Here is a 69,675-nt window from a genome sequence, read left to right on the forward strand (position 1 = left end):
GTTACTTGGTGTATGTGTGAGTCTTTGTTACTTGTGTAATTGTATGTCTGTGTTACTTGGTGTCAGTGTATGTCTGTGTTACTTGGTGGAAGTGTGTGTCTGTGTTACTGGGTATCAGTGTGTGTCTGTGTTACTTGGTGTACGTGTGTGTCTTTGTTACTTGGTGTCCGTGTGTGTCTGTGTTACTGGGTGTCAGTGCATGTCTTTGTTACTTGGTGTAATTGTCTGTCTTTGTTACTTGGTGGAAGTGTATGTCTTTGTGACTTGGTGTCAGTGTGTGTCTGTGTTACTTGGTGTCAGTGTATGTCTGTGTTACTTGGTGTAAGTGTGTGTCTTTGTTACTTGGTGTAAGTGTATGTCTTTGTTACTTGTTGTCAGTGCATGTCTTTGTTACTTGGTGTCAGTGTGTGTCTTTGTGACTTGGTGTCAGTTTATGTCTGTTTTACTGGGGTCAGTGTGTGTCTGTGTTAATGGGGGTCAGTGTGTGTTTCTAACTGGGTGTCAGTGTGTGTCTGTGTTACTGGGTATCAGTGTATGTCTTTGTTACTTGGTGTCAGTGTATGTCTGTGTTACTTGGTGTAAGTGTATGTCTGTGTTACTTGGTTTAAGTGTGTGTCTGTGTTCCTGGGTATCATTGTATGTCTTTGTGACTTGGTATCAGTGTATTTATTTGTTACTGGGTGTCAGTGTGTGTCTTTGTGACTTGGTGTCAGTGTATGTCTGTGTTAATGTTTATTAGTGTTTCTCTGTGTTACTGGGTGTCAGTGTGTGTTTGTTTGTGTTACTGGGTATCAGTGTGTGTCTGTGTTACTTGGTGTCCGTGTGTGTCTGTGTTACTGGGTGTCAGTGTATGTCTGTATTACTTGGTGTAAGTGTATGTCTGTGTTACTTGGTTTAAGTGTGTGTCTGTGTTCCTGGGTATCATTGTATGTCTTTGTTACAAGGTGTCAGTGTATGTCTGTGTTACTTGGTGTAAGTGTGTGTCTGTGTTACTGGGTATCAGTGTATGTCTTTGTTACTTGGTGTCAGTGTATGTCTGTGTTACTTGGTGTAAGTGTGTGTCTGTGTTACTGGGTGTCAGTGTGTGTCTGTGTTACTTGGTGTAAGTGTATGTCTTTGTTACTTGGTGTCCGTGTGTGTCTGTGTTGCTGGGTGTCAGTGCATGACTTTGTTACTTGGTGCCAGTGTATATCTGTGTTACTTGGTGGAAGTGTGTGTCTTTGTTACTTGGTGTCAGTGTATGTCTGTGTTACTTGGTGTAAGTGTATGACTTTGTTGCTTGCTGTCAGTGTATGTCTGTGTTACTTTGTGTAAGTGTATGTCTTTGTTACTTGGTGTCAGTGTGTGTCTGTGTTACTTGCTGTAAGTGTGTGTCTTTGTTACTTGTTGTCCGTGTGTGTCTGTGTTACTGGCTGTCAGTGCATGTCATTGTTACTTGGTGCCAGTGTATATCTGTGTTACTTGGTGTATGTGTGTGTCTTTGTTACTTGGTGTAATTGTATGTCTTTGTTACTTGGTGTCAGTGTCTGTCTGTGTTACTTGGTGTCAGTGTATGTCTGTTTTACTTGGTGTAAGTGTGTGTCTGTGTTACTGGGTATCAGTGTATGTCTTTGTTACTTGGTGTCAGTGTATGTCTGTGTTTCTTGGTGTAAGTGTGTGTCTTTGTGACTTGGTGTCAGTGTATGTCTTTGTTACTAGGTGTCAGTGTGTGAGTGTGTTCCTGGATATCAGTGTATGTCTTTGTTACTTGGTGTCAGTGTATGTCTGTGTTACTTGGTGTAAGTGTGTGTCTGTGTTACTGGGTATCAGTGTATGTCTTTGTTACTTGGTATCAGTCTATGTCTTTGTTACTGGGTGTCAGTGTCTGTCTGTGTTACTGGGTATCAGTGTATGTCTTTGTGACTTGGTATCAGTGTATGTCTTTGTTACTGGGTGTCAGTGTGTTTCTGTGTTACTGGGTGTCAGTGTGTTTCTGTGTACTGGGTATCAGTATATGTCTTTGTGACTTGGTATCAGTGTATGTCTTTGTTACTGCGTGTCAGTGTGTGTCTTTGTTACTGGGTGTCAGTGTGTGTCTTCGTGACTTGATGTCAGTGCATGTCTTTGTTACTTGGTGTAAGTGTGTGTCTTTGATACTGGGTATCAGTGTATGTCATTGATACTTGGTGCCAGTGTGTGTCTGTGTTACTTGGTGTAAGTGTGTGTCTGTGTATCAGTGTATGTCTTTGTGACTTGGTGTCAGTGTATGTCTTTGTTAATGGGTGTCAGTGTGTGACTTTGTGACTTGGTGTCAGTGTATGTCTGTGTTACTGGGGGTCATTGTGTGTCTGTGTTAATGGGGGTCATTGTGTGTCTGTGTTAATGGGGGTCAGTGTGTGTTTCTCACTGTGTGTCAGTGTGTGTCTGTGTTACTGGGTATCAGTGTATGTCTTTGTTACTTGGTGTCAGTGTATGTCTGTGTTACTTCGTGTAAGTGTATGTCTGTGTTACTTGGTGTAAGTGTGTGTCTGTGTTCCTGGGTATCATTGTATGTCTTTGTTACATGGTGTCAGTGTATATCTGTGTTACTTGGTGTAAGTGTGTCTCGGTGTTACTGGGTATCAGTGTATGTCTTTGTTTCTTGGTGTCAGTGTATGTCTGTGTTACTTCGTGTAAGTGTATGTCTGTGTTACTGGGTGTCAGTGTGTGTCTGTTACTTGGTGCAAGTGTGTGTCTTTGTTACTTGGTGTCCGTGTGTGTCTGTGTTGCTGGGTGTCAGTGCATGTCATTGTTACTTGGTGCCAGTGTATATCTGTGTTCCTTGGTGTCAGTGTGTGTCTTTGTTACTTGGTTTAATTGTATGTCTTTGTGACTTGGTTTCAGTGTATGTCTGTGTTACTTGGTGTAAGTGTATGTCTTTGTTACTTGGTGTCAGTGTATATCTGTGTTACTTGGTGTAAGTGTATGTCTTTGTTACTTGGTGTCAGTGTGTGCCTGTGTTACTTGGTGAAAGTGTGTGTCTTTGTTACTTGGTGTCCGTGTGTGTCGGTGTTCCTGGGTGTCAGTGTATGTCTTTGTTACTTGGTGTAAGTGTGTGTCTGTGTTATTGGGTATCAGTGTCTGTCTTTGTTACTTGGTGCAAGTGTGTGTCTGTGTTACTTGGTGTAAGTGTGTGTCTTTCTTACTTGGTGTCCGTGTGTGTCTGTGTTACTGGCTGTCAGTGCATGTCTTTGTTACTTGGTGCCAGTGTATATCTGTGTTAATTGGTTTAAGTGTGTGTCTGTGTTACTGGGTGTCAGTGTGTGTCTGTGTTACTTGGTGTAAGTCTGTGTCTTTGTTACTTGGTGTGCGTGTGTGTCTGTGTTCCTGGGTGTCAGTGCATGTTTGTTTTACTTGGTGTCAGTGTCTATCTGTGTTACATGGTGTAAATGTGTGTCTTTGTTACTTGGTGTAATTGTATGTCTTTGTTACTTGGTGTCAGTGTATGTCTGTGTTACTTGGTGTAAGTGTGTGTCTTTGTTACTTGGTGTCAGTGTATGTCTGTGTTACTGGGTATCAGTGTATGTCTTTGTGACTTGGTATCAGTGTATGTCTTTGTTACTGGGTGTCAATGTGCGTTAGTGTTACTGGGTATCAGTTTATGTCTTTGTGACTTGGTATCAGTGTATGTCTTTGTTACTGGGTATCAGTGAGTGTCTGTGTTACTAGGTATCAGTGTATGTCTTTGTGACTTGGTATCAGTGTATTTATTTGTTACTGGGTGTCAGTGTGTGTCTTTGTGACTTGGTGTCAGTGTATGTCTGTGTTAATGTTTTTTAGTGTTTCTCTGTGTTACTGGGTGTCAGTGTGAGTTTGTTGGTGTTACTGGGTATCAGTGTGTGTCTGTGTTACTTGGTGTATGTGTGTGTCTTTGTTACTTGGTGTCCGTGTGTGTCTGTTACTGGGTGTCAGTGCATGTCTTTATTACTTGGTGTAATTGTCTGTCTTTGTTACTTGGTGGAAGTGTATGTCTTTGTGACTTGGTGTCAGTGTGTGTCTGTGTTACTTGGTGTCAGTGTATGTCTTTGTTACTGGGTGTCAGTGTCTGTCTTTGTTACTTGGTGTAATTGTGTGTCTGTGTTACACGGTATCAGTGTATGTCTGTGTTACTGGGTGTCAGTGTATGTCTTTGTGACTTGGTGTCAGAGTATGTCTTTGTTACTTGTTGTAAGTGTGTGTCTTTGTTACTTGGTGTCCGTGTGTGTCTATGTTCCTGGGTGTCAGTGTATGACTTTGTTACTGGGTGTCAGTGTATGTCTTTGTTACTGGGTGTCAGTGTATGTCTTTGTTACTTGGTGTAAGTGTGTGTCTGTGTTACTGGGTATAAGTGTCTGTCTTTGTTACTTGGTGTAAGTGTGTGTCTGTGTTACGTGGTGGAAGTGTGTGTCTTTGTTACTTGTTGTCCGTGTGTGTCTGTGTTACTGGCTGTCAGTGCATGTCTTTGTTACTTGGTGCCAGTGTATATCTGTGTTACTTGGTGTATGTGTGAGTCTTTGTTACTTGTGTAATTGTATGTCTGTGTTACTTGGTGTAAGTGTATGTCTGTGTTACTTGGTGTAAGTGTGTGTCATTGTTACTTGGTGTCAGTGTATGTCTGTGTTACTTGGTGGAAGTGTGTGTCTGTGTTACTGGGTATCAGTGTGTGTCTGTGTTACTTGGTGTATGTGTGTGTCTTTGTTACTTGGTGTCCGTGTGTGTCTGTGTTACTGGGTGTCAGTGCATGTCTTTGTTACTTGGTGTAATTGTCTGTCTTTGTTACTTGGTGGAAGTGTATGTCTTTGTGACTTGGTGTCAGTGTGTGTCTGTGTTACTTGGTGTCAGTGTATGTCTGTGTTACTTGGTGTAAGTGTGTGTCTTTGTTACTTGGTGTAAGTGTATGTCTTTTTTACTTGTTGTCAGTGCATGTCTTTGTTACTTGGTGTCAGTGTGTGTCTTTGTGACTTGGTGTCAGTTTATGTCTGTTTTACTGGGGTCAGTGTATGTCTGTGTTAATGGGGGTCAGTGTGTGTTTCTAACTGGGTGTCAGTGTGTGTCTGTGTTACTTGGTGTCAGTGTATGTCTGTGTTACTTGGTGTAAGTGTATGTCTGTGTTACTTGGTTTAAGTGTGTGTCTGTGTTCCTGGGCATCATTGTATGTCTTTGTTACAAGGTGTCAGTGTATGTCTGTGTTACTTGGTGTAAGTGTGTGTCTGTGTTACTGGGTATCAGTGTATGTCTTTGTTACTTGGTGTCAGTGTATGTCTGTGTTACTTGGTGTAAGTGTGTGTCTGTGTTGCTGGGTGTCAGTGTGTGTCTGTGTTACTTGGTGTAAGTGTATGTCTTTGTTACTTGGTGTCCGTGTGTGTCTGTGTTGCTGGGTGTCAGTGCATGACTTTGTTACTTGGTGCCAGTGTATATCTGTGTTACTTGGTGTAAGTGTGTGTCTTTGTTACTTGGTGTAATTGTATGTCATTGTTACTTGGTGTCAGTGTATGTCTGTGTTACTTGGTGTAAGTGTATGACTTTGTTGCTTGAATCAGTGTATGTCTGTGTTACTTTGTGTAAGTGTATGTCTTTGTTACTTGGTGTCAGTGTGTGTCTGTGTTACTTGCTGTAAGTGTGTGTCTTTGTTACTTGGTGTCCGTGTGTGTCTGTGTTCCTGGGTGTCAGTGTATGTCTTTGTTACTGGGTGTCAGTGTATGTCTTTGTTACTTGGTGTAAGTGTGTGTCTGTGTTACTGGGTATCAGTGTCTGTCTTTGTTACTTGGTGTAAGTGTGTGTCTGTGTTACTTGGTGTAAGTGTGTGTCTTTCTTACTTGGTGTCCGTGTGTGATTGCGTTACTGGCTGTCAGTGCATGTCTTTGTTACTTGGTGCCAGTGTGTGTCTGTGTTACTTGGTGTAAGTGTGTGCCTTTGTTACTTGGTGTACGTGTGTGTCTGTGTTACTGGGTGTCATTGTATGTCTTTGTTACTGGGTGTCAGTGTATGACTTTGTTACTTGGTGTAAGTGTGTTTCTGTGTTACTTGGTGCAAGTGTGTGTCTGTGTTCCTGGGTATCAGTGTATGTCTGTGTTACTTGGTGTCAGTGTGTGTCTGTGTTACTTGGTGTAAGTGTGTGTCTTTGTTACTTGGTGTCCTTGTGTGTCTGTGTTCCTGGGTATCAGTGTATGTCTGTGTTACTTGGTGTCAGTGCATGTCTTTGTTACTTGGTGCCAGTGTATATCTGTGTTACTTGGTGTATGTGTGTGTCTTTGTTACTTGGTGTAATTGTATGTCTTTGTTACTTGGTGTCAGTGTCTGTCTGTGTTCCTTGGTGTAAGTGTATGTCTTTTTTACTTGGTGTAAGTGTGTGTCTGTGTTACTTGGTGCAAGTGTGTGTCTGTGTTCCTGGGTATCAGTGTATGTCTTTGTTACTTGATGTCAGTGTATGTCTGTGTTACTTGGTGTAAGTGTGTGTCTGTGTTACTGGGTATCAGTGTATGTCTGTGTTACATGGTGTAAGTGTGTGTCTTTGTTACTTGGTGTCCGTGTGTGTCTGTGTTACTGGGTGTCAGTGTATGTCTTTGTTACTGGGTGTCAGTGTATGTCTTTGGTACTTGGTGCAATAGTGTGTCTGTGTTACTGGGTATCATTGTCTGTCTTTGTTACTTGGAGTAAGTGTCTTTCTGTGTTACTGGGTATCAGTGTCTGTCTTTGTTACTTGGTGTAAGTGTGTGTCTGTGTTACTTGGTGTAAGTGTGTGTCTTTCTTACTTGGTGTCCGTGTGTGATTGCGTTACTGGCTGTCAGTGCATGTCTTTGTTACTTGGTGCCAGTGTGTGTCTGTGTTACTTGGTGTAAGAGTGTGTCTTTGTTACTTTGTGTACGTGTGTGTCTGTGTTACTGGGTGTCATTGTATGTCTTTGTTACTGGGTGTCAGTGTGTGTCTTTGTTACTTGGAGTAAGTGTGTTTCTGTGTTACTGGGTATCAGTGCCTGTCTTTTTTACTTGGTGCCAGTGTATATCTGTGTTACTTGGTGTATGTGTGTGTCTTTGTTACTTGGTGTAATTGTATGTCTTTGTTACTTGGTGTCAGTGTATGTCTGTGTTCCTTGGTGAAAGTGTATGTCTTTTTTACTTGGTGCAAGTGTGTGTCTGTGTTCCTGGGTATCAGTGTATGTCTTTGTTACTTGATGTCAGTGTATGTCTGTGTTACTTGGTGTAAGTGTGTGTCTGTGTTACTGGGTTTCAGTGTACGTCTGTGTTACATGGTGTAAGTGTGTGTCTTTGTTACTGGGTGTCAGTGTATGTCTTTGGTACTTGGTGTAAGTGTGTTTCTGTGTTACTGGGTTTCAGTGTATGTCTTTGTTACTTGGTGTCAGTGTATGTCTGTGTTACTTGGTGTAAGTGTGTTTCTTTGTTACTTGGTGTCCGTGTGTGTCTGTGTTCCTGGGTGTCAGTGTATGTCTTTGTTACTGGGTTTCAGTGTATGTCTTTGTTACTTGGTGTAAGTGTGTGTCTGTGTTACTGGGTATCAGTGTCTGTTTTTGTTACTTGGTGTAGGTGTGTGTCTGTGTTACTTGGTGTAAGTGTGTGTCTTTCTTACTTGGTGTCCGTGTGTGATTGCGTTACTGGCTGTCAGTGCATGTATTTGTTACTTGGTGCCAGTGTATATCTGTGTTACTTGGTGTCAGTGTGTGTCTTTGTTACTTGGTGTAAGTGTATGTCTTTGTTACTTGTTGTACGTTTGTTTCTGTGTTACTTGGTGCAAGTGTGTGTCTGTGTTCCTGGTTATCAGTGTATGTCTGTGTTACTTTGTGTCAGTGTGTGTCTGTGTTACTTGGTGTCAGTGCATGTCTGTGTTACTTGGCGTAAGTGTGTGTCTGTGTTACTGGGTGTCAGTGCGTGTCTGTGTTACTTGGTGTAAGTGTGTGTCTGTGTTACTGGGTGTCAGTGCGTGTCTGTGTTACTTGGTGTAAGTGTGTGTCTTTGTTACTTCGTGTCCGTGTGTGTCTGTGTTACTGGGTGTCAGTGTATGTCTTTGTTACTGGGTGTCAGTGTATGTCTTTATTACTTGGTGTAAGTGTGTGTCTATGATACTGGGTATCAGTGTATGTCTTTGTGACTTGGTGTCAGTGTATGTCTTTGTTACTGGGTGTCAGTGTGTGTCTTTGTGACTTGGTGTCGGTGTATGTCTTTGCTACTTGGTCTAAGTGTGTTTCTGTGTTACTGAGTATCAGTGTATGTCTTTGTTACTTGGTGTCAGTGTATGTCAAAATAATTGGTGTAAGTGTATGTCTTTGTTACTTGGTGTAATTGTCTGTCTTTTTTACTTGGTGTAAGTGTATGTCTTTGTTACTTGGTGTCAGTGTATGTCTTTGTTACTTGGTGTAAGTGTATGTCTGTGTTACTTGGTGTAAGTGTGTGTCTTTGTTAATTGGTGTAAGTGTATGTCTTTGTTACTTGGTGTCAGTGCATGTCTTTGTTACTTGGTTTCAGTGTGTGTCTGTGTTACTGGGTATCAGTGTCTGTATTTGTGACTTTGTATCAGTGTATGTCTTTGTTACTGGGTGTCAGTGTGTGTCTGTGTTACTGGGTATCAGTGTATGTCTTTGTGTCTTGGTATCAGTGTATGTCTTTGTTACTGGGTGCCAGTGTGTTCCTGTGTTACTGGGTATCAGTGTATGTCTTTGTGACTTGGTATCAGTGTATGTCTTTGTTACTGCGTGTCAGTGTGTGTCTGAGTTCCTGGGTATCAGTGTATGTCTTTGTGACTTGGTGTCAGTGTGTGTCTGTGTTACTGGGTATCAGTGTATGTCTTTGTGACTTGGTGTCAGTGTGTGTCTGTGTTACTGGGTATCAGTGTATGTCTTTGTTACTTGGTGTCAGTGCATGTCTTTGTTACTTGGTGTCAGTGTATGTCTGTGTTACTTGTTGTAAGTGTATGTCTTTTTTACTTGGTGTAAGTGTATGTCTTTGTTACTTGGTGTCAGTGTATGTCTTTGTTACTTGGTGTAAGTGTATGTCTGTGTTACTTGGTGTCAGTGTATGTCTTTGTTACTTGGTGTAAGTGTATGTCTGTGTTACTTGGTGTAAGTGTGTGTCTTTGTTAATTGGTGTAAGTGTATGTCTTTGTTACTTGGTGTCAGTGCATGTCTTTGTTACTTGGTTTCAGTGTGTGTCTGTGTTACTGGGTATCAGTGTCTGTATTTGTGACTTTGTATCAGTGTATGTCTTTGTTACTGGGTGTCAGTGTGTGTCTGTGTTACTGGGTATCAGTGTATGTCTTTGTGTCTTGGTATCAGTGTATGTCTTTGTTACTGGGTGCCAGTGTGTTCCTGTGTTACTGGGTATCAGTGTATGTCTTTGTGACTTGGTATCAGTGTATGTCTTTGTTACTGCGTGTCAGTGTGTGTCTGAGTTCCTGGGTATCAGTGTATGTCTTTGTGACTTGGTGTCAGTGTGTGTCTGTGTTACTGGGTATCAGTGTATGTCTTTGTGACTTGGTGTCAGTGTGTGTCTGTGTTACTGGGTATCAGTGTGTGTCTTTGTTACTTGGTGTAATTGTATGTCTTTGTTACTTGGTGTCAGTGTATGTCTGTGTTACTTGTTGTAAGTGTATGTCTTTTTTACTTGGTGTAAGTGTGTGTCTGTGTTCCTGGGTGTCAGTGTATGCATTTGTTACTGGGTGTCAGTGTATGTCTTTGTTACTTGGTGTCAGTGTATGTCTGTGCTACTTGGTGTAAGTGTGTGTCTGTGTTACTGGGTGTCAGTGTCTGTCTGTGTTACTTGGTGTAAGTGTGTGTCTTTGTTACTTGGTTTTGTGTGCGTCTGTGTTACTGGGTGTCAGTGCATGTTTTTTCTACTTGGTGTCAGTGTATATATCTGTGTTACATGGTGTAAATGTGTGTCTTTGTTACTTGGTGTAATTGTATGTCTTTGTTACTTGGTGTCAGTGTATGTCTGTGTTACTTGGTGTAAGTGTGTGTCTGTGTTACTTGGTGTAAGTGTGTGTCTGTGTTACTTGGTGTCAGTGTATGTCAAATTACTTGGTGTAAGTGTATGTCTTTATTACTTGGTGTCAGTGTGTGTCTTTGTTACTTGGTGTCAGTGTGTGTCTGTGTTACTGGGTATTAGTGTACGTCTTTGTGACTTGGTATCAGTGTATGTCTTTGTTACTTGGTGTCACTGTGCGTTAGTGTTACTGGGTATCAGTGTATGTCTTTGTGACTTGGTAACAGTGTATGTCTTTGTTACTGGGTATCAGTGAGTGTCTGTGTTACAGGGTATCAGTGTATGTCTTTGTGACTTGGTATCAGTGTATTTATTTGTTAGTGGGTGTCAGTGTGTGTCTGTGTTCATGGGTATCAGTGTATGGCTTTGTGACTTGGTGTCAGTGTTTGTCTTTGTTACTGGGTGTCAGTGTGTGTCTTTGTGACTTGGTGTCAGTGTGTGTCTGTGTTAATGTTTATTAGTGTTTCTCTGTGTTACTGGGTGTCACTGTGTGTTTGTTTGTGTTACTGGGTGTCAGTGTATGTATTTGTTACTTGGTGTATGTGTGTGTCTGTGTTACTGGGTATCAATGTCTATCTTTGTTACTTGGTGTCAGTGTGTGCCTGTGCTCCTGGGTATCAGTGTATGTCTTTGTTACTTGGTGTCAGTGTATGTCTGATTAGGTTGGTGCAAGTGTGTTTCAGTGTTACTGGGTATCAGTGTATGTCTTTGTTACTTGGTGTCAGTGCATGTCTGTGTTACTTGGTGTAAGTGTGTGTCTGTGTTACTGGGTGTCACTGTGTGTCTGTGTTACTTGGTGTCCGTGTGTGTCTGTGTTACTGGGTGTCAGTGCATGTCTTTGATACTTGGTGTCAGTGTATATCTGTGTTACTTGGTGTAAGTGTGTGTCTTTGTTACTTGGTGTAATTGTATGTCTTTGTTACTTGGTGTCAGTGTATGTCTGTGTTACTTGGTGTAAGTGTGTGTCTGTGTTACTGGGTATCAGTGTGTGTCTGTGTTACTTGGTGTATGTGTGTGTCTTTGTTACTTGGTGTCCGTGTGTGTCTGTGTTACTGGGTGTCAGTGCATGTCTTTGTTACTTGGTGTAAGTGTGTGTCTGTGTTACTGGGTATCAGTGTATGTCTTTGTGACTTGGTGTCAGTGTATGTCTTTGTTACTTGGTGGAAGTGTATGTCTTTGTGACTTGGTGTCAGTGTATGTCTTTGTTACTTGGTGTCAGTGTATGTCTGTGTTACTTGGTGTAAGTGTGTGTCTTTGTTACTTGGTGTAAGTGTATGTCTTTGTTACTGGGTGTCAGTGTGTGTCTGTGTTCCTGGGTATCAGTGTATGACTTTGTTACTGGGTGTCAGTGTGTGTCTTTGTGACTTGGTGTCAGTGGATGTCTTTGTTACTTGGTGTAATTGTGTGTCTGTGATACTGGGTATCAGTGTATGTCTTTGTTACTTGGTGTCAGTGTATGTCTGTGTTACTTGGTGTAAGTGTGTGTCTGTGTATCAGTGTATGTCTTTGTGACTTGGTGTCAGTGTATGTCTTTGTGACTTGGTGTCAGTGTGTGTCTTTGTTACTTGGTGTAAGTGTGTGTCTGTGATACTGGGTATCAGTGTCTGTCTTTGTTACGTGGTGTCAGTGTATGTCTGTGTTACTTGGTGTAAGTGTGTGTCTGTGTATCAGTGTATGTCTTTGTGACTTGGTGTCAGTTTATGTCTGTTTTACTGGGGTCAGTGTGTGTCTGTGTTAATGGGGGTCAGTGTGTGTTTCTAACTGGGTGTCAGTGTGTGTCTGTGTTACTGGGTATCAGTGTATGTCTTTGTTACTTGGTGTCAGTGTATGTCTGTGTTACTTGGTGCAAGTGTATGTCTGTGTTACTTGGTGCAAGAGTGTGTCTGTGTTACTGGGTATCATTGTCTGTCTTTGTTACTTGGAGTAAGTGTGTTTCTGTGTTACTGGGTATCAGTGTCTGTCTTTGTTACTTGGTGTAAGTGTGTGTCTGTGTTACTTGGTGTAAGTGTGTGTCTTTCTTACTTGGTGTCCGTGTGTGATTGCGTTACTGGCTGTCAGTGTATGTCTTTGTTACTTGGTGTCAGTGTATGTCTGTGTTACTTGGTGTAAGTGTGTGTCTGCGTTACTGGGTGTCAGTGTGTGTCTGTGTTACTGGGTGTCAGTGTATGTCTTTGTTACTTGGTGTCCGTGTGTGTCTGTGTTGCTGGGTGTCAGTGCATGTCTTTGTTACTTGGTGCCAGTGTATATCTGTGTTACTTGGTGTAATTGTATGTCTTTGTTACTTGGTGTCAGTGTATGTCTGTGTTACTTGGTGTAAGTGTATGACTTTGTTGCTTGCTGTCAGTGTATGTCTGTGTTACTTTGTGTAAGTGTATGTCTTTGTTACTTGGTGTCAGTGTGTGTCTGTGTTACTTGGTGTAAGTGTGTGTCTTTGTTACTTGGTGTCCGTGTGTGTCTGTGTTTCTGGGTGTCAGTTTATGTCTTTGTTACTGGGTGTCAGTGTATGTCTTTGTGACTTGGTGTAAGTGTGTGTCTGTGTTACTGGGTATCAGTGTCTGTCTTTGTTACTTGGTGTAAGTGTGTGTCTGTGTTACTTGGTGTAAGTGTGTGTCTTTGTTACTTGGTGTCCGTGTGTGTCTGTGTTACTGGGTGTCAGTGTATGTCTATGTTACTGGGTGTCAGTGTATGTCTTTGGTACTTGGTGTAAGTGTGTGTCTGTGTTACTGGGTATCATTGTCTGTCTTTGTTACTTGGAGTAAGTGTGTTTCTGTGTTACTGGGTTTCAGTGTATGTCTTTGTTACTTGGTGTCAGTGTATGTCTGTGTTACTTGGTGTAAGTGTGTCTCTGTTACTGGGTATCAGTGTATGTCTTTGTGACTTGGTGTCAGTAAATGTCTTTGTTACTGGGTGTCAGTGTGTGTCAGTGTTACATGGTGTAAGTGTGTGTCTTTGTTACTTGGTGTCCGTGTGTGTCTGTGTTCCTGGGTATCAGTGTATGTCTTTGTTACTTGGTGACAGTGTATGTCTGTGTTACTTGGTGTAAGTGTGTTTCTGTGTTACTGGGTATCAGTGTATGTCTTTGTTACTTGGTGTCAGTGTATGTCTGTGTTACTTGGTGTCAGTGTTTGTCTGTGTTCCTGGGTATCATTGTATGTCTTTGTTACAAGGTGTCAGTGTATGTCTGTGTTACTTGGTGTCAGTGTGTGTCTGTGTTACTGGGTATCATTGTCTGTCTTTGTTACTTGGAGTAAGTGTGTTTCTGTGTTACTGGGTATCAGTGTGTGTCTGTGTTACTGGGTATCATTGTCTGTCTTTGTTACTTGGTGTAAGTGTGTGTCTGTGTTACTTGGTGTAAGTGTGTGTCTTTCTTACTTGGTGTCCGTGTGTGATAGCGTTACTGGCTGTCAGTGCATGTATTTGTTACTTGGTGTAAGTGTGTTTCTGTGTTACTTGGTGCAAGTGTGTGTCTGTGTTCCTGGGTATCAGTGTATGTCTGTGTCACTTGGTGTCAGTGTGTGTCTGTGTTACTTGGTGTAAGTGTGTGTCTTTGTTACTTGGTGTCCTTGTGTGTCTGTGTTCCTGGGTGTCAGTGCATGTCTTTGTTACTGGGTGTCAGTGTATGTCTTTGTGACTTGGTGTAAGTGTGTGTCTGTGTTACTGGGTATCAGTGTCTGTCTTTGTTACTTGGTGTAAGTGTGTGGCTGTGTTACTTGGTGTAAGTGTGTGTCTTTGTTACTTGTTGTCCGTGTGTGTCTGTGTTACTGGCTGTCAGTGCATGTGTTTGTTACTTGGTGCCAGTGCATATCTTTGTTACTTGGTGTCAGTGTATGTCTGTGTTCCCTGGTGTAAGTGTATGTCTTTTTTACTTGGTGTAAGTGTGTGTCTGTCTTACTTGGTGCAAGTGTGTGTCTGTGTTCCTGGGTATCAGTGTATGTCTTTGTTACTTGATGTCAGTGTATGTCTGTGTTACTTGGTGTAAGTGTGTGTCTGTGTTACTGGGTATCAGTGTATGTCTGTGTTACATGGTGTAAGTGTGTGTCTTTGTTACTTGGTGTCCGTGTGTGTCTGTGTTACTGGGTGTCAGTGTATGTCTTTGTTACTGGGTATCATTGTCTGTCTTTGTTACTTGGTGTAAGTGTGTGTCTGTGTTACTTGGTGTAAGTGTGTGTCTTTCTTACTTGGTGTCCGTGTGTGATTGCGTTACTGGCTGTCAGTGCATGTCTTTGTTACTTGGTGCCAGTGTGTGTCTGTGTTACTTGGTGTAAGTGTGTGTCTTTGTTACTTGGTGTACGTGTGTGTCTGTGTTTCTGGGTGTCATTGTATGTCTTTGTTACTGGGTATCAGTGTATGTCTTTGTGACTTGGTGTCAGTAAATGTCTTTGTTACTTGGTGTAAGTGTGTTTCTGTGTTACTTGGTGTAAGTGTGTGTCTTTGTTACTTGGTGTCCGTGTGTGTCTTTGTTACTTGGTGTAAGTGTGTGTTTGTGCTACTTGGTGTAAGTGTGTGTCTGTGTTACTTGGTGTCAGTGTATGTCTTTGTTACTTGGTGTCAGTGTATGTCTGTGTCACTTGGTGTCAGTGTATGTCTGTGTCACTTGGTGTCAGTCTGTTTGTTTGTGTTACTGGGTGTCAGTGTGTGTCTATGTTACATGGTGTAAGTGTGTGTCTTTGTTACTTGGTGTCCGTGTATGTCTGTGTTACTTGGTGTAAGTGTGTCTCTGTTACTGGGTATCAGTGTCTGTCTTTGTTACTTGGTGTAAGTGTGTGTCTGTGTTACTTGGTGTAAATGTGTGTCTTTCTTACTTGGTGTCCGTGTGTGATTGCGTTACTGGCTGTCAGTGCATGTCTTTTTTACTTGGTGCAAGTGTGTGTCTGTGTTACTTGTTGTAAGTGTGTGTCTTTGTTACTTGGTGTACGTGTGTGTCTGTGTTACTGGGTGTCATTGTATGTCTTTGTTACTGGGTGTCAGTGTATGTCGTTGTTACTTGGTGAAAGTGTGTTTCTGTGTTACTTGGTGCAAGTGTGTGCCTGTGTTCCTGGGTATCAGTGTATGTCTGTGTTACTTGGTGTCAGTGTGTGTCTGTGTTACTTGGTGTAAGTGTGTGTCTTTGTTACTTGGTGTCCTTGTGTGTCTGTGTTCCTGGGTGTCAGTGCATGTCTTTGTTACTGGGTGTCAGTGTATGTCTTTGTGACTTGGTGTAAGTGTGTGTCTGTGTTACTGGGTATCAGTGTCTGTCTTTGTTACTTGGTGTAAGTGTGTGTCTGTGTTACTTGGTGTAAGTGTGTGTCTTTGTTACTTGGTGTCCGTGTGTGTCTGTGTTACTGGGTGTCAGTGTATGTCTATGTTACTGGGTGTCAGTGTATGTCTTTGGTACTTGGTGTATGTGTGTGTCTGTGTTACTGGGTATCATTGTCTGTCTTTGTTACTTGGAGTAAGTGTGTTTCTGTGTTACTGGGTTTCAGTGTATGTCTTTGTTACTTGGTGTCAGTGTATGTCTGTGTTACTTGGTGTAAGTGTGTCTCTGTTACTGGGTATCAGTGTATGTCTTTGTGACTTGGTGTCAGTAAATGTCTTTGTTACTGGGTGTCAGTGTGTGTCAGTGTTACATGGTGTAAGTGTGTGTCTTTGTTACTTGGTGTCCGTGTGTGTCTGTGTTCCTGGGTGTCAGTGTATGTCTTTGTTACTGGGTGTCAGTGTATGTCTTTGTTACTGGGTGTCAGTGTATGTCTTTGGTACTTGGTGTAAGTGTGTGTCTGTGTTACTGGGTATCATTGTCTGTCTTTGTTACTTGGAGTAAGTGTGTTTCTGTGTTACTGGGTTTCAGTGTATGTCTTTGTTACTTGGTGTCAGTGTATGTCTGTGTTACTTGGTGTAAGTGTGTCTCTGTTACTGGGTATCAGTGTATGTCTTTGTGACTTGGTGTCAGTAAATGTCTTTGTTACTGGGTGTCAGTGTGTGTCTTTGTGACTTGGTGTCTGTGTATGTCTTTGTTACTTGTTGTAAGTGTGTGACTGTGTTCCTGGGTATCAGTGTATGTCTTTGTTACTTGGTGACAGTGTATGTCTGTGTTACTTGGTGTAAGTGTGTTTCTGTGTTACTGGGTATCAGTGTATGTCTTTGTTACTTGGTGTCAGTGTATGTCTGTGTTACTTGGTGTCAGTGTGTGTCTGTGTTCCTGGGTATCATTGTATGTCTTTGTTACAAGGTGTCAGTGTATGTCTGTGTTACTTGGTGTCAGTGTGTGTCTGTGTTACTGGGTATCATTGTCTGTCTTTGTTACTTGGAGTAAGTGTGTTTCTGTGTTACTGGGTATCAGTGTCTGTCTTTGTTACTTGGTGTAAGTGTGTGTCTGTGTTACTTGGTGTAAGTGTGTGTCTTTCTTACTTGGTGTCCGTGTGTGATAGCGTTACTGGCTGTCAGTGCATGTATTTGTTACTTGGTGTAAGTGTGTTTCTGTGTTACTTGGTGCAAGTGTGTGTCTGTGTTCCTGGGTATCAGTGTATGTCTGTGTTACTTGGTGTCAGTGTGTGTCTGTGTTACTTGGTGTAAGTGTGTGTCTTTGTTACTTGGTGTCCTTGTGTGTCTGTGTTCCTGGGTGTCAGTGCATGTCTTTGTTACTGGGTGTCAGTGTATGTCTTTGTGACTTGGTGTAAGTGTGTGTCTGTGTTACTGGGTATCAGTGTCTGTCTTTGTTACTTGGTGTAAGTGTGTGGCTGTGTTACTTGGTGTAAGTGTGTGTCTTTGTTACTTGTTGTCCGTGTGTGTCTGTGTTACTGGCTGTCAGTGCATGTGTTTGTTACTTGGTGCCAGTGTATATCTTTGTTACTTGGTGTCAGTGTATGTCTGTGTTCCTTGGTGTAAGTGTATGTCTTTTTTACTTGGTGTAAGTGTGTGTCTGTGTTACTTGGTGCAAGTGTGTGTCTGTGTTCCTGGGTATCAGTGTATGTCTGTGTTACATGGTGTCAGTGTGTGTCTTTGTTACTTGGTGTCCGTGTGTGTCTGTGTTACTGGGTGTCAGTGTATGTCTTTGTTACTGGGTATCATTGTCTGTCTTTGTTACTTGGTGTAAGTGTGTGTCTGTGTTACTTGGTGTAAGTGTGTGTCTTTCTTACTTGGTGTCCGTGTGTGATTGCGTTACTGGCTGTCAGTGCATGTCTTTGTTACTTGGTGCCAGTGTGTGTCTGTGTTACTTGGTGTAAGTGTGTGTCTTTGTTACTTGGTGTACGTGTGCGTCTGTGTTTCTGGGTGTCATTGTATGTCTTTGTTACTGGGTATCAGTGTATGTCTTTGTGACTTGGTGTCAGTAAATGTCTTTGTTACTTGGTGTAAGTGTGTTTCTGTGTTACTTGGTGCAAGTGTGTGTCTGTGTTCCTGGGTATCAGTGTATGTCTGTGTTACTTGGTGTCAGTGTGTGTCTGTGTTACTTGGTGTAAGTGTGTGTCTTTGTTACTTGGTGTCCGTGTGTGTCTTTGTTACTTGGTGTAAGTGTGTGTTTGTGCTACTTGGTGTAAGTGTGTGTCTGTGTTACTTGGTGTCAGTGTATGTCTTTGTTACTTGGTGTCAGTGTATGTCTGTGTCACTTGGTGTCAGTGTATGTCTGTGTCACTTGGTTTCAGTCTGTTTGTTTGTGTTACTGGGTGTCAGTGTGTGTCTATGTTACATGGTGTAAGTGTGTGTCTTTGTTACTTGGTGTCCGTGTATGTCTGTGTTACTTGGTGTAAGTGTGTCTCTGTTACTGTGTATCAGTGTCTGTCTTTGTTACTTGGTGTAAGTGTGTGTCTGTGTTACTTGGTGTAAATGTGTGTCTTTCTTACTTGGTGTCCGTGTGTGATTGCGTTACTGGCTGTCAGTGCATGTCTTTTTTACTTGGTGCAAGTGTGTGTCTGTGTTACTTGTTGTAAGTGTGTGTCTTTGTTACTTGGTGTACGTGTGTGTCTGTGTTACTGGGTGTCATTGTATGTCTTTGTTACTGGGTGTCAGTGTATGTCTTTGTTACTTGGTGAAAGTGTGTTTCTGTGTTACTTGGTGCAAGTGTGTGTCTGTGTTCCTGGGTATCAGTGTATGTCTGTGTTACTTGGTGTCAGTGTGCGACTGTGTTACTTGGTGTAAGTGTGTGTCTTTGTTACTTGGTGTCCTTGTGTGTCTGTGTTCCTGGGTGTCAGTGCATGTCTTTGTTACTGGGTGTCAGTGTATGTCTTTGTGACTTGGTGTAAGTGTGTGTCTGTGTTACTGGGTATCAGTGTCTGTCTTTGTTACTTGGTGTAAGGGTGTGTCTGTGTTACTTGGTGTAAGTGTGTTTCTGTGTTACTTGGTGTAAGTGTGTGTCTTTGTTACTTGGTGTCCGTGTGTGTCTTTGTTACTTGGTGTAAGTGTGTGTTTGTGCTACTTGGTGTAAGTGTGTGTCTGTGTTACTTGGTGTCAGTGTATGTCTTTGTTACTTGGTGTCAGTGTATGTCTGTGTCACTTGGTGTCAGTGTATGTCTGTGTCACTTGGTGTCAGTCTGTTTGTTTGTGTTACTGGGTGTCAGTGTGTGTCTATGTTACATGGTGTAAGTGTGTGTCTTTGTTACTTGGTGTCCGTGTATGTCTGTGTTACTTGGTGTAAGTGTGTCTCTGTTACTGGGTATCAGTGTCTGTCATTGTTACTTGGTGTAAGTGTGTGTCTGTGTTACTTGGTGTAAATGTGTGTCTTTCTTACTTGGTGTCCGTGTGTGATTGCGTTACTGGCTGTCAGTGCATGTCTTTTTTACTTGGTGCAAGTGTGTGTCTGTGTTACTTGTTGTAAGTGTGTGTCTTTGTTACTTGGTGTACGTGTGTGTCTGTGTTACTGGGTGTCATTGTATGTCTTTGTTACTGGGTGTCAGTGTATGTCGTTGTTACTTGGTGAAAGTGTGTTTCTGTGCTACTTGGTGCAAGTGTGTGCCTGTGTTCCTGGGTATCAGTGTATGTCTGTGTTACTTGGTGTCAGTGTGTGTCTGTGTTACTTGGTGTAAGTGTGTGTCTTTGTTACTTGGTGTCCTTGTGTGTCTGTGTTCCTGGGTGTCAGTGCATGTCTTTGTTACTGGGTGTCAGTGTATGTCTTTGTGACTTGGTGTAAGTGTGTGTCTGTGTTACTGGGTATCAGTGTCTGTCTTTGTTACTTGGTGTAAGTGTGTGTCTGTGTTACTTGGTGTAAGTGTGTGTCTTTGTTACTTGGTGTCCGTGTGTGTCTGTGTTACTGGGTGTCAGTGTATGTCTATGTTACTGGGTGTCAGTGTATGTCTTTGGTACTTGGTGTATGTGTGTGTCTGTGTTACTGGGTATCATTGTCTGTCTTTGTTACTTGGAGTAAGTGTGTTTCTGTGTTACTGGGTTTCAGTGTATGTCTTTGTTACTTGGTGTCAGTGTATGTCTGTGTTACTTGGTGTAAGTGTGTCTCTGTTACTGGGTATCAGTGTATGTCTTTGTGACTTGGTGTCAGTAAATGTCTTTGTTACTGGGTGTCAGTGTGTGTCAGTGTTACATGGTGTAAGTGTGTGTCTTTGTTACTTGGTGTCCGTGTGTGTCTGTGTTCCTGGGTGTCAGTGTATGTCTTTGTTACTGGGTGTCAGTGTATGTCTTTGTTACTGGGTGTCAGTGTATGTCTTTGGTACTTGGTGTAAGTGTGTGTCTGTGTTACTGGGTATCATTGTCTGTCTTTGTTACTTGGAGTAAGTGTGTTTCTGTGTTACTGGGTTTCAGTGTATGTCTTTGTTACTTGGTGTCAGTGTATGTCTGTGTTACTTGGTGTAAGTGTGTCTCTGTTACTGGGTATCAGTGTATGTCTTTGTGACTTGGTGTCAGTAAATGTCTTTGTTACTGGGTGTCAGTGTGTGTCTTTGTGACTTGGTGTCTGTGTATGTCTTTGTTACTTGTTGTAAGTGTGTGACTGTGTTCCTGGGTATCAGTGTATGTCTTTGTTACTTGGTGACAGTGTATGTCTGTGTTACTTGGTGTAAGTGTGTTTCTGTGTTACTGGGTATCAGTGTATGTCTTTGTTACTTGGTGTCAGTGTATGTCTGTGTTACTTGGTGTCAGTGTGTGTCTGTGTTCCTGGGTATCATTGTATGTCTTTGTTACAAGGTGTCAGTGTATGTCTGTGTTACTTGGTGTCAGTGTGTGTCTGTGTTACTGGGTATCATTGTCTGTCTTTGTTACTTGGAGTAAGTGTGTTTCTGTGTTACTGGGTATCAGTGTCTGTCTTTGTTACTTGGTGTAAGTGTGTGTCTGTGTTACTTGGTGTAAGTGTGTGTCTTTCTTACTTGGTGTCCGTGTGTGATAGCGTTACTGGCTGTCAGTGCATGTATTTGTTACTTGGTGTAAGTGTGTTTCTGTGTTACTTGGTGCAAGTGTGTGTCTGTGTTCCTGGGTATCAGTGTATGTCTGTGTTACTTGGTGTCAGTGTGTGTCTGTGTTACTTGGTGTAAGTGTGTGTCTTTGTTACTTGGTGTCCTTGTGTGTCTGTGTTCCTGGGTGTCAGTGCATGTCTTTGTTACTGGGTGTCAGTGTATGTCTTTGTGACTTGGTGTAAGTGTGTGTCTGTGTTACTGGGTATCAGTGTCTGTCTTTGTTACTTGGTGTAAGTGTGTGGCTGTGTTACTTGGTGTAAGTGTGTGTCTTTGTTACTTGTTGTCCGTGTGTGTCTGTGTTACTGGCTGTCAGTGCATGTGTTTGTTACTTGGTGCCAGTGTATATCTTTGTTACTTGGTGTCAGTGTATGTCTGTGTTCCTTGGTGTAAGTGTATGTCTTTTTTACTTGGTGTAAGTGTGTGTCTGTGTTACTTGGTGCAAGTGTGTGTCTGTGTTCCTGGGTATCAGTGTATGTCTGTGTTACATGGTGTCAGTGTGTGTCTTTGTTACTTGGTGTCCGTGTGTGTCTGTGTTACTGGGTGTCAGTGTATGTCTTTGTTACTGGGTATCATTGTCTGTCTTTGTTACTTGGTGTAAGTGTGTGTCTGTGTTACTTGGTGTAAGTGTGTGTCTTTCTTACTTGGTGTCCGTGTGTGATTGCGTTACTGGCTGTCAGTGCATGTCTTTGTTACTTGGTGCCAGTGTGTGTCTGTGTTACTTGGTGTAAGTGTGTGTCTTTGTTACTTGGTGTACGTGTGCGTCTGTGTTTCTGGGTGTCATTGTATGTCTTTGTTACTGGGTATCAGTGTATGTCTTTGTGACTTGGTGTCAGTAAATGTCTTTGTTACTTGGTGTAAGTGTGTTTCTGTGTTACTTGGTGCAAGTGTGTGTCTGTGTTCCTGGGTATCAGTGTATGTCTGTGTTACTTGGTGTCAGTGTGTGTCTGTGTTACTTGGTGTAAGTGTGTGTCTTTGTTACTTGGTGTCCGTGTGTGTCTTTGTTACTTGGTGTAAGTGTGTGTTTGTGCTACTTGGTGTAAGTGTGTGTCTGTGTTACTTGGTGTCAGTGTATGTCTTTGTTACTTGGTGTCAGTGTATGTCTGTGTCACTTGGTGTCAGTGTATGTCTGTGTCACTTGGTTTCAGTCTGTTTGTTTGTGTTACTGGGTGTCAGTGTGTGTCTATGTTACATGGTGTAAGTGTGTGTCTTTGTTACTTGGTGTCCGTGTATGTCTGTGTTACTTGGTGTAAGTGTGTCTCTGTTACTGTGTATCAGTGTCTGTCTTTGTTACTTGGTGTAAGTGTGTGTCTGTGTTACTTGGTGTAAATGTGTGTCTTTCTTACTTGGTGTCCGTGTGTGATTGCGTTACTGGCTGTCAGTGCATGTCTTTTTTACTTGGTGCAAGTGTGTGTCTGTGTTACTTGTTGTAAGTGTGTGTCTTTGTTACTTGGTGTACGTGTGTGTCTGTGTTACTGGGTGTCATTGTATGTCTTTGTTACTGGGTGTCAGTGTATGTCTTTGTTACTTGGTGAAAGTGTGTTTCTGTGTTACTTGGTGCAAGTGTGTGTCTGTGTTCCTGGGTATCAGTGTATGTCTGTGTTACTTGGTGTCAGTGTGCGACTGTGTTACTTGGTGTAAGTGTGTGTCTTTGTTACTTGGTGTCCTTGTGTGTCTGTGTTCCTGGGTGTCAGTGCATGTCTTTGTTACTGGGTGTCAGTGTATGTCTTTGTGACTTGGTGTAAGTGTGTGTCTGTGTTACTGGGTATCAGTGTCTGTCTTTGTTACTTGGTGTAAGGGTGTGTCTGTGTTACTTGGTGTAAGTGTGTGTCTTTGTTACTTGTTGTCCGTGTGTGTCTGTGTTACTGGCTGTCAGTGCATGTCTTTGTTACTTGGTGCCAGTGCATATCTTTGTTACTTGGTGTATGTGTGTGTCTTTGTTACTTGGTGTAATTGTATGTCTTTGTTACTTGGTGTCAGTGTATGTCTGTGTTCCTTGGTGTAAGTGTATGTCTTTTTTACTTGGTGTAAGTGTGTGTGTGTTACTTGTTGCAAGTGTGTGTCTGTGTTACTGGGTATCAGTGTATGTCTGTGTTACATGGTGTAAGTGTGTGTCTTTGTTACTTGGTGTCCGTGTGTGTCTGTGTTACTGGGTGTCAGTGTATGTCTATGTTACTGGGTGTCAGTGTATGTCTTTGGTACTTGGTGTAAGTGTGTGTCTGTGTTACTGGGTATCATTGTCTGTCTTTGTTACTTGGAGTAAGTGTGTTTCTGTGTTACTGGGTTTCAGTGTATGTCTTTGTTACTTGGTGTCAGTGTATGTCTGTGTTACTTGGTGGAAGTGTGTCTCTGTTACTGGGTATCAGTGTATGTCTTTGTGACTTGGTGTCAGTAAATGTCTTTGTTACTGGGTGTCAGTGTGTGTCTTTGTGACTTGGTGTCTGTGTATGTCTTTGTTACTTGTTGTAAGTGTGTGACTGTGTTCCTGGGTATCAGTGTATGTCTTTGTTACTTGGTGACAGTGTATGTCTGTGTTACTTGGTGTAAGTGTGTTTCTGTGTTACTGGGTATCAGTGTATGTCTTTGTTACTTGGTGTCAGTGTATGTCTGTGTTACTTGGTGTCAGTGTGTGTCTGTGTTACTGGTGTCAGTGTGTGTCTGTGTCACTTGGTGTTAGTGTGTGTCTTTGTTAAGTGGTGTACGCGTGTGTCTGTGTTCCTGGGTATCAGTGTATGTCTTTGTTACTTGATGTCAGTGTATGTCTGTGTTACTTGGTGAAAGTGTGTGTCTGTGTTACTGGGTATCAGTGTATGTCTGTGTTACATGGTGTAAGTGTGTGTCTTTGTTACTTGGTGTCCGTGTGTGTCTGTGTTACTGGGTGTCAGTGTATGTCTTTGTTACTGGGTGTCAGTGTATGTCTTTGTTACTGGGTGTCAGTGTATGTCTTTGGTACTTGGTGCAAGAGTGTGTCTGTGTTACTGGGTATCAGTGTATGTCTTTGTTACTTGGTGTAAGTGTGTGTCTTTGTTACTTGGTGTAAGTGTGTGTCTGTGTTACTTGGTGTAAGTGTGTGTCTTTCTTACTTGGTGTCCGTGTGTGATTGCGTTACTGGCTGTCAGTGCATGTCTTTGTTACTTGGTGCCAGTGTGTGTCTGTGTTACTTGGTGTAAGTGTGTGTCTGTGTTACTTGGTGTACGTGTGTGTCTGTGTTACTGGGTGTCATTGTATGTCTTTGTTACTGGGTGTCAGTGTATGTCTTTGTTACTGGGTGTAAGTGTGTTTCTGTGTTACTTGGTGTCAGTGTGTGTCTTTGTTACTTGGTGTCCTTGTGTGTCTGTGTTCCTGGGTGTCAGTGCATGTCTTTGTTACTGGGTGTCAGTGTATGTCTTTGTGACTTGGTGTAAGTGTGTGTCTGTGTTACTGGGTATCAGTGTCTGTCTTTGTTACTTGGTGTATGTGTGTGTCTTTGTTACTTGGTGTAATTGTATGTCTTTGTTACTTGGTGTCAGTGTATGTCTGTGTTCCTCGGTGTAAGTGTATGTCTTTTTTACTTGGTGTAAGTGTGTGTCTGTGTTACTTGGTGCAAGTGTGTGTCTGTGTTCCTGGATATCAGTGTATGTCTTTGTTACTTGATGTCAGTGTATGTCTGTGTTACTTGGTGTAAGTGTGTGTCTGTGTTACTGGGTATCAGTGTATGTCTGTGTTACATGGTGTAAGTGTGTGTCTTTGTTACTTGGTGTCCGTGTGTGTCTGTGTTACTGGGTGTCAGTGTATGTCTTTGTTACTGGGTGTCAGTGTATGTCTCTGGTACTTGGTGTAAGTGTGTGTCTGTGTTACTGGGTATCATTGTCTGTCTTTGTTACTTGGAGTAAATGTGTTTCTGTGTTACTGGGTTTCAGTGTATGTCTTTGTTACTTGGTGTCAGTGTATGTCTGTGTTCCTGGGTATCAGTGTATGTCTTTGTGACTTGGTGTCAGTGTGTGTCTGTGTTACTGGGTATCAGCGTATGTCTTTGTTACTGGGTGTCAGAGTGTGTGTCTGTGTTACTTTCTGTAAGTGTGTGTCTTTCTTACTTGGTGACCGTGTGTGATTGCGTTACTGGCTGTCAGTGCATGTCTTTGTTACTTGGTGCCAGTGTGTGTCTGTGTTACTTGGTGTAAGTGTGTGTCTTTGTTACTTGGTGTACGTGTGTGTCTGTGTTACTGGGTGTCATTGTATGACTTTGTTACTGGGTGGCAGTGTATGACTTTGTTATTTGGTGTAAGTGTGTTTCTGTGTTCCTTGGTGCAAGTGTGTGTCTGTGTTCCTGGGTATCAGCGTATGTCTGTGTTAATTGGTGTCAGTGTGAGTCTTTGTTACTTGGTGTCCTTGTGTGTCTGTGTTCCTGGGTGTCAGTGCATATCTTTGTTACTGGGTGTCAGTGTATGTCTTTGTGACTTTGTGTAAGTGTGTGTCTGTGTTACTGGGTATCAGTGTCTGTCTTTGTTACTTGGTGTAAGTGTGTGTCTGTGTTACTTGGTGTAAGTGTGTGTCTTTGTTACTTGTTGTCCGTGTGTGTCTGTGTTACTGGCTGTCAGTGCATGTCTTTGTTACTTGGTGCCAGTGTATATCTGTGTTACTTGGTGTATGTGTGTGTCTTTGTTACTTGGTGTAATTGTATGTCTTTGTTACTGGGTGTCAGTGTATGTCTTTGTGACTTGGTGTCAGTGTGTGTCTGTGTTACTGGGTATCAGTGTCGGTCTTTGTTACTTGGTGTAAGTGTATGTCTTTTTTACTTGGTGTAAGTGTCTGTCTGTGTTACTTGGTGCAAGTGTGTGTCTGTGTTCCTGGGTATCAGTGTATGTCTGTGTTACTTGGTGTCAGAGTGTGACTGTGTTACTTGGTGTAAGTGTGTGTCTTTGTTACTAGGTGTCCTTGTGTGTCTGTGTTCCTGGGTGTCAGTGCATGTCTTTGTTACTGGGTGTCAGTGTCTGTCTTTGTTACTTGGTGTAAGTGTGTGTCTGTGTTACTTGGTGTAAGTGTCTGTCTTTGTTACTTGGTGTAAGTGTGTGTCTGTGTTACTTGGTGCCAGTGTATATCTTTGTTACTTGGTGTATGTGTGTGTCTTTGTTACTTGGTGTAATTGTATGTCTTTGTTACTTGGAGTCAGTGTATGTCTGTGTTCCTTGGTGTAAGTGTATGTCTTTTTTACTTGGTGTAAGTGTGTGTGTGTTACTTGTTGCAAGTGTGTGTCAGTGTTCCTGGGTATCAGTGTATGTCTTTGTTACTTGATGTCAGTGTATGTCTGTGTTACTTGGTGTAAGTGTGTGTCTGTGTTACTGGGTATCAGTGTATGTCTGTGTTACATGGTGTAAGTGTGTGTCTTTGTTACTTGGTGTCCGTGTGTGTCTGTGTTACTGGGTATCATTGTCTGTCTTTGTTACTTGGAGTAAGTGTGTTTCTGTGTTACTGAGTTTCAGTGTCTGTCTTTGTTACTTGGTGTCAGTGTATGTCTGTGTTACTTGGTGTAAGTGTGTCTCTGTTACTGGGTATCAGTGTATGTCTTTGTGACTTGGTGTCAGTAAATGTCTTTGTTACTGGGTGTCAGTGTGTGTCAGTGTTACATGGTGTAAGTGTGTGTCTTTGTTACTTGGTGTCCGTGTGTGTCTGTGTTCCTGGGTGTCAGTGTATGTCTTTGTTACTGGGTGTCAGTGTATGTCTTTGGTACTTGGAGTAAGTGTGTTTCTGTGTTACTGGGTTTCAGTGTATGTCTTTGTTACTTGGTGTCAGTGTATGTCTGTGTTACTTGGTGTAAGTGTGTCTCTGTTACTGGGTATCAGTGTATGTCTTTGTGACTTGGTGTCTGTGTATGTCTTTGTTACTTGTTGTAAGTGTGTGACTGTGTTCCTGGGTATCAGTGTATGTCTTTGTTACTTGGTGACAGTGTATGTCTGTGTTACTTGGTGTAAGTGTGTTTCTGTGTTACTGGGTATCAGTGTATGTCTTTGTTACTTGGTGTCAGTGTATGTCTGTGTTACTTGGTGTCAGTGTGTGTCTGTGTTACTGGTGTCAGTGTGTGTCTGTGTCACTTGGTGTTAATGTGTGTCTTTGTTAAGTGGTGTACGCGTGTGTCTGTGTTCCTGGGTATCAGTGTATGTCTTTGTTACTTGATGTCAGTGTATGTCTGTGTTACTTGGTGTAAGTGTGTGTCTGTGTTACTGGGTATCAGTGTATGTCTGTGTTACATGGTGTAAGTGTGTGTCTTTGTTACTTGGTGTCCGTGTGTGTCTGTGCTACTGGGTGTCAGTGTATGTCTTTGTTACTGGGTGTCAGTGTATGTCTTTGGTACTTTGTGTAAGTGTGTGTCTGTGTTACTGGGTATCATTGTCTGTCTTTGTTACTTGGAGTAAGTGTGTTTCTGTGTTACTGGGTGTCAGTGTATGTCTGTGTTACTTGGTGTAAGTGTGTCTCTGTCACTGGGTATCAGTGTATGTCTTTGTGACTTGGTGTCAGTAAATGTCTTTGTTACTGGGTGTCAGAGTGTGTCTTTGTGACTTGGTGTCTGTGTATGTCTTTGTTACTTGTTGTAAGTGTGTGACTGTGTTACTGGGTGTCATTGTATGTCTTTGTGACTTGGTGTCCGTGTATGTCTTTGTTACTTGGTGTAATTGTCTGTCTTTGTTACTTGGTGTAAGTGTATGTCTTTGTTACTTGGTGTCAGTGTATGTCTTTGTTACTTGGTGTCAGTCTATGTCTTTGTTACTTGGTGTCAGTGTATGTCTGTGTTACTTGGTGTAAGTGTGTGTCTTTGTTAATTGGTGTAAGTGTGTGTCTTTGTTCCTGGGTATCAGTGTATGTCTTTGTTACTTGGTGACAGTGTATGTCTGTGTTAATTGGTGTAAGTGTGTGTCTGTGTTACTGGGTATCAGTGTATGTCTTTGTTACTTGGTGTAAGTGTATGTCTTTGTTACTTGGTGTCAGTGTATGTCTTTGTTACTTGGTGTCAGTGTATGTCTGTGTTACTTGGTGTCAGTGTGTGTCTTTGTTAATTGGTGTAAGTGTATGTCTTTGTTACTTGGTGTCAGTGCATGTCTTTGTTACTTGGTTTCAGTGTTTGTCTCTGTTACAGGGTATCAGTGTCTGTATTTGTGACTTTGTATCAGTGTATGTCTTTGTTACTGGGTGTCAGTGTGTGTCTGTTACTGGGTATCAGTGTATGTCTTTGTGACTTGGTATCAGTGTATGTCTTTGTTACTGGTTGTCAGTGTGTTTCTGTGTTACTGGGTACCAGTGTATGTCTTTGTGACTTGGTATCAGTGTATGTCTTTGTTACTGCGTGTCAGTGTGTGTCTGTGTTCCTGGGTATCAGTGTATGTCTTTGTGACTTGGTGTCAGTGTGTGTCTGTGTTACTGGGTATCAGCGTATGTCTTTGTTACTGGGTGTCAGAGTGTGTGTCTGTGTTACTTTCTGTAAGTGTGTGTCTTTCTTACTTGGTGACCGTGTGTGATTGCGTTACTGGCTGTCAGTGCATGTCTTTGTTACTTGGTGCCAGTGTGTGTCTGTGTTACTTGGTGTAAGTGTGTGTCTTTGTTACTTGGTGTACGTGTGTGTCTGTGTTACTGGGTGTCATTGTATGACTTTGTTACTGGGTGGCAGTGTATGACTTTGTTATTTGGTGTAAGTGTGTTTCTGTGTTCCTTGGTGCAAGTGTGTGTCTGTGTTCCTGGGTATCAGTGTATGTCTGTGTTAATTGGTGTCAGTGTGAGTCTTTGTTACTTGGTGTCCTTGTGTGTCTGTGTTCCTGGGTGTCAGTGCATATCTTTGTTACTGGGTGTCAGTGTATGTCTTTGTGACTTTGTGTAAGTGTGTGTCTGTGTTACTGGGTATCAGTGTCTGTCTTTGTTACTTGGTGTAATTGTGTGTCTGTGTTACTTGGTGTAAGTGTGTGTCTTTGTTACTTGTTGTCCGTGTGTGTCTGTGTTACTGGCTGTCAGTGCATGTCTTTGTTACTTGGTGCCAGTGTATATCTGTGTTACTTGGTGTATGTGTGTGTCTTTGTTACTTGGTGTAATTGTATGTCTTTGTTACTGGGTGTCAGTGTATGTCTTTGTGACTTGGTGTCAGTGTGTGTCTGTGTTACTGGGTATCAGTGTCGGTCTTTGTTACTTGGTGTAAGTGTATGTCTTTTTTACTTGGTGTAAGTGTCTGTCTGTGTTACTTGGTGCAAGTGTGTGTCTGTGTTCCTGGGTATCAGTGTATGTCTTTGTTACTTGATGTCAGTGTATGTCTGTGTTACTTGGTGTAAGTGTGTGTCTGTGTTACTGGGTATCAGTGTATGTCTGTGTTACATGGTGTAAGTGTGTGTCTTTGTTACTTGGTGTCCGTGTGTGTCTGTGTTACTGGGTGTCAGTGTATGTCTTTGTTACTGGGTGTCAGTGTATGTCTTTGGTACTTGGTGCAAGAGTGTGTCTGTGTTACTGGGTATCAGTGTATGTCTTTGTTACTTGGTGTAAGTGTGTGTCTTTGTTACTTGGTGTCAGTGTGTGTCTGTGTTACTTGGTGTAAGTGTGTGTCTTTCTTACTTGTTGTCCGTGTGTGATTGCGTTACTGGCTGTCAGAGCATGTCTTTGTTACTTGGTGCCAGTGTGTGTCTGTGTTACTTGGTGTAAGTGTGTGTCTGTGTTACTTGGTGTACGTGTGTGTCTGTGTTACTGGGTGTCATTGTATGTCTTTGTTACTGGGTGTCAGTGTATGTCTTTGTTACTGGGTGTAAGTGTGTTTCTGTGTTACTTGGTGTCAGTGTGTGTCTTTGTTACTTGGTGTCCTTGTGTGTCTGTGTTCCTGGGTGTCAGTGCATGTCTTTGTTACTGGGTGTCAGTGTATGTCTTTGTGACTTGGTGTAAGTGTGTGTCTGTGTTACTGGGTATCAGTGTCTGTCTTTGTTACTTGGTGTAAGTGTGTGTCTGTGTTACTTGGTGTAAGTGTGTGTCTTTGTTACTTGTTGTCCGTGTGTGTCTGTGTTACTGGCTGTCAGTGCATGTCTTTGTTACTTGGTGCCAGTGTATTTCTTTGTTACTTGGTGTATGTGTGTGTCTTTGTTACTTGGTGTAATTGTATGTCTTTGTTACTTGGTGTCAGTGTATGTCTGTGTTCCTCGGTGTAAGTGTATGTCTTTTTTACTTGGTGTAAGTGTGTGTCTGTGTTACTTGGTGCAAGTGTGTGTCTGTGTTCCTGGATATCAGTGTATGTCTTTGTTACTTGATGTCAGTGTATGTCTGTGTTACTTGGTGTAAGTGTGTGTCTGTGTTACTGGGTATCAGTGTATGTCTGTGTTACATGGTGTAAGTGTGTGTCTTTGTTACTTGGTGTCCGTGTGTGTCTGTGTTACTGGGTGTCAGTGTATGTCTTTGTTACTGGGTGTCAGTGTATGTCTCTGGTACTTGGTGTAAGTGTGTGTCTGTGTTACTGGGTATCATTGTCTGTCTTTGTTACTTGGAGTAAATGTGTTTCTGTGTTACTGGGTTTCAGTGTATGTCTTTGTTACTTGGTGTCAGTGTATGTCTGTGTTACTTGGTGTAAGTGTGTCTCTGTTACTGGGTATCAGTGTATGACTTTTTGACTTGGTGTCAGTAAATGTCTTTGTTACTGGGTGTCAGTGTGTGTCTGTGTTACATGGTGTAAGTGTGTGTCTTTGTTACTTGTTGTCCGTGTGTGTCTGTGTTACTGGGTGTCAGTGTATGTCTTTGTTACTGGGTGTCAGTGTATGTCTTTGGTACTTGGTGTAAGTGTGTGTCTGTGTTACTGGGTATCATTGTCTGTCTTTGTTACTTGGAGTAAGTGTGTTTCTGTGTTACTGGGTTTCAGTGTATGTCTTTTGTTACTTGGTGTCAGTGTATGTCTGTGTTACTTGGTATAAGTGCGTCTCTGTTACTGGGTATCAGTGTATGTCTTTGTGACTTGGTGTCAGTAAATGTCTTTGTTACTGGGTGTCAGTGTGTGTCTTTGTGACTTGGTGTCTGTGTATGTCTTTGTTACTTGTTGTAAGTGTGTGACTGTGTTCCTGGGTATCAGTGTATGTCTTTGTTACTTGGTGACAGTGTATGTCTGTGTTACTTGGTGTAAGTGTGTCTGTGTTACTGGGCATCAGTGTATGTCTTTGTTACTTGGTGTCAGTGTATGTCTGTGTTACTTGGTGTAAGTGTGTGTCTGTGTTACTGGGTGTCAGTGTGTGTCTGTGTCACTTGGTGTAAGTGTGTGTCTTTGTTAAGTGGTGTACGCGTGTGTCTGTGTTCCTGGGTATCAGTGTATGTCTTTGTTAATTGATGTCAGTGTATGTCTGTGTTACATGGTGTAAGTGTGTGTCTGTGTTACTTGGTGTAAGTGTGTGTCTGTGTTACTGGGTGTCAGTGTGTGTCTGTGTTACTTGGTGTAAGTGTGTGTCTTTGTTAAGTGGTGTACGCGTGTGTCTGTGTTACTGGGTGTCATTGTATGTCTTTGTTACTGGGTGTCAGTGTATGTCTTTGTTACTTGGTGTAAGTGTGTGTCTGTGTTATTGTTATCAGTGTATGTCTTTGTGACTTGGTGTCAGTGCATGTCTTTGTTACTTGGTGTAATTGTCTGTCTTTGTTACTTGGTGTAAGTGTATGTCTTTGTTACTTGGTGTCAGTGTATGTCTTTGTTACTTGGTGTCAGTGTATGTCTGTGTTACTTGGTGTAAGTGTGTGTCTTTGTTAATTGGTGTAAGTGTATGTCTTTGTTACTTGGTGTCAGTGCATGTCTTTGTTACTTGGTGTCAGTGTGTGTCTGTGTTACTGGGTATCAGTGTCTGTATTTGTGACTTTGTATCAGTGTATGTCTTTGTTACTGGGTGTCAGTGTGTGTCTGTGTTACTGGGTATCAGTGTATGTCTTTGTGACTTGGTATCAGTGTATGTCTTTGTTACTGGGTGTCAGTGTGTTTCTGTGTTACTGGGTAACAGTGTATGTCTTTGTGACTTGGTATCAGTGTATGTCTTTGTTACTGCGTGTCAGTGTGTGTCTGTGTTCCTGGGTATCAGTGTATGTCTTTGTGACTTGGTGTCAGTGTGTGTCTGTGTTACTGGGTATCAGTGTATGTCTTTGTTACTGGGTGTCAGAGTGTGTGTCTGTGTTACTTGGTGTAAGTGTGTGTCTTTCTTACTTGGTGACCGTGTGTGATTGCGTTACTGGCTGTCAGTGCATGTCTTTGTTACTTGGTGCCAGTGTGTGTCTGTGTTACTTGGTGTAAGTGAGTGTCTTTGTTACTTGGTGTACGTGTGTGTCTGTGTTACTGGGTGTCATTGTATGACTTTGTTACTGGGTGGCAGTGTATGACTTTGTTACTTGGTGTAAGTGTGTTTCTATGTTCCTTGGTGCAAGTGTGTGTCTGTGTTCCTGGGTATCAGTGTATGTCTGTGTTACTTGGTGTCAGTGTGTGTCTGTGTTACTTGGTGTAAGTGTGTGTCTTTGTTACTTGGTGTCCTTGTGTGTCTGTGTTCCTGGGTGGCAGTGCATGTCTTTGTTACTGGGTGTCAGTGTATGTCTTTGTGACTTTGTGTAAGTGTGTGTCTGTGTTACTGGGTATCAGTGTCTGTCTTTGTTACTTGGTGTAAGTGTGTGTCTGTGTTACTTGGTGTAAGTGTGTGTCTTTGTTACTTGTTGTCCGTGTGTGTCTGTGTTACTGGCTGTCAGTGCATGTCTTTGTTACTTGGTGCCAGTGTGTGTCTGTGTTACTGGGTATCAGTGTATGTCTGTGTTACATGGTGTAAGTGTGTGTCTTTGTTACTTGGTGTCCGTGTGTGTCTGTGTTACTGGGTGTCAGTGTATGTCTTTGTTACTGGGTGTCAGTGTATGTCTTTGGTACTTGGTGCAAGAGTGTGTCTGTGTTACTGGGTATCATTGTCTGTCTTTGTTACTTGGAGTAAGTGTGTTTCTGTGTTACTGGGTATCAGTGTCTGTCTTTGTTACTTGGTGTAAGTGTGTGTCTGTGTTACTTGGTGGAAGTGTGTGTCTTTCTTACTTGGTGTCCGTGTGTGATTGCGTTAATGGCTGTCAGTGCATGGCTTTGTTACTTGGTGCCAGTGTGTGTCTGTGTTACTTGGTGTAAGTGTGTGTCTTTGTTACTTGGTGTACGTGTGTGTCTGTGTTACTGGGTGTCATTGTATGTCTTTGTTACTGGGTGTCAGTGTATGTCTTTGTCACTTGGTGTCAGTGTGTATCTGTGTTACTTGGTGTAAGTGTGTGTCTGTGTTTCTTGGTGTCCTTGTTTGTCTGTGTTCCTGGGTGTCAGTGCATGTCTTTGTTACTGGGTGTCAGTGTATGTCTTTGTGACTTGGTGTAAGTGTGTGTTTGTGTTACTGGGTATCATTGTCTGTCTTTGTTACTTGGTGTAAGTGTGTGTCTGTGTTACTTGGTGTAAGTGTGTGTCTGTGTTACTTGGTGCAAGTGTCTGTCTTTGTTACTTGGTGTAAGTGTGTGTCTGTGTTACTTGGTGTAAGTGTGTGTCTTTGTTACTTGTTGTCCGTGTGTGTCTGTGTTACTGGCTGTCAGTGCATGTCTTTGTTACTTGGTGCCAGTGTATATCTTTGTTACTTGGTGTATGTGTGTGTCTTTGTTACTTGGTGTAATTGTATGTCTTTGTTACTTGGTGTCAGTGTATGTCTGTGTTCCTTGGTCTAAGTGTATGTCTTTTTTACTTGGTGTAAGTATGTGTCTGTGTTACTTGGTGCAAGTGTGTGTCTGTGTTCCTGGATATCAGTGTATGCCTTTGTTACTTGATGTCAGTGTATGTCTGTGTTACTTGGTGTAAGTGTGTGTCTTTGTTACTTGGTGTCCGTGTGTGTCTGTGTTACTGGGTGTCAGTGTATGTCTTTGTTACTGGGTGTCAGTGTATGTCTTTGGTACTTGGTGTAAGTGTGTGTCTGTGTTACTGGGTATCATTGTCTGTCTTTGTTACTTGGAGTAAGTGTGTTTCTGTGTTACTGGGTTTCAGTGTATGTCTTTGTTACTTGGTGTCAGTGTATGTCTGTGTTACTTGGTGTAAGTGTGTCTCTGTTACTGGGTATCAGTGTATGTCTTTGTGACTTGGTGTCAGTAAATGTCTTTGTTACTGGATGTCAGTGTGTGTCTTTGTGACTTGGTGTCTGTGTATGTCTTTGTTACTTGTTGTAAGTGCGTGACTGTGTTCCTGGGTATCAGTGCATGTCTTTGTTACTTGGTGCAAGTGTGTGTCTGTGTTACTTGGTGTAAGTGTGTGTCTTTGTTACTTGGTGTACGTGTGTGTCTGTGTTACTGGGTGTCATTGTATGTCTTGTTTACTGGGTGTCAGTGTATGTCTTTGTCACTTGGTGTCAGTGTGTGTCTTTGTTACTTGGTGTAAGTGTGTGTCTGTGTTACTTGGTGTAAGTGTGTGTCTGTGTTACTTGGTGTAAGTGTGTGTCTTTGTTACTTCTTGTCCGTGTGTGTCTGTGTTACTGGCTGTCAGTGTATGTCTTTGTGACTTTGTGTAAGTGTGTGTCTGTGTTACTGGGTATCAGTGTCTGTCTTTGTTACTTGGTGTAAGTGTATGTCTGTGTTACTTGGTGTAAATGTGTGTCTGTGTTACTGGGTATCAGTGTATGTCTGTGTTACATGGTGTAAGTGTGTGTCTTTGTTACTTGGTGTCCGTGTGTGTCTGTGTTACTGGGTGTCAGTGTATGTCTTTGTTACTGGGTGTCAGTGTATGTCTTTGGTACTTGGTGCAAGAGTGTGTCTGTGTTACTGGGTATCATTGTCTGTCTTTGTTACTTGGAGTAAGTGTGTTTCTGTGTTACTGGGTATCAGTGTCTGTCTTTGTTACTTGGTGTAAGTGTGTGTCTGTGTTACTTGGTGTCCGTGTGTGTCTTTCTTACTTGGTGTCCGTGTGTGATTGCGTTACTGGCTGTCAGTGCATGTCTTTGTTACTTGGTGTCAGTGTGTGTCTTTGTTACTTGGTGTAAGTGTGTGTCTGTGTTACTTGGTGTCCTTGTGTGTCTGTGTTACTGGGTGTCAGTGCATGTCTTTGTTACTGGGTATCATTGTCTGTCTTTGTTACTTGGTGTAAGTGTGTGTCTGTGTTACTTGGTGTAAGTGTGTGTCTTTGTTACTTGTTGTCCGTGTGTGTCTGTGTTACTGGCTGTCAGTGCATGTCTTTGTTACTTGGTGCCAGTGTATATCTTTGTTACTTGGTGTATGTGTGTGTCTTTGTTACTTGGTGTAATTGTATGTCTTTGTTACTTGGTGTCAGTGTATGTCTGTGTTCCTTGGTCTAAGTGTATGTCTTTTTTACTTGGTGTAAGTATGTGTCTGTGTTACTTGGTGCAAGTGTGTGTCTGTGTTCCTGGATATCAGTGTATGCCTTTGTTACTTGATGTCAGTGTATGTCTGTGTTACTTGGTGTAAGTGTGTGTCTTTGTTACTGGGTGTCCGTGTGTGTCTGTGTTACTGGGTGTCAGTGTATGTCTTTGTTACTGGGTGTCAGTGTATGTCTTTGGTACTTGGTGTAAGTGTGTGTCTGTGTTACTGGGTATCATTGTCTGTCTTTGTTACTTGGAGTAAGTGTGTTTCTGTGTTACTGGGTTTCAGTGTATGTCTTTGTTACTTGGTGTCAGTGTATGTCTGTGTTACTTGGTGTAAGTGTGTCTCTGTTACTGGGTATCAGTGTATGTCTTTGTGACTTGGTGTCAGTAAATGTCTTTGTTACTGGATGTCAGTGTGTGTCTTTGTGACTTGGTGTCTGTGTATGTCTTTGTTACTTGTTGTAAGTGCGTGACTGTGTTCCTGGGTATCAGTGCATGTCTTTGTTACTTGGTGCCAGTGTGTGTCTGTGTTACTTGGTGTAAGTGTGTGTCTTTGTTACTTGGTGTACGTGTGTGTCTGTGTTACTGGGTGTCATTGTATGTCTTTTTTACTGGGTGTCAGTGTATGTCTTTGTCACTTGGTGTCAGTGTGTGTCTTTGTTACTTGGTGTAAGTGTGTGTCTGTGTTACTTGGTGTAAGTGTGTGTCTGTGTTACTTGGTGTAAGTGTGTGTCTTTGTTACTTCTTGTCCGTGTGTGTCTGTGTTACTGGCTGTCAGTGTATGTCTTTGTGACTTTGTGTAAGTGTGTGTCTGTGTTACTGGGTATCAGTGTCTGTCTTTGTTACTTGGTGTAAGTGTATGTCTGTGTTACTTGGTGTAAATGTGTGTCTGTGTTACTGGGTATCAGTGTATGTCTGTGTTACATGGTGTAAGTGTGTGTCTTTGTTACTTGGTGTCCGTGTGTGTCTGTGTTACTGGGTGTCAGTGTATGTCTTTGTTACTGGGTGTCAGTGTATGTCTTTGGTACTTGGTGCAAGAGTGTGTCTGTGTTACTGGGTATCATTGTCTGTCTTTGTTACTTGGAGTAAGTGTGTTTCTGTGTTACTGGGTATCAGTGTCTGTCTTTGTTACTTGGTGTAAGTGTGTGTCTGTGTTACTTGGTGTCCGTGTGTGTCTTTCTTACTTGGTGTCCGTGTGTGATTGCGTTACTGGTTGTCAGTGCATGTCTTTGTTACTTGGTGTCAGTGTGTGTCTTTGTTACTTGGTGTAAGTGTGTGTCTGTGTTACTTGGTGTCCTTGTGTGTCTGTGTTACTGGGTGTCAGTGCATGTCTTTGTTACTGGGTATCATTGTCTGTCTTTGTTACTTGGTGTAAGTGTGTGTCTGTGTTACTTGGTGTAAGTGTGTGTCTTTGTTACTTGTTGTCCGTGTGTGTCTGTGTTACTGGCTGTCAGTGCATGTCTTTGTTACTTGGTGCCAGTGTATATCTTTGTTACTTGGTGTATGTGTGTGTCTTTGTTACTTGGTGTAATTGTATGTCTTTGTTACTTGGTGTCAGTGTATGTCTGTGTTCCTTGGTCTAAGTGTATGTCTTTTTTACTTGGTGTAAGTATGTGTCTGTGTTACTTGGTGCAAGTGTGTGTCTGTGTTCCTGGGTATCAGTGTATGTCTTTGTTACTTGATGTCAGTGTATGTCTGTGTTACTTGGTGTAAGTGTGTGTCTTTGTTACTTGGTGTCCGTGTGTGTCTGTGTTACTGGGTGTCAGTGTATGTCTTTGTTACTGGGTGTCAGTGTATGTCTTTGGTACTTGGTGTAAGTGTGTGTCTGTGTTACTGGGTATCATTGTCTGTCTTTGTTACTTGGAGTAAGTGTGTTTCTGTGTTACTGGGTTTCAGTGTATGTCTTTGTTACTTGGTGTCAGTGTATGTCTGTGTTACTTGGTGTAAGTGTGTCTCTGTTACTGGGTATCAGTGTATGTCTTTGTGACTTGGTGTCAGTAAATGTCTTTGTTACTGGATGTCAGTGTGTGTCTTTGTGACTTGGTGTCTGTGTATGTCTTTGTTACTTGTTGTAAGTGCGTGACTGTGTTCCTGGGTATCAGTGTATGTCTTTGTTACTTGGTGACAGTGTATGTCTGTGTTACTTGGTGTAAGTGTGTGTCTGTGTTACTGGGTATCAGTGTATGTCTTTGTTACTTGGTGTCAGTGTCTTTTGGGCCTCCTTATCTCGAGAGACAATGGATACGCGCCTGGAGGTGGTCAGTGGTTTGTGAAGCAGCGCCTGGAGTGGCTATAAAGGCCAATTCTGGAGTGACAGGCTCTTCCACAGGTGCTGCAGAGAAATTTGTTTGTTGCGGCTGTTGCACAGTTGGCTCTCCCCTTGCGCCTCTGTCTTTTTTCCTGCCAACTACTAAGTCTCTTCGACTCGCCACAATTTAGCCCTGTCTTTATGGCTGCCCGCCAGCTCTGGCGAATGCTGGCAACTGACTCCCACGACTTGTGATCAATGTCACACGATTTCATGTCGCGTTTGCAGACGTCTTTATAACGGAGACATGGACGGCCGGTGGGTCTGATACCAGTGGCGAGCTCGCTGTACAATGTGTCTTTGGGGATCCTGCCATCTTCCATGCGGCTCACATGGCCAAGCCATCTCAAGCGCCGCTGACTCAGTAGTGTGTATAAGCTGGGGATGTTGGCCGCTTCAAGGACTTCTGTGTTGGAGATATAGTCCTGCCACCTGATGCCAAGTATTCTCCGAAGGCAGCGAAGATGGAATGAATTGAGACGTCGCTCTTGGCTGGCATACGTTGTCCAGGCCTCGCTGCCGTAGAGCAAGGTACTGAGGACACAGGCCTGATACACTCGGACTTTTGTGTTCCGTGTCAGTGCGCCATTTTCCCACACTCTCTTGGCCAGTCTGAACATAGCAGTGGAAGCCTTACCCATGCGCTTGTTGATTTCTGCATCTAGAGACAGGTTACTGGTGATAGTTGAGCCTAGGTAGGTGAACTCTTGAACCACTTCCAGAGCGTGGTCGCCAATATTGATGGATGGAGCATTTCTGACATCCTGCCCCATGATGTTCGTTTTCTTGAGGCTGATGGTTAGGCCAAATTCATTGCAGGCAGACGCACACCTGTCGATGAGACTCTGCAGGCATTCTTCAGTGTGAGATGTTAAAGCAGCATCGTCAGCAAAGAGGAGTTCTCTGATGAGGACTTTCCGTACTTTGGACTTCGCTCTCAGACGGGCAAGGTTGAACAACCTGCCCCCTGATCTTGTGTGGAGGAAAATTCCTTCTTCAGAGGATTTGAACGCATGTGAAAGCAGCAGGGAGAAGAAAATCCCAAAAAGTGTGGGTGCGAGAACACAGCCCTGTTTCACACCACTCAGGATAGCAAAGGGCTCTGATGAGGAGCCACCATGTTGAATTGTGCCTTTCATATTGTCATGGAATGAGGTGATGATACTTAGTAGCTTTGGTGGACATCCGATCTTTTCTAGTAGTCTGAAGAGACCACGTCTGCTGACGAGGTCAAAGGCTTTGGTGAGATCAATGAAAGCAATGTAGAGGGGCATCTGTTGTTCACGGCATTTCTCCTGTATCTGACGAAGGGAGAACAGCATGTCAATAGTCGATCTCTCTGCACGAAAGCCACACTGTGCCTCAGGGTAGACGCGCTCGGCCAGCTTCTGGAGCCTGTTCAGAGCGACTCGAGCAAAGACTTTCCCCACTATGCTGAGCAGGGAGATTCCACGGTAGTTGTTGCAGTCACCGCGGTCACCTTTGTTTTTATAGAGGGTGATGATGTTGGCATCGCGCATGTCCTGGGGTACTGCTCCTTCGTCCCAGCACAGGCATAGCAGTTCATGTAGTGCTGAGAGTATAGCAGGCTTGGCACTCTTGATTATTTCAGGGGTAATGCTGTCCTTCCCAGGGGCTTTTCCGCTGGCTAGGGAATCAATGGCATCACTGAGTTCCGATTTGGTTGGCTGTATGTCCAGCTCATCCATGACTGGTAGAGGCTGGGCTGCATTGAGGGCAGTCTCAGTGACAGCATTCTCCCTGGAGTACAGTTCTGGGTAGTGCTCAACCCAGCGGTCCATCTGTTTGCGTTGGTCAGTGATTATGTCCCCCGATTTAGATTTGAGGGGGGTGATCTTCTTGATGGTTGGCCCAAGAGCTCTCTTCATGCCATCATACATTCCTCTGATGTTTCCGGTGTCTGAGGCCAGCTGAATATGGCTGCATAGGTGTTGCCAGTAGTGCCAGTAGTTGCCAGTGGTGTCAGTGTATGTCTGTGTTAATTGGTGTAAGTGTGTGTCTGTGTTACTGGGTGTCAGTGTGTGTCTGTGTTACTTGGTGTAAGTGTGTGTCTTTGTTAAGTGGTGTACGCGTGTGTCTGTGTTACTGGGTGTCATTGTATGTCTTTGTTACTTGGTGTAATTGTCTGTCTTTGTTACTTGGTGTAAGTGTGTGTCTTTGTTAATTGGTGTAAGTGTATGTCTTTGTTACTTGGAGTCAGTGCATGTCTTTGTTACTTGGTTTCAGTGTGCGTCTGTGTTACTGGGTATCAGTGTCTGTACTTGTGACTTTGTATCAGTGTATGTCTTTGTTACTGGGTGTCAGTGTGTGTCTGTGTTACTGGGTATCAGTGTATGTCTTTGTGACTTGGTATCTGTGTATGTCTTTGTTACTGGGTGTCAGTGTGTTTCTGTGTTACTGGGTAACAGTGTATGTCTTTGTGACTTGGTATCAGTGTATGTCTTTGTTACTGCGTGTCAGTGTGTGTCTGTGTTCCTGGGTATCAGTGTATGTCTTTGTGACTTGGTGTCAGTGTGTGTCTGTGTCACTGGGTATCAGTGTCTGTCTTTGTTACTGGGTGTCAGTGCATGTCTTTGTTACTTGGTGTCCATGTGTGTCTGTGTTCCTGGGTGTCAGTGTATGTCTTTGTTTCTGGGTGTCAGTGTGTGTCTGTGTTCCTGGGTATCAGTGTATGTCTTTGTGACTTGGTGTCAGTGTATGACTTTGTTACTGGGTGTCAGTGTGTGTCTTTGTGACTTGGTGTCAGTGTATGTCTTTGTTACTTGGTGTAATTGTGTGTCTGTGATACTGGGTATCAGTGTATGTCTTTGTTACTTGGTGTCAGTGTATGTCTGTGTTACTTGGTGTAAGTGTGTGTCTGTGTATCAGTGTATGTCTTTGTGACTTGGTGTCAGTGTATGACTTTGTTACTGGGTGTCAGTGTGTGTCTTTGTGACTTGGTGTCAGTGTATGTCTTTGTTACTTGGTGTAATTGTGTGTCTGTGATACTGGGTATCAGTGTATGTCTTTGTTACTTGGTGTCAGTTTATGTCTGTGTAACTGGGGTCAGTGTGTGTCTGTGTTAATGGGGGTCAGTGTGTGTTTCTAACTGTGTGTCAGTGTAGTCTGTGTTACTGGGTATCAGTGTGTGTCTTTGTTACTTGGTGTCAGTGTATGTCTGTGTTACTTGGTGTAAGTGCGTGTCTGTGTTCCTGAGTATCATTGTATGTCTTTGTTACAAGGCGTCAGTGTATGTCTGTGTTACTTGGTGTAAGTGTGTGTCTGTGTTACTGGGTATCAGTGCCTGTCTTTGTTACTTGGTGTCAGTGTGTGTCTGTGTTACTGGGTGTCAGTGTGTGTCTGTGTTACTTGGTGCAAGTGTATCTCTGTGTTACTTGGTGTCAGTGTGTGTCTTTGTTACTTGGTCTAAGTGTGTGTCTTTGTTACTTGGTGTAAGTGTGTGTCTGTGTTACTGGGTATCAGTGTCTGTCTTTGTTACTTGGTGTAAGTGTGTGTCTGTGTTACTTGGTGTAAGTGTGTGTCTTTGTTACTTATTGTCCCTGTGTGTCTGTGTTACTGGCTGTCAGTGCATGTCTTTGTTACTTGGTGCCAGTGTATATCTGTGTTACTTGGTGTATGTGTGTCTCTTTGTAACTTGGTGTAATTGTATGTCTTTGTTACTTGGTGTAAGTGTATGTCTGTGTTCCTTGGTGCAAGTGTATGTCTTTTTTACTTGGTGTCCGTGTGTGTCTGTGTTCCTGGGTGTCAGTGTATGTCTTTGGTAATTGGTGTAAGTGTGTGTCTGTGTTACTGGGTATCATTGTCTGTCTTTGTTACTTGGAGTAAGTGTGTTTCTGTGTTCCTGGGTATCAGTGTATGTCTTTGTTACTTGGTGTCAGTGTATGTCTGTGTTACTTGGTGTAAGTGTGTCTCTGTTACTGGGTATCAGTGTATGTCTTTGTGACTTGGTATCAGTGTAAGTCTTTGTTACTGGGTGCCAGTGTGTTTCTGTGTTACTGGGTATCAGTGTCTGTCTTTGTTACTTGGTGTCAGTGCATGTCTGTGTTACTTGGTGTAAGTGTGTGTCTGTGTTACTGGGTGTCAGTGTGTGTCTTTGTGACTTGGTGTCGGTGTATGTCTTTGCTACTTGGTGTAAGTGTGTCTCGTTTACTGGGTATCAGTGTATGTCTTTGTTACTTGGTGTAAGTGTATGTCTGTGTTACTTGGTGTAAGTGTGTGTCTGTGTTACTGGGTATCAGTGTATGTCTTTGTTACTTGGTGTCAGTGCATATCTGTGTTACTTGGTGTAAGTGTGTGTCTGTGTTACTGGGTGTCAGTGTGTGTCTGTGTTACTTGGTGTAAGTGTGTGTCTTTGTTACTTCGTGTCCGTGTGTGTCTGTGTTACTGGGTGTCAGTGTATGTCTTTGTTACTGGGTGTCAGTGTATGTCTTTATTACTTGGTGTAAGTGTGTGTCTGTGTTACTGGGTATCAGTGTATGTCTTTGTGACTTGGTGTCAGTGTATGTCTTTGCTACTGGGTGTCAGTCTGTGTCTTTGTGACTTGGTGTCGGTGTATGTCTTTGCTACTTGGTCTAAGTGTGTTTCTGTGTTACTGAGTATCAGTGTATGTCTTTGTTACTTGGTGTCAGTGTATGTCTTTGTTACTTGGTGTAAGTGTATGTCTTTGTGACTTGGTGTCAGTGTATGTCTTTGTTACTTGGTGTAAGTGTATGTCTGTGTTACTTGGTGTAAGTGTGTGTCTTTGTTAATTGGTGTAAGTGTATGTCTTTGTTACTTGGTGTCAGTGCATGTCTTTCTTACTTGGTTTTAGTGTGTGTCTGTGTTACTGGGTATCAGTGTCTGTATTTGTGACTTTGTATCAAGAATATGTCTTTGTTACTGGGTGTCAGTGTGTGTCTTTGTGTCTTGGTATCAGTGTATGTCTTTGTTACTGGGTGCCAGTGTGTTTCTGTGTTACTGGGTATCAGTGTATGTCTTTGTGACTTGGTGTCAGTGTGTGTCTGTGTTACTGGGTATCAGTGTATGTCTTTGTTACTGGGTGTCAGAGTGTGTGTCTGTGTTACTGGGTATCAGTGTATGTCTTTGTTACTGGGTGTCAGTGTGTGTCTGTGTTACTTGGTGTAAGTGTGTGTCTTTGTTACTTGGTGTCCGTGTGTGTCTGTGTTACTGTCTGTCAGTGCATGTCTTTGTTACTTGGTGCCAGTGTATATCTGTGTTACTTGGTGTAAGTGTGTGTCTTTGTTACTTGGTGTAATTGTATGTCTTTGTTACTTGGTGTCAGTGTATGTCTGTGTTACTTGGTGTAAGTGTATGTCTTTTTTACTTGGTGGAAGTGTGTGTCTGTCTTCCTGGGTATCAGTGTATGTCTTTGTTACTTGGTGTCAGTGTATGTCTGTGTTACTTGGTGTAAGTGTGCTTCTGTGTTACTGGGTATCAGTGTATGTCTTTGTTACTTTGTGTCAATGTGTTTCTTTGTTACTTGGTGTCCGTGTGTGTCTGTGTTACTGGGTGTCAGTGTATGTCTTTGTTACTGGGTGTCAGTGTATGTCTTTGTTACTGGGTGTAAGTGTGTGTCTGTGTTGCTGGGTATCAGTGTATGTCTTTGTGACTTGGTGTCAGTGTATGTCTTTGTAACTGGGTGTCAGTGTGTGTCTTTGTTACTTGGTGTCAGTGTATGTCTTCGCTACTTGGTCTAAGTGTGTTTCTGTGTTACTGGGTATCAGTATATGTATTTGTTACTTGGTGTCAGTGTATGTCAAAATAATTGGTGTAAGTGTATGTCTTTGTTACTTGGTGTAATTGTCTGTCTGTGTTACTTGGTGTAAGTGTGTGTCTTTGTTACTTGGTGTAAGTGTATGTCTTTGTTACATGGTGTCAGTGCATGTCTTTGTTACTTGGTGTCAGTGTGTGTCTGTGTTACTGGGTATCAGTGTATGTCTTTGTGACTTGGTATCAGTGTAAGTCTTTGCTACTGGGTGGCAGTGTGTTTCTGTGTTACTGGGTATCAGTGTATGTCTTTGTGACTTGGTATCAGTGTATGTCTTTGTTGCTGCGTGTCAGTGTGTGTCTGTGTTCCTGGGTATCAGTGTATGTCTTTGTTACTGGGTGTCAGTGTATGTCTTTGTTACTTGGTGTAAGTGTGTGTCTGTGTTACTGGGTATCAGTGTCTGTGTTTGTTACTTGGTGTAAGTGTGTGTCTGTGTTACTTGGTGTAAGTGTGTGTCTTTGATACTTATTGTCCGTGTGTGTCTGTGTTACTGGGCATCAGTGCATGTCTTTGTTACTTGGTGCCAGTGTATATCTGTGTTACTTGGTGTAAGTGTGTGTCTTTGTTACTTGGTGTAATTGTATGTCTTTGTTACTTGGTGTCAGTGTATGTCTGTGTTACTTCGTGTAAGTGTATGTCTTTTTTACTTGGTGTAAGCGTGTGTCTGTCTTCCTGGGTATCAGTGTATGTCTTTGCTACTTGATGTCCGTGTGTGTCTTTGTAACTTGGTGTCCGTGTGTGTCTGTGTTACTGGGTGCCAATGTATGTCTTTGTTACTGGGTATCAGTGTATGTCTTTGTGACTTGGTGTCAGTGTATGTCTTTGTAACTGGGTGTCAGTGTATGTCTTTGTTCCTTGGTGTCAGAGTATGTCTTTGTTACTTGGTGTCATTGTATGTCTGTGTTACTTGGTGTAAGTGTGTGTCTTTGTGACTTGGTATCAGTGTATGTCTTTGTTACTGGGTGTCAGTGTGTTTCTGTGTTACTGGGTATCAGTGTATGTCTTTGTGACTTGGTATCAGTGTATGTCTTTGTTACTGCGTGTCAGTGTGTGTCTGTGTTACTGCGTGTCAGTGTATGTCTTTGTGACTTGGTGTCAGTGTATGTCTTTGTTACTGGGTGTTAGTGTGTGTCTTTGTGACTTGGTGTCAATGGATGTCTTTGTTACTTGGTGTAAGTGTGTGTCTGTGATACTGGGTATCAGTGTATGTCTTTGATACTTGGTGTCAGTGTACGTCTGTGTTACTTGGTGTAAGTGTGTGTCTGTGTATCAGTGTATGTCTTTGTGACATGGTGTCAGTGTGTGTCTGTGTTACTGGGTGTCAGTGTGTGTCTTTGTGACTTGGTGTCAGTGTATGTCTGTGTTACTGGGGTTCAGTGTGTGTCTGTGTTAATGGGGGTCAGTGTGTGTTTCTAACTGGGTGTCAGTGTGTGTCTGTGTTACTGGGTATCAGTGTATGTCTTTGTTACTTGGTGTCAGTGTATGTCTGTGTTACGTGGAGTAAGTGTATGTCTGTGTTACTTGGTGTAAGTGTGTGTCTGTGTTCCTGGGTATCATTGTATGTCTTTGTTACATGGTGTCAGTGTATGTCTGTGTTACTTGGTGTAAGTGTGTGTCTGTGTATCAGGGTATGTCTTTGTGACTTGGTGTCAGTGTGTGTCTGTGTTACTGGGTGTCAGTGTGTGTCTTTGTGACTTGGTGTCAGTGTATGTCTGTGTTACTGTGGGTCAGTGTGTGTCTGTGTTAATGGGGGTCATTGTGTGTTTCTAACTGGGTGTCAGTGTGTGTCTGTGTTACTGGGTATCAGTGTATGTCTTTGTTACTAGGTGTCAGTGTATGTCTGTGTTACTTGGAGTAAGTGTATGTCTGTGTTACTTGGTGTAAGTGTGTGTCTGTGTTCCTGGGTATCATTGTATGTCTTCGTTACATGGTGTCATTGTATGTCTGTGTTACTTGGTGTATGTGTGTGTCTGTGTTACTGGGTATCAGTGTATGTCTTTGTTACTTGGTGTCAGTGCATGTCTGTGTTACTGGGTGTCAGTGTGTGTCTTTGTTACTTGGTGTAAGTGTGTGTCTTTGTTACTTGGTGCTCGTGTGTGTCTGTGTTGCTGGGTGTCAGTGCATGTCTTTGTTACTTGGTGCCAGTGTATATCTGTGTTACTTGGTGTAAGTGTGTGTCTTTGTTACTTGGTGTAAGTGTATGTCTTTGTTACTTGTTGTCAGTGCATGTCTTTGTTACTTGGTGTCAGTGTGTGTCTGTGTTACTGGGTATCAGTGTATGTCTTTGTGACTTGGTATCAGTGTATGTCTTTGTTACTGGGTGTCAGTGTGTGTCTGTGTTACTGGGTATCAGTGTATGTCTTTGTGACTTGGTATCAGTGTATGTCTTTGTTACTGAGTTTCAGTGTGTTTCTGTGTTACTGGGTATCAGTGTATGTCTTTGTGACTTGGTATCAGTGTATGTCTTTGTGACTTGGTGTCAGTGTATGTCTTTGTTTGTGGGTGTCAGTGTGTGTCTTTGTGACTTGGTGTCAGTTTATGTCTGTGTTACTGGGGGTCAGTTTGTGTCTGCGTTAATGGGGGTCAGTGTGTGTTTCTAACTGGGTGCCAGTGTGTGTCTGTGTTACTGGGTATCATTGTATGTCTTTGTTACTTGGTGTCAGTGTATGTCTGTGTTACTTGGTGTAAGTGTATGTCTGTGTTACTTGGTGTAAGTGTGTGTCTGTGTTCCTGGGTATCATTGTATGTCTTTGTTACAAAGTGTCAGTGTATGTCTGTGTTACTTGGTGTCATTGTATGTCTGTGTTACTTGGTGTAAGTGTGTGTCTGTGTTACTGGGTGTCAGTGTGTGTCTGTGTTACTTGGTGTAAGTGTGTGTCTTTGTTACTTGGTGTCAGTGTATGTCTGTGTTACTTGGTGTAAGTGTATGTCTTTGTTACTTGGTGTCAGTGTGTGTCTGTGTTACTTGGTGTTAGTGTGTGTCTTTGTTACTTGGTGTCCGTGTGTGTCTGTGTTCCTGGGTGTCTGTGTATGTCTTTGTTACTGGGTGTCAGTGTATGTCTTTGTTACTTGGTGTAAGTGTATGTCTTTGTTACTTGGTGTCAGTGTGTGTCTGTGTTACTTGGTGTTAGTGTGTGTCTTTGTTACTTGGTGTCCGTGTGTGTCTGTGTTCCTGGGTGTCTGTGTATGTCTTTGTTACTGGGTGTCAGTGTATGTCTGTGTTACTTGGTGTAAGTGTGTCTCTGTTACTGGTTGTCAGTGTATGTCTGTGTTACTTGGTGTAAGTGTGTGTCTGTGTTAGTGGGTATCAGTGTATGTCTTTATTACTTGGTGTCAGTGTTTGTCTGTGTTACCTGGTGTAAGTGTGTGTCTGTGTTACTGGGTGTCAGTGTGTGTCTGTGTTACTTGGTGTAAGTGTGTGTCTGTGTTACTGGGTGTCAGTGTATGTCTTTGTTTCTGGGTGTCAGTGTATGTCTTTGTTACTTGGTGTCAGTGTTTGTCTGTGTTACTGGGTATCAATGTATGTGTTTGTTACTTGGTGTCAGTGTCTGTCTTTGTGACTTGGTGTCAGTGTATGTCTTTGTGACTTGGTGTCAGTGTATGTCTTTGTGACTGGGTGTCAGTGTATGTCTTTGTGACTGGGTGTCAGTGTATGTCTTTGTGACTTGGTGTCAGTGTATGTCTGTGTTACTTGGTGTAATTGTGTGTCTTTGTTACTTGGTGTAAGTGTGTGTCTGTGTTACTGGGTATCAGTGTATGTCTTTGTTATTTGGTGTCAGTAGATGTCTTTGTTACTTGGTGTCAGTGTTTGTCTTTGTTACTTTGTGGAAGTGTGTGTCTGTGTTACTGGGTATCAGTGTATGTCTTTGTGACCTGGTGTCAGTGTATGTCTTTGTTACTGGGTATCAGTGTATGTCTTTGTGACCTGGTGTCAGTGTATGTCTTTGTTACTGTGTATCAGTGTTTCTCTATGTTACTGGGTGTCAGTGTGTGTTTGTTTGTGTTACTGGGTGTCAGTATTTAGTTTAGTGATTCAGCACTGAAACAGGCCCTTCGGCCAACCGAGTCTGTGCCGACCATCAACCACTCATTTATACTAATCCTACACTAATCCCGTATTCCTATCACATCCCCACCTGTCCCTATATATTTCCCGACCACCTACCTATACTAGTGTCAATTTATAATGGCCAATTAACCTATCAGCCTGCAAGTCTTTGGCATGTGGATAGAAACCGGAGCACCCGGAGGAAACTCACGTTGACACAGCGAGAACTTGCAAACTCCGCACAGGCAGTACCCAGAATCGAGCCCGGGTCCCTGGAGCGGTGAGGCTGCTAACCACTGTGCCAATGTGCCGCCCAGCGTGTGTCTGTGCTACTGGGTATCAGTATATGTCTTTGTTACTTGGTGTCAGTGTATGTCTGTGTTACTTCGTGTAAGTGTATGTCTTTGTTACTTGGTGTCAGTGCATGTCTTTGTGACGTGGTGTCATTGTCTGTCTTTGTTACTGGGTGTCAGTGTCTGTCTTCTTTACTTGGTGTCAGTGTTTGTCTTTGTTACTGGCTGTCAGTGTCTGTCTTTGTGACTTGGTGTCAGTGTATGTCTCTGTTACTTGGTGTAAGTGTGTGTCTGTGTTACTGGGTATCAGTGTATATCTTTGTTACTTGGTGTAAGTGTATGTCTGTGTTACTTGGTGTAATTGTATGTCTGTGTTTTTTGGTGTCAGTGTATGTCTTTGTTAGTTGGTGTCAGTGTATGTCTTTATTACTTGGTGTCAGTGTGTGTCTGTGTTACTGGGTAACAGTGTATGTCTTTGTTACTTGGTGTAAGTGTATGTCTGTGTTACTTGGTGAAAGTTTATGTCTTTGTTACTTGGTGTCAGTGTATGTCTTTGTTACTTGGTGTCAGTGTGTGCCTGTGTTACTGGGTATCAGTGTATGTGTTTGTTACTTGGTGTCAGTGTATGTCTTTGTGACTTGGTGTAAGTGTATGTCTTTGTTACTGGGTGTCAGTGTATGTCTTTGTTACTGGGTGTCAGTGTATGTCTTTGTGACTTGGTGTCAGTGTATGTCTTCGCTACTGTGTGTCAGTGTATGTCTGTGTTACTTGGTGTAAATGTGTGTCTTTGTTTCTTGGTGTAAGTGTGTGTCTGTGTTACTGGGTATCAGTGTATGTCTTTGTGACCTGGTGTCAGTGTATGTCTTTGTTACTGGGTGTCAGTGTATGTCTTTGTTACATGCTGACTGTGTGTGTCTGTGTTAGTCTTTGTTACTGTGTGTCAGTGTTTCTCAATGTTACTGGGTGTCAGTGTGTATTTGTTTGTGTTGCTGGGTGTCAGTGTGTGTCTGTGTTAGTCTTTGTTACTGTGTGTCAGTGTTTCTCAATGTTACTGGGTGTCAGTGTGTATTTGTTTGTGTTGCTGGGTGTCAGTGTGTGTCTGTGTTACTTGGTGCAAGTGTATGTCTCTGTTTCTTGGTGTCAGTGGCTGTCTTTGTTACTTGGTGTCAGAGTTTGTCTTTGTTACTTGGTGTAAGTGTGTGTCTGTGTTACTGGGTATCAGTGTATGTCTTTGTGACTTGGTGTCAGTGTATGTCTTTGTTACTGGGTGTCAGTGTATGTCTTTGTTACTGGGTGTCAGTGTATGTCTTTGTTACTTGTTGTAAGTGTGTGTTTGTGTTACTGGGTATCAGTGTATGTCTTTGTTTCTTGGTGTCATTGTATGTCTTTGTTACTTGGTGTCAGTGTATATCTGTGTTCCTGGGTATCAGTGCATGTCTTTATTAAATGGTGTCAGTGTATGTCTGTGTTACTTGGTGTAAGTGTGTGTCTGTGTTACTGGGTATCAGTGTATGTCTTTGTTACTTGGTGTCAGTGTATGTCTTTGCGACTTGGTGTCAATGTATGTCTTTGTTACTGGGTGTCAGTTTATGTCTTTGTTACTGGGTGTCAGTGTATGTCTTTGATAATTGGTGTCAGTGTATGTCTGTGTTACATGGTGTAAGTGTGTGTCTTTGTTACTTGGTGTCAGTGTGTGTCTGTGTTACTGGGTATCAGTGTATGTCTTTTTACTTGGTGTCAGTGTATGTCTGTGTTACTTGGTGTAAGTGTGTGTCTTTGTTACTTGGTGTCAGTGTATGTCTTTGTTACTTGGTGTCAGTGTATGTCTGTGTTACATGCTGTCAGTGTGTATCTTTGTTAGTTGGTGTAAGCGTATGCCTTTGTTACTTGGTGTCAGTGTATGTCTGTGTTACTTGGTGTAAGTGTGTGTCTTTGTTACTGGGCATCAGTGTATGTCTTTGTGACTTGGTATCAGTGTATGTCTGTGTTACTTGGTGTAAGTGTGTGTCTTTGTTACTTGGTGTCATTGTCTGTCTTTGTTCCTGTGTGTCAGTGTCTGTCTCTGTGACTTGATGTCAGTGTATGTTTTTGTTACTTGGTGTAAGTGTGTGTCTGTGTTACTGGGTATCAGTGCATGTATTTGCTACATGGTGACAGTGTATGTCAATGTTACTTGGTGTAAGTGTGTGTCTTTGTCATTTGGTGTAATTGTATGTCTTTGTTACTTGGTGTCAGTGTATGTCTGTGTTACATGGTGTAAGTGTATGTCTTTGTTACTTGGTGTCAGTGTATGTCTTTGTTACTTGGTGTAAGTGTGTGTCTGTGTTACTTGGTGTAAATGTGTGTCTGTGTTACTTGGTATCAGTGTATGTCTTTGTTACTTGGTGTAAGTGAGTGTCTGTGTTACTTGGTGTAAGTGTATGCCTTTGTTACTTGGTGTCAGTGTATGTCTTTGTTACTGTGTATCAGTGTTTCTCTATGTTCCTGGGTGTCAGTGTGAGTTTGTGTTACTGGGGGTCAGTGTGTGTCTGTGTTACTGGGGGTCAGCGTGTGTTTCTAACTGGGTGTCAGTGTCTGTGTTACAGGGTGTAAGTGTGTGTCTGTGTTACTGGGTATCATTGTATGTCTTTGTTACTTGGTGTCAGTGTATGTCTTTGTTACATGGTGTAAGTGTGTGTCTGTGTTACTGGGTATCAGTGCATGTCTTTGTTACTTGGTGTAAGTGTATGTCTTTGTTACTTGGTGTAAGTGTGTGTCTTTTTTACTTGGAGTCAGCGTTTGTCTTTGTTACTTGGTGTCAGTGTATGTCTTTGTTACAGGGTGTCAGTGTATGTCTTTGTGACTTGGTGTCAGTGTATGTCTTTGTGACTTGGTGTCAGTGGATGTCTTCGTGACTTACTGTCAGTGTGTGTCTGTGTTACTGGGTGTCAGTGTATGTCTTTGTTACTTGGTGTAAGTGTATGTCTGTGTTACTGGGTGTCAGTATGTTTGTTTGTGTTACTGGGTGTCAGTGTGTGTCTGTGTTACTAGGTGTAAGTGTGTGTCTTTGTTACTGGGTATCAGTGTCTGTCTTTGTGACTTGGTGTCAGTGTGTGTCTGTGTTACTGGGTGTCAGTGTGTGTCTGTGTTACTTGGTGTAAGTGTGTGTCTTTGTTACTGGATGTCAGTGTGTGTCTTTGTGACTTGGTGTCAGTGTGTGTCTTTGTGACTTGGTGTAACTGTCTGTCTTTGTTACTTGGGGTCAGTGTATGTCTGTGTTACTTGGTGTTAGTGTGTCTCTTTGTTACTTGGTGTAAGTGTATGTCTTTGTTACTTGGTATCAGTGTATGTCTTTGTGACTTGGTGTCAGTGTATGTCTTTGTTACTTGGTGTCAGTGTGTGTCTTTGTGACTTGGTGTCAGTGTGTGTCTTTGTGACTTGGTGTCAGTGTGTGTCTTTGTGACTTGGTGTAACTGTCTGTCTTTGTTACTTGGTATCAGTGTATGTCTTTGTCACTGGGTGACAGTGTATGTCCTGGTTACTTGGTGTAAGTGAGTGTCTGTGTTACTGGGTATCAGTGCATGTCTTTGTTGCTTGGTGTCAGTGTATGTCTTTGTTACTTGGTGTAAGTGTATGTCTTTGTTACAGGGTGTCAGTGTATGTCTTTGTTACAGGGTGTCAGTGTATGTCTTTGTTACAGGGTGTCAGTGTGTGTCTGTGTTACTGGGTGTCAGTGTCTGTCTTTGTTACTTGGTGTAAGTGTGTGTCTGTGTTACTGGGTGTCATGTGTTTGTTTGTGTTACTGGGTGTCAGTGTGTGTCTGTGTTACTTGGTGTAAGTGTGTGTCTTTGTTACTGGGTATCAGTGTCTCTCTTTGTCACTTGGTGTAAGTGTGTGTCTGTGTTACTGGGTATCAGTGTATGTCTTTGTGACTTGGTGTCAGTGTATGTCTTTGTTACTTGGTGTCAGTGTATGTCTGTGTTACTTGGTGTAAGTGTGTGTCTGTGTTACTGGCTATCATTGTATGTCTTTGTGACTTGGTGTCAGTGTATGTCTTTGTTACTGGGTGTCAGTGTGTGTCTTTGTGACTTGGTGTCAGTGTATGTCATTGTTACTTGGTGTAATTGTCTGTCTTTGTTACTTGGTGTAAGTGTATGTCTTTGTTACTTGGTATCAGTGTATGTCTTTGTGACTTGGTGTCAGTGTATGGCTTTGTTACTTGGTGTCAGTTTATGTCTGTGTTACTTGGTGTTAGTGTGTGTCTTTGTTACGTGGTGTAAGTTTCTGTCTTTGTTACTTGGTATCAGTGTATGTCTTTCTGACTTGGTGTCAGTGTATGTCTTTGTTACTGGGTGTCAGTGAGTGTCTGTGTTACTTGGTATCAGTGTATGTCTTTGTTACTGTGTACCAGTGTTTCACTGTGTTACTTGGTGTCAGTGTGTGTCTGTGTTACTGGGGATCAGTGTATGTCTTTGCGACTTGGTATCAGTGTATGTCGTTGGGACTTGGTGTCAGTGTATGTCTTTGTTACTTGGTGTCAGTGTATGTGTTTGTGACTGTGTGTCAGTGTATGTCTTTGTTACTGGGTGACAGTGTATGTCCTGGTTACTTGGTGTAAGTGAGTGTCTGTGTTACTGGGTATCAGTGCATGTCTTTGTTGCTTGGTGTCAGTGTATGTCTTTGTTACTTGGTGTAAGTGTATGTCTTTGTTACTTAGTGTAATTGTGTGTCTTTTTTACTTGGTGTCAGCGTTTGTGTTTGTTACTTGGTGTCAGTGTATGTCTTTGTTACAGGGTGTCAGTGTATGTCTTTGTTAATTGGTGTCAGTGGCTGTCTTCGTTACTTGGTGTCAGTGTGTGTCTGTGTTACTGGGTGTCAGTGTCTGTCTTTGTTAATTGGTGTAAGTGTGTGTCTGTGTTACTGGGTGTCATGTGTTTGTTTGTGTTACTGGGTGTCAGTGTGTGTCTGTGTTACTTGGTGTAAGTGTGTGTCTTTGTTACTGGGTATCAGTGTCTCTCTTTGTCACTTGGTGTAAGTGTGTGTCTGTGTTACTGGGAATCAGTGTATGTCTTTGTTACTTGGTATCAGTGTATGTCTTTGTTACTTGGTGTCAGTGTATGTCTGTGTTACTTGGTGTAAGTGTGTGTCTGTGTTACTGGGAATCAGTGTATGTCTTTGTTACTTGGTATCAGTGTATGTCTTTGTTACTTGGTGTAAGTGTATGTCTTTGTTACTTGGTATCAGTGTATGTCTTTGTGACTTGGTGTCAGTGTATGGCTTTGTTACTTGGTGTCAGTTTATGTCTGTGTTACTTGGTGTTAGTGTGTGTCTTTGTTACGTGGTGTAAGTGTCTGTCTTTGTTACTTGGTATCAGTGTATGTCTTTGTGACTTGGTGTCAGTGTATGTCTTTGTTACTGGGTGTCAGTGTGTGTCTGTGTTACTTGGTATCAGTGTATGTCTTTGTTACTGTGTACCAGTGTTTCACTGTGTTACTTGGTGTCAGTGTGTGTCTGTGTTACTGGGGATCAGTGTATGTCTTTGCGACTTGGTATCAGTGTATGTCTTTGGGACTTGGTGTCAGTGTATGTCTTTGTTACTTGGTGTCAGTGTATGTCTTTGTGACGTGGTGTCATTGTCTGTCTTTGTTACTGGGTGTCAGTGTCTGTCTTCGTTACTTGGTGTCAGTGTTTGTCTTTGTGACTTGGTGGAATTGTCTGTCTTTGTTAATTGGTGTAAGTGTGTGTCTTTGTTACTTGGTGTCAGTGTATGTCTTTGTTACTGTGTACCAGTGTTTCACTGTGTTACTTGGTGTCAGTGTGTGTCTGTGTTACCTGGTATCAGTGTATGTCTTTGTTACTTGGTATCAGTGTATGGCTTTGTGACTTGGTGTCAGTGTATGACATTGTTACTTTGTGTCAGTGTATGTCTTTGTTACTGGGTATCAGTGTATGTCTGTGTTACTTGGTGTCAGTGTATGTCTGTGTTACTGGGTATCAGTGTGTGTCTGTGTTACTGGGGGTCAGTGTGTGTCTGTGTTACTGGGGGTAAGCGTGTGTTTCTAACTGGGTGTCAGAGTGTGTGTTACTGGGTATAAGTGTGTGTCTGTGTTGCTTGGTATCATTGTATGTCTTTGTTACTTGGTGTAAGTGTATGTCTTTGTTACTTGGTGTCAGTGTATGTGTTTGTGACTTTTTGTCAGTGTATGTCTTTGTTACTGGGTGACAGTGTATGTCCTGGTTACTTGGTGTAAGTGTGTGTCTGTGTTACTGGGTATCCGTGTATGTCTTTGTTACTTTGTGTTAGTGTGTCTCTTTGTTACTTGGTGTAAGTGTATGTCTTTGTTACTTGGTGTCAGTGTATGTCTTTGTTCGTGGGTATCAGTGTATGTCTGTGTTACTGGCTATCATTGTATGTCTTTGTGACTTGGTATCAGTGTATAGCTTTGTTACTTGGTATCAGTGTATAGCTTTGTGACTTGGTGTCAGTGTATGGCTTTGTTACTGGGTGTCAGTGTGTGTCTGTGTTACTTGGCATCAGTGTATGTCTTTGTTACTGTGTACCAGTGTTTCACTGTGTTACTGGGTATCAGTGTGTGTCTGTGTTACTGGGGGTCAGTGCGTGTCTGTGTTACTGGGTATCAGTGTGTGTCTGTGTTACTGGGGGTCAGTGTGTGTCTGTGTTACTGGGGGTCAGTGTGTGTCTGTGTTACTGGGGGTAAGCGTGTGTTTCTAACTGGGTGTCAGAGTGTGTGTTACTGGGTATAAGTGTGTGTCTGTGTTGCTTGGTATCATTGTATGTCTTTGTTACTTGGTGTAAGTGTATGTCTTTGTTACTTGGTGTCAGTGTATGTGTTTGTGACTTTTTGTCAGTGTATGTCTTTGTTACTGGGTGACAGTGTATGTCCTGGTTACTTGGTGTAAGTGTGTGTCTGTGTTACTGGGTATCCGTGTATGTCTTTGTTACTTTGTGTTAGTGTGTCTCTTTGTTACTTGGTGTAAGTGTATGTCTTTGTTACTGGGTGACAGTGTATGTCCTGGTTACTTGGTGTAAGTGTGTGTCTGTGTTACTGGGTATCAGTGTATGTTTTTGTTACTTTGTGTCAGTGTATGTCTGTGTTACTTGGTGTAAGTGTGTGTCTGTGTTACTGGCTATCAGTGTATCTCTATGTGACTTGGTGTCAGTGTATGTCATTGTTACTGCATGTCAATGTGTGTCTTTGTGACTTGGTGTCAGTGTATGTCTTTGTTACTTGGTGTCAGTGTATGTCTTTGTTACTTGGTGTAAGTGTATGTCTTTGTTAATTGGTGTCAGTGGCTGTCTTCGTTACTTAGTGTCAGTGTGTGACTGTGTTACTGGGTGTCAGTGTGTTTGTTTGTGTTACTGGGTGTCAGTGTGTGTCTGTGTTACTGGGTATCAGTGTCTGTCTTTGTTACTTGGTGTAAGTGTGTGTCTGTGTTACTGGGTATCAGTGTCTGTCTTTGTTACTTGGTGTAAGTGTGTGTCTGTGTTACTGGGTATCAGTGTATGTCTTTGTTACTTTGTGTCAGTGTATGTCTGTGTCACTTGGTGTAAGTGTGTGTCTGTGTTACTGGGTATCAGTGTCTGTCTTTGTTACTTGGTATCAGTGTCTGTCTTTGTTACTGTGTACCAGTGTTTCTCTGTGTTACTTGGTGTCAGTGTGTGTCTGTGTTACTGGGTATCAGTGTATGTCTTTGCGACTTGGTATCAGTGTATGTCTTTGGGACTTGGTGTCAGTGTATGTCATTGTTACTTGGTGTAAGTGTATGTCTTTGTTACTTGGTATCAGTGTATGGCTTTGTGACTTGGTGTCAGTGTATGGCTTTGTTACTGGGTGTCAGTGTGTGTCTGTGTTACTTGGCATCAGTGTATGTCTTTGTTACTGTGTACCAGTGTTTCACTGTGTTACTTGGTGTAAGTGTATGTCTTTGTTACTGGGTGACAGTGTATGTCCTGGTTACTTGGTGTAAGTGTGTGTCTGTGTTACTGGGTATCAGTGCATGTCTTTGTTGCTTGGTGTCAGTGTATGTCTTTGTTACTTGGTGTAAGTGTATGTCTTTGTTAATTGGTGTAAGTGTGTGTCTTTTTTACTTGGTGTCAGTGTTTGTCTTTCTTACTTGGTGTCAGTGTATGTCTTTGTTACAGGGTGTCAGTGTATGTCTTTGTGACTTGGTGTCAGTGTATGTCTTTGTTACTTGGTGTCAGTGGCTGTCTTCGTTACCTGGTGTCAGTGTGTGTCTGTGTTACTGGGTGTCAGTGTATGTCTTTGATACTTGGTGTCAGTGTGTGTCTGTGTTACTGGGTGTCAGTGTGTTTGTTTGTGATACTGGGTGTCAGTGTCTGTCTTTGTTACTTGGTGTAAGTGTGTGTCTGTGTTACTGGGCATCAGTGTCTGTCTTTGTTACTTGGTGTAAGTGTGTGTCTGTGTTACTGGGTATCAGTGTATGTCTTTGTTACTTTGTGTCAGTGTATGTCTGTGTTACTTGGTGTAAGTGAGTGTCTGTGTTACTGGCAATCAGTGTATCTCTATGTGACTTGGTGTCAGTGTATGTCATTGTTACTGCATGTCAATGTGTGTCTTTGTTACTTGGTGTCAGTGTATGTCAAAATACTTGGTGTAAGTGTATGTCTTTATTACTTGGTGTAATTGTCTGCCTTTGTTACTTGGTGTCTGTGTATGTCTGCGTTACTTGGTGTAAGTGTGTGTCTTTGTTTCTTGGTGTAAGTGTATGTCTTTGTTACTTGGTGTCAGTGTATGTCTTTGTTACTTGGTGTAAGTGTGTGTCTGTGTTACTGGGTATCAGTGTATGTCTTTGTTACATGGTGTCAGTGTATGTCAGTGTTACTTGGTGTAAGTGTGAGTCTTTGTTACTGGGTATCAGTGTATGTCTTTGTTACATGGTGTCAGTGTATGTCAGTGTTACTTGGTGTAAGTGTGAGTCTTTGTTACTGGGTATCAGTGTATGTCTTTGTGAATTGGTGTCAGTGTATGTCTTTGTTACTTGGTGGATTTGTGTGTCTGTGTTACTGGGTATCAGTGTATGTCTTTGTTACTTGGTGTCAGTGTATGTCTGTGTTACTTGATGTCAGTGTGTGTCTGTGTTACTGGGTATCAGTGTATGACCTTGTTACTTGGTGTCAGTGTATGTCAAAATACTTGGTGTAAGTGTATGCCTTTGTTACTGGTGTCAGTGTATGTCTTTGTTACTTGGTGTCAGTGTGTTTCTGTGTGTCAGTGTGTGTTTGTTTGTGTTACTGGGTGTCAGTATTTAGTTTAGTGATACAGCACTGAAACAGGCCCTTCGGCCAATGGAGTCTGTGCCGACCATCAACCACCCATTTGTCCCAATCCTACACGAATCCCGTATTCTTATCACATCCCCACCTGTCCCGCAATATTTCGCTACCACCTACCTATACTAGGGTCAATTTATAATGGCCAAATAACCTATCAACCTGCAAGTTTTTGGCATGTGGGAAGAAACTGGAGCACCCGGAGGAAACTCACGCAGACACAGGGAGAACTTGCAAACTCCGCACAGGCAGTACCCAGAATCGAACCCGGGTCACTGGAGCTGTGAGGCTGCTAACCACTGTGCCAATGTGCCGCCCGGTGTGTGTCTGTGCTACTGGGTATCAGTGTATGTCTTTGTTACTTGGTGTCAGTGTCTGTCTGTGTCACTTGGTGTAAGTGTGTGTCTGTGTTACTTGGTATCAGTGTCTGTCTTTGTTACTTGGTGCAAGTGTGTGTCTGTGTTACTGGGTAACAGTGTATGTCTTTGTTACCTGGTGTCAGTGTATGTCTTTGTTACTTGGTGTAATTGTATGTCTTTGTTACTTGGTGTCAGTGTATATCTTTGTGACGTGGTGTCATTGTCTGTCTTTGTTACTGGGTGTCAGTGTCTGTCTTCGTTACTTGGTGTCAGTGTTTGTCTTTGTGACTTGGTGTAATTGTCTGTCTTTGTTAATTGGTGTAAGTGTGTGTCTTTGTTACTTGGTGTCAGTGTATGTCTGTGTTACTTGGTGTAAGTGTGTGACTGTGTGACTGAGTGTCATTTTGTGTCTTTGTGACTTGGTGTCAGTGTATGTCTTTGTTACTTGGTGTCAGTGTATGTCTTTGTTACTTGGTGTCAGTTGATGTCTTTGTTACTTGGTGTCAGTTGATGTCTTTGTTACTTGGTGTCAGTGTATGTCAAAATACTTGGTGTAAGTGTATGTCTTTGTTACTTGGTGTAATTGTCTGTCTTTGTTACCTGGTGTCAGTGTATGTCTGTGTTACATGGTGTAAGTGTGTGTCTGTGTTACTGGGTATCAGTGAATGTCTTTGTTACTTGGTGTAAGTGTGTGTCTGTGGTACTGGGTGTCAGTGTGTGTCTGTGTTACTGGGTAACAGTATCTGTCTTTGTTACTTGGTGTAAGTGTATGTCTGTGTCACTGGGTATCAGTGTATGTCTTTGTTACTTGGTGTCAGTGTATGTCTGTGTTACTTGGTGTAAGTTTGTGTCTGTGTTACTGGGTATCAGTGTATGTCTTTGTGACTTGGTGTCAGTGTATGTCTTTGTTACTGGGTGTCAGTGTGTTTCTTTGTGACTTGGTGTCAGTGTATGTCTTTGTTACTTGGTATAAGTGTGTGTCTGTGTTACTGGGTATCAGTGTATGTCTTTGTTACTTGGTGTCAGTGTATGTCAAAATACTTGGTGTAAGTGTATGTCAAAATACTTGGTGTAAGTGTATGTCTTTGTTACTTGGTGTAATTGTCTGTCTTTGTTACTTGGTCTCAGTGTATGTCTGTGTTACTTGGTCTCAGTGTATGTCTGTGTTACTTGGTGTACCTGTGTGTCTTTGTTACTTGGTGTAAGTGTATGCCTTTGTTACTTGGTGTCAGTGTATGTCTTTGTTACTTGGTGTCAGTGTGTGTCTGTGTTACTGGGTATCAGTGTATGTCTTTGTGACTTGGTGTCAATGTATGTCTTTGTTACTTGGTGTCAGTGTATGTCTTTGTTACTGGGTGTCAGTGTGTGTCTGTGTTACTTGGTGTCGGTGTATGTCTTTGTTACTGTGTATCAGTGGTTCTCTGTGTTACTTGGTGTAAGTATGTGCCTGTGTTACTGGGTATCAGTGTATGTCTTTGTTACTTGGTGTCAGTGTATGTCTGTGTTACTTGGTGTAAGTGTGAGTCTTTGTTACTGGGTATCAGTGTATGTCTTTGTTACTTGGTGTAAGTGTGTGTCTGTGTTACTGGGTATCAGTGTATGTCTTTGTTACTTGCTGTCAGTGTATGTCTGTGTTACTTGTTGTAAGTGTATGTCTGTGTTACTTGTTGTAAGTGTATGTCTGTGTTACTTGGTGTAAGTTTGTGTCAATGTTACTGGGTATCAGTGTATGTCTTTGTTACTTGGTGTAAGTGTGTGTCTGTGTTACTGGGTATCAGTGTATGTCTTTGTTACTTGGTGTAAGTTTGTGTCTGTGTTACTGGGTATCAGTGTATGTCTTTGTTACTTGGTGTCAGTGTATGTCTTTGTTACTTGGTGTCAGTGTATGTCTTTGTTACTTGGTGTCAGTTTATGTCAAAATAATTGGTGTAAATGTATGTCTTTGTTACTTGGTGTAATTGTCTGTCTTTGTTACTTGGTGTCAGTGTATGTCTGCCTTACTTGGTGTAAGTGTGAGTCTTTGTTACTTGGTGTCAGTGTATGTCTTTGTTACTGGGTGTCAGTTTATGTCTTTGTTACTGGGTGTCAGTTTATGTCTTTGTTACTTGGTGTCAGTGCATGTCTTTGTTCCTTGGTGTCAGTGTATGTCTGTGTTACCTGCTGTAAGTGTGTGTCTTTGTTACTTGGTGTAAGTGTGTGTCTGTGTTACTGGGTATCAGTGTATGTCTTTGTTACTGGGTGTCACTGTATGGCTTTGTTACCTGGTGTCAGTGTATGTCTTTGTTACATGGTGTAAGTGTGTGTCTGTGTCACTTGGTATCAGTGTATGTCTTTGTTACTAGGTGTAAGTGTGTGTCTGTGTTCCTGGGTAACAGTGTATGTCTTTGTTACATGTTGTCAGTGTATGTCTGTGTTATTTGGTGTAAGTGTGTTTCTTTGTTACTTGGTGTAATTGTATGTCTTTGTTACTTGGTGTCAGTGTATGTCTGTGTTACTTGGTGTAAGTGTATGACTTTGTTACTTGGTGTCAGTGTATGTCTTTGTTACTTGGTGTAAGTGTGTGCCTTTGTTACTGGGTGTAAGTGTGTGTCTGTGTTCCTGGGTGTCAGTGTATGTCTTTGTTACCTGGTGTCAGTGTATGTCTTTGTTACTTGGTGTAAGTGTGTGACTTTGTTACTGGGTGTAAGTGTGTGTCTGTGTTACTGGGTGTCAGTGTATGTCTTTGTGACTTGGTGTCAGTGTATGTCTTTGTTACTGGGTGTCAGTTTATGTCTTTGTTACTGGGTGTCAGTTTATGTCTTTGTTACTTGGTGTCAGTGCATGTCTTTGTTACTTGGTGTCAGTGCATGTCTTTGTTCCTTGGTGTCAGTGTATGTCTGTGTTACTTGCTGTAAGTGTTTGTCTTTGTTACTTGGTGTAAGTGTGTGTCTGTGTTACTTGGTGTCAGTGTATGTCTTTGTTACTTGGTGTCAGTGTATGTCTGTGTTACTTGGTGTAAGTGTATGACTTTGTTACTTGGTGTCAGTGTATGTCTTTGTTACCTGGTGTCAGTGTATGTCTTTGTTACCTGGTGTCAGTGTATGTCTGTGTTACTTGTTCTAAGTGTGTGTCTTTGTTACTTGGTGTAAGTGTATGCCTTTGTTTCTTGGTGTCAGTGTATGTCTTTGTTAAATGGTGTAAATGTGTGTCTGTGTCACATGGTATCATTGTATGTCTTTGTTACTTGGTGTAAGTGTGTGTCAGTGTTACTGGGTAACAGTGTATGTCTTTGTTACATGGTGTCAGAGTATGTCTGTGATACTTGGTGTCAGTGTATGTCTTTGTTACTGTGTATCAGTTGTTCTCTGTGCTACTGTGTGTCAGTGTGTGTTTGTTTGTGTCACTGGCTGTCAGTGTGTGTCTGTGACACTAGGTGTCAGTATTTAGTTTAGTTCAGAGATACAGCACGAAAACAGGCCCTTCGGCCCACCGAGTCTGTGCCGACCATCAACCACCCATTTATGCTAAGCCTACACTAATTCCGTATTCCGATCACATCCCCACCTGTCCCTATATATTTCCCTATCACCTACCTGTGCTAGAGGCAATTTATGATTGCCAATTAACCTATCAACCTTCAAGTCATTGGCATGTGTAAAGAAACCGGTGCACACGGAGGAAACTCACGCAGACACAGGGAGAACTTGCAAACTCCGCACAGGCAGTACCCAGAATCGAACCCGGGTCCCTGGAGCTGTGAGGCTGTGGTGCTAACCACTGCGCCAATGTGCCCCCCAACCCACACCCCCCCCTCCCCCCCCCCGCAGTGTGTGCATGTGTTACTGGGTATCAGTGTACGTCTTTGTTACATGGTGTCAGTGTATGTCTGTGTTACTTGGTGTAAGTGTGTGTCTGTGTTACTGGGTATCAGTGTATGTTTTTGTTACTTGCTGTAAGTGTGTGTCTGTGTTACTGGGTATCAGTGTATGTATTTGTTACTTGGTGTCAGTGTATATCTGTGTTACTTGGTGTAAGTGTGTGTCTGTGTCACTGGGTATCAGTGTATGTCTTTGTTACTTGGTGTAAGTTTTTGTTTGTGTTACTGGGTATCAGTGTATGTCTTTGTTACTTGGTGTCAGTGTATGTCAAAATACTTGGTGTAAGTGTGTGTCTTTGTTACTTGGTGTAAGTGTATGCCTTTGTTACTTGGTGTCAGTGTGTGTCTGTGTTACTGGGTATCAGTGTATGCCTTTGTGACTTGGTATCAATGTATGTCTTTGTTAATTGGTGTAATTTTCTGTCTTTGTTACTTGGTGTAAGTGTATGCCTTTGTTACTTGGTGTAAGTGTATGTCTTTGTTACTTGGTGTCAGTGTATGTCTTTGTTACCTGGTGTCAGTGTATGTCTTTGTTACATGATGTAAGTGTGTGTCTGTGTCACTTGGTATCAGTGTATGTCTTTGTTACTTGGTGTAAGTGTGTGTCTGTGTTACTGGGTAACAGTGTATGTCTTTGTTTCATGGTGTCAGTGTATGTCTGTGTTATTTGGTGTAAGTGTGTGTCTTTGTTACTTGGTGTAATTGTATGTCTTTGTTACTTGGTGTCAGTGTATGTCTGTGTTACTTGGTGGAAGTGTATGTCTTAGTTACTTGGTGTCAGTGTATGTCTTTGTGACTTGGTGTCAGTGTATGTCTTTGTGACATGGTGTCAGTGTATGTCTTTGTGACATGGTGTCAGTGTATGTCTTTGTTACTGGGTGTCAGTGTATGTCTTTGTGACTTGGTGTCAGTGTATGTCTTTCTTACTGGGTGTCAGTTTATGTCTTTGTTACTTGGTGTCAGTGCATGTCTTTGTTCCTTGGTGTCAGTGTATGTCTGTGTTACTTGGTGTCAGTGTATGTCTTTGTTCCTTGGTGTAAGTGTGTGTCTGTGTTACTGGGTGTAAGTGTGTGTCTGTTTTACAGGGTGTCAGTGTATGTCTTTGTTACTTGGTGTCAGTGTATGTCTGTGTTGCTTGGTGTAAGTGTCTGTTCTTTGTTACTTGGTGTAAGTGTATGTCTTTGTTACTTGGTGTCAGTGCTTGTCTTTGTTACATGGTGTAAGTGTGTGTCTGTGTCACTTGGTATCAGTGTATGTCTTTGTTACATGTTGTCAGTGTATGTCTGTGTTATTTGGTGTAAGTGTGTTTCTTTGTTACTTGGTGTAATTGTATGTCTTTGTTACTTGGTGTCAGTGTATGTCTGTGTTACTTGGTGTAAGTGTATGTCTGTTTTACTGGGTGTCAGTTGATGTCTGTGTTGCTTGTTGTAAGTGTGTGTTCTTTGTTACTTGGAGTAAGTGTATGTCTTTGTTCCTTGGTGTCAGTGCATGTCTGTGTTACTTGGTGTAAGTGTATGTCTTTGTTACTTGGTGTCAGTGTTTGTCTTTGTTCCTTTGTGGAAGTGTGTGCTGGGTTACTGGGTATCAGTGTATGTCTTTGTGACTTGCTGTCATTGTATGTCTTTGTTACTGGGTGTCAGTGTGTTTCTGTGTTACTTGGTGTCAGTGTATGTCTTTGTTACTGTGTATCAGTGGTTCTCTGTGTTACTCGGTGTCAGTGTGTGTTTGTTTGTGTTACTGGGTGTCAGTGTGTGTCTGTGACACTCGGTGTCAGTATTCAGTTTAGTTTAAAGAGACAGCACTTAAACAGGCCCTTCTGCCCACCGAGTCTGTGCCGACCATCAACCACCCATTTATACTAATCATACACTAATCCCGTATTCCTATCACTTCCCCACCTGCCCCTATATATTTCCCTACCACCTACCTATACTAGGGTCAATTTATAATGGCGAATTAACCGATCAACCTGCAAGTCTTTGGCATCTGGGATGAAACCGGAGCACCCGGAGAAAACTCACGCAGACAAAGGAAAAACTTGCAAACTCCGCACAGGCAGTCCCCAGAATCGAGCCCGGGTCCCTGGAGCTGTGAGGCTGCTAACCACTGTGCCAATGTGCTGCCCAGTGTGTGTCTGTGCGACTGGGTATCAGTGTATGTCTTTGTTTCTTGGTGTCATTGTATGTCTGAGTTACTTGGTGTCAGTGCATGTCTGTGTTACTTGGTGTCAGTGTATGTCTGTGTTACATGCTGTCAGTGTGTGTCTTTGTTAGTTGGTGTCATTGTCTGTCTTTGTTACTGTGTGTAAGTGTGTGTCTTTGTTACTGGGCATCAGTGTATGTCTTTGTGACTTGGTATCAGTGTATGTCTGTGTTACTTGGTGTAAGTGTGTGTCTTTGTTACTTGGTGTCATTCTCTGTCTTTGTTACTGTGTGTCAGTGTCTGTCTTTGTTACTGTGTGTCAGTGTCTGTCTCTGTGACTTGATGTCAGTGTATGTCTTTGTTACGTGGTGTAAGTGTGTGTCTGTGTCATTTGGTGTAATTGTATGTCTTTGTTACTTGGTGTCAGTGTATGTCTGTGTTACATGGTGTAAGTGTATGTCTTTGTTACTTGGTGTCAGTGTATGTCTTTGTTACTTGGTGTAAGTGTATGTCTGTGTTACTTGGTGTAAATGTGTGTCTGTGTTACTTGGTATCTGTGTATGTCTTTGTTACTTGGTGTAAGTGTGTGCCTGTGTTACTTGGTGTAAGTGTGTGTCTTTGTTACCTTGTGTAATTGTATGTCGTTGTTACTTGGTGTCAGTGCATGTCTTTGTTACTTGGTGTAAGTGAGTGTCTGTGTTACTTGGTGTAAGTGTATGCCTTTGTTACTTGGTGTCAGTGTATGTCTTTGTTACTTGGTGACAGTGTGTGTCTGTGTGTCAGTGTATGTCTTTGTTGCTGTGTATCCGTGTTTCTCTATGTTACTGGGTGTCAGTGTGTGTTTGTTTGTGTTACTGGGTGTCAGTATTTAGTTTAGTGATTCAGCACTGAAACAGGCCCTTCGGCCAACCGAGTCTGTGCCGAACATCAACCACTCATTTATACTAATCCTACACTAATCCCGTATTCCTATCACATCCCCACCTGTTCCTATGTATTTCCCAACCACCGACCTATACTAGTGTCAATTTATAATGGCCAATTAACCTATCAGCCTGCAAGTCTTTGGCATGTGGGTAGAAACCGGAGCACCCGGAGGAAACTCACGTTGACACAGGGAGAACTTGCAAACTCCGCACAGGCAGGACCGAGAATCGAGCCCGGGTCCCTGGAGCTGTGAGGCTTTTAACCACTGTGCCAATGTGCCGCCCAGTGTGTGTCTGTGCTACTGGGTATCAGTATATGTCTTTGTTACTTGGTGTCAGTGTGTGTCTGTGTTACTTGGTGCAAGTGTATGTCTTTGTTACTTGGTGTCAGTGTATGTCTTTGTTACTTGGTGTCAGTGTATGTCTGTGTTACATGCTGTCAGTGTGTGTCTTTGTTAGTTGGTGTAAGCGTATGCCTTTGTTACTTGGTGTCAGTGTATGTCTTTGTGACTTGGTATCAGTGTATGTCTGTGTTACTTGGTGTAAGTGTGTGTCTTTGTTACTTGGTGTCATTGTCTGTCTTTGTTACTATGTGTCAGTGTCTGTCTCTGTGACTTGATGTCAGTGTATGTCTTTGTTACTTGGTGTAAGTGTGTGTCTGTGTTACTGGGTATCAGTGCATGTATTTGCTACATGGTGACAGTGTATGTCAATGTTACTTGGTGTAAGTGTGTGTCTTTGTCATTTGGTGTAATTGTATGTCTTTGTTACTTGGTGTCAGTGCATGTCTGTGTTACATGGTGTAAGTGTATGTCTTTGTTACTTGGTGTCAGTGCATGTCTTTGTGACGTGGTGTCATTGTCTGTCTTTGTTACTGGTTGTCAGTGTCTGTCTTCTTGACTTGGTGTCAGTGTTTGTCTTTGTTACTGGGTGTCAGTGTCTGTCTTTGTGACTTGGTGTCAGTGTATGTCTTTGTTACTTGGTGTCAGTGTATATCTTTGTTACTTGGTGTAAGTGTGTGTCTGTGTTACTGGGTATCAGTGCATGTCTTTGCTACATGGTGACAGTGCATGTCTGTGTTACTTGGTGTAAGTGTGTGTCTTTGTTACTTGGTGTAATTGTATGTCTTTGTTACTTGGTGTCAGTGTATGTCTGTTATTTGTTGTAAGTGTATGTCTTTGTTAGTGGGTGTCAGTGTATGTCTTTATTACTTGGTGTAAGTGTGAGTCTGTATTACTTGGTGTAAATGTGTGTCTGTGTTACTTTGTATCAGTGTATGTCTTTGTTACTTGGTGTAAGTATGTGTGTGTGTTACTGGGTAACAGTGTATGTCTTTGTTACTTGGTGTCAGTGTATGTCTGTGTTACTTGGTGTAAGTGTGTGTCTTTGTTACTTGGTGTAATTGCATGTCTTTGCTACTTGGTGTCAGTTTATGTCTTTGCTACTTGGTGTAAGTGAGTGTTTGTGTTACTTGGTGTAAGTGTGTGTCTGTGTTACTGGGTAACAGTGTATGTTTTTGTTACTTGGTGTAATTGTATGTCTGTGTTACTTGGTGAAAGTTTATGTCTTTGTTACTTGGTGTCAGTGTATGTCTTTGTTACTGGGTGTCAGTATATGTCTTTGTGACTTGGTGTCAGTGTATGTCTTTGTTACTTGGTGTAAGTGTGTGTCTGTGTTACTGTGTGTCAGTAGATGTCTTTGTTACTTGGTGTCAGTGTTTGTCTTTGTTACTTTGTGGAAGTGTGTGTCTGTGTTACTGGGTATCAGTGTATGTCTTTGTGACCTGATGTCAGTGTATGTCTTTGTTACTGGGTGTCAGTGTTTCTCTCTGTTACTGGGTGTCAGTGTGTATTTGTTTGTGTTGCTGGGTGTCAGTGTGTGTCTGTGTTACTTGGTGCAAGTGTATGGCTCTGTTTCTTGGTGTCAGTGGCTGTCTTTGTTACTGGGTGTCAGTGTATGTCTTTGTTACTTGTTGTAAGTGTGTGTTTGTGTTACTGGGCATCAGTGTATGTCTTTGTTTCTTGGTGTCATTGTATGTCTTTGTTACTTGGTGTCAGTGTATATCTGTGTTACTGGGTATCAGTGCATGTCTTTATTAAATGGTGTCAGTGTATGTCTGTGTTACTTGGTGTAAGTGTGTGTCTGTGTTACTGGGTATCAGTGTATGTCTGTGTTACTGGGTATCAGTGTATGTCTTTTTACTTGGTGTCAGTGTATGTCTTTTTACTTGGTGTCAGTGTGTGTCTTTGTTACTTGGTGTCAGTGTATGTCTTTGTTACTTGGTGTCAGTGTATGTCTGTGACATGCTGTCAGTGTGTATCTTTGTTAGTTGGTGTAAGTGTATGCCTTTGTTACTTGGTGTCAGTGTATGTCTGTGTTACTTGGTGTAAGTGTGTGTCTTTGTTACTGGGCATCAGTGTATGTCTTTGTGACTTGGTATCAGTGTATGTCTGTGTTACTTGGTGTAAGTGTGTGTCTGTGTTACTTGGTGTCATTGTCTGTCTTTGGTCCTGTGTGTCAGTGTCTGTCTCTGTGACTTGATGTCAGTGTATGTTTTTGTTACTTGGTGTAAGTGTGTGTCTGTGTTACTGGGAATCAGTGCATGTATTTGCTACATGGTGACAGTGTATGTCAATGTTAATTGGTGTAAGTGTGTGTCTTTGTCATTTGGTGTAAGTGTATGTCTTTGTTATTTGGTGTCAGTGTATGTCTTTGTTACTTGGTGTAAGTGTGTGTCTTTGTTACTTGGTGTAAATGTGTGTCTGTGTTACTTGGTATCAGTGTATGTCTTTGTTACTTGGTGACAGTGTGTGTCTGTGTGTCAGTGTATGTCTTTGTTACTGTGTATCAGTGTTTCTCTATGTTCCTGGGTGTCAGTATTTAGTTTAGTGATTCAGCACTGAAACAGGCCCTTCGGCCAACCGAGTCTGTGCCGACCATCAACCACTCATTTATACTAATCCGACACTAATCCCGTATTCCTATCACATCCCCACCTGTCCCTATATATTTCCCGACCACCTACCTATACTAGTGTCAATTTATAATGGCCAATTAACCTATCAGCCTGCAAGTCTTTGGCATGTGGTTAGAAACCGGAGCACCCGGAGGAAACTCACGTTGACACAGGGAGAACTTGCAAATTCCGCACAGGCAGTACCCAGAATCGAGCCCGGGTCCCTGGAGCTGTGAGGCTGCTAACCACTGTGCCAATGTGCCGCCCAGTGTGTGTCTGTGCTACTGGGTATCAGTATATGTCTTTGTTACTTGGTGTCAGTGCGTGTCTTTGTGACGTGGTGTCATTGTCTGTCTTTGTTACTGGGTGTCAGTGTCTGTCTTCTTTACTTGGTGTCAGTGTTTGTCTTTGTTACTGGGTGTCAGTGTCCGTCTTTGTGACTTGGTGTCAGTGTCTGTCTTTGTGACTTGGTGTAATTGTATGTCTTTGTTACTTGGTGTCAGTGTATGTCTGTGTTACTTGGTGTAAGTGTATGACTTTGTTACTTGGTGTCAGTGTATGTCTTTGTTACTTGGTGTAAGTGTGTGCCTTTGTTACTGGGTGTAAGTGTGTGTCTGTGTTCCTGGGTGTCAGTGTATGTCTTTGTTACCTGGTGTCAGTGTATGTCTTTGTTACTTGGTGTAAGTGTGTGACTTTGTTACTGGGTGTAAGTGTGTGTCTGTGTTACTGGGTGTCAGTGTATGTCTTTGTGACTTGGTGTCAGTGTATGTCTTTGTTACTGGGTGTCAGTTTATGTCTTTGTTACTGGGTGTCAGTTTATGTCTTTGTTACTTGGTGTCAGTGCATGTCTTTGTTACTTGGTGTCAGTGCATGTCTTTGTTCCTTGGTGTCAGTGTATGTCTGTGTTACTTGCTGTAAGTGTTTGTCTTTGTTACTTGGTGTAAGTGTGTGTCTGTGTTACTTGGTGTCAGTGTATGTCTTTGTTACTTGGTGTCAGTGTATGTCTGTGTTACTTGGTGTAAGTGTATGACTTTGTTACTTGGTGTCAGTGTATGTCTTTGTTACCTGGTGTCAGTGTATGTCTTTGTTACCTGGTGTCAGTGTATGTCTGTGTTACTTGTTCTAAGTGTGTGTCTTTGTTACTTGGTGTAAGTGTATGCCTTTGTTTCTTGGTGTCAGTGTATGTCTTTGTTAAATGGTGTAAATGTGTGTCTGTGTCACATGGTATCATTGTATGTCTTTGTTACTTGGTGTAAGTGTGTGTCAGTGTTACTGGGTAACAGTGTATGTCTTTGTTACATGGTGTCAGAGTATGTCTGTGATACTTGGTGTCAGTGTATGTCTTTGTTACTGTGTATCAGTTGTTCTCTGTGCTACTGTGTGTCAGTGTGTGTTTGTTTGTGTCACTGGCTGTCAGTGTGTGTCTGTGACACTAGGTGTCAGTATTTAGTTTAGTTCAGAGATACAGCACGAAAACAGGCCCTTCGGCCCACCGAGTCTGTGCCGACCATCAACCACCCATTTATGCTAAGCCTACACTAATTCCGTATTCCGATCACATCCCCACCTGTCCCTATATATTTCCCTATCACCTACCTGTGCTAGAGGCAATTTATGATTGCCAATTAACCTATCAACCTTCAAGTCATTGGCATGTGTAAAGAAACCGGTGCACACGGAGGAAACTCACGCAGACACAGGGAGAACTTGCAAACTCCGCACAGGCAGTACCCAGAATCGAACCCGGGTCCCTGGAGCTGTGAGGCTGTGGTGCTAACCACTGCGCCAATGTGCCCCCCAACCCACACCCCCCCTCCCCCCCCCCCGCAGTGTGTGCATGTGTTACTGGGTATCAGTGTACGTCTTTGTTACATGGTGTCAGTGTATGTCTGTGTTACTTGGTGTAAGTGTGTGTCTGTGTTACTGGGTATCAGTGTATGTTTTTGTTACTTGCTGTAAGTGTGTGTCTGTGTTACTGGGTATCAGTGTATGTATTTGTTACTTGGTGTCAGTGTATATCTGTGTTACTTGGTGTAAGTGTGTGTCTGTGTCACTGGGTATCAGTGTATGTCTTTGTTACTTGGTGTAAGTTTTTGTTTGTGTTACTGGGTATCAGTGTATGTCTTTGTTACTTGGTGTCAGTGTATGTCAAAATACTTGGTGTAAGTGTGTGTCTTTGTTACTTGGTGTAAGTGTATGCCTTTGTTACTTGGTGTCAGTGTGTGTCTGTGTTACTGGGTATCAGTGTATGCCTTTGTGACTTGGTATCAATGTATGTCTTTGTTAATTGGTGTAATTTTCTGTCTTTGTTACTTGGTGTAAGTGTATGCCTTTGTTACTTGGTGTAAGTGTATGTCTTTGTTACTTGGTGTCAGTGTATGTCTTTGTTACCTGGTGTCAGTGTATGTCTTTGTTACATGATGTAAGTGTGTGTCTGTGTCACTTGGTATCAGTGTATGTCTTTGTTACTTGGTGTAAGTGTGTGTCTGTGTTACTGGGTAACAGTGTATGTCTTTGTTACATGGTGTCAGTGTATGTCTGTGTTATTTGGTGTAAGTGTGTGTCTTTGTTACTTGGTGTAATTGTATGTCTTTGTTACTTGGTGTCAGTGTATGTCTGTGTTACTTGGTGGAAGTGTATGTCTTAGTTACTTGGTGTCAGTGTATGTCTTTGTGACTTGGTGTCAGTGTATGTCTTTGTGACATGGTGTCAGTGTATGTCTTTGTGACATGGTGTCAGTGTATGTCTTTGTTACTGGGTGTCAGTGTATGTCTTTGTGACTTGGTGTCAGTGTATGTCTTTCTTACTGGGTGTCAGTTTATGTCTTTGTTACTTGGTGTCAGTGCATGTCTTTGTTCCTTGGTGTCAGTGTATGTCTGTGTTACTTGGTGTCAGTGTATGTCTTTGTTCCTTGGTGTAAGTGTGTGTCTGTGTTACTGGGTGTAAGTGTGTGTCTGTTTTACAGGGTGTCAGTGTATGTCTTTGTTACTTGGTGTCAGTGTATGTCTGTGTTGCTTGGTGTAAGTGTCTGTTCTTTGTTAC

This window comes from Heterodontus francisci, unplaced genomic scaffold (assembly GCF_036365525.1).
Source record: "Heterodontus francisci isolate sHetFra1 unplaced genomic scaffold, sHetFra1.hap1 HAP1_SCAFFOLD_52, whole genome shotgun sequence".
In the NCBI taxonomy this organism is placed as follows: Eukaryota; Metazoa; Chordata; class Chondrichthyes; order Heterodontiformes; family Heterodontidae; genus Heterodontus; species Heterodontus francisci.